General features: G+C 33.3%; 2 protein-coding genes, 1 long non-coding RNA gene and 1 pseudogene across 5 annotated transcripts; all 4 read left to right on the top strand.

Moving 5' to 3' along the window:
• Positions 1 to 17,841: 17,841 nt before the first annotated feature.
• LOC114754253 (uncharacterized) lies at positions 17,842 to 20,468 on the top strand. 3 transcript variants are annotated; one of them, XR_003741139.1, is made up of 4 exons: positions 17,842 to 17,924; positions 18,272 to 18,384; positions 19,671 to 19,751; positions 20,091 to 20,468. It is a non-coding gene; the product is annotated as an uncharacterized LOC114754253 (long non-coding RNA). The 3 variants fall into 3 exon arrangements; XR_003741141.1 differs by having other exon boundaries at positions 17,860 to 17,924; positions 18,300 to 18,384; XR_003741140.1 differs by having other exon boundaries at positions 17,910 to 17,924; positions 18,250 to 18,384.
• A 940-nt stretch (positions 20,469 to 21,408) lies between these two features.
• Positions 21,409 to 22,266, top strand: LOC114754233 (uncharacterized). The gene is made up of 2 exons (XM_028943021.1): positions 21,409 to 21,541; positions 21,651 to 22,266. The coding sequence occupies exons 1-2, from the start codon at positions 21,522 to 21,524 to the stop codon at positions 21,952 to 21,954; spliced, it is 324 nt and encodes a 107-aa protein (XP_028798854.1). The 5' UTR covers positions 21,409 to 21,521; the 3' UTR covers positions 21,955 to 22,266.
• An 8,121-nt stretch (positions 22,267 to 30,387) lies between these two features.
• LOC114754237 (very-long-chain aldehyde decarbonylase CER1-like) lies at positions 30,388 to 36,395 on the top strand. The gene is made up of 10 exons (XM_028943026.1): positions 30,388 to 30,447; positions 31,423 to 31,637; positions 32,376 to 32,611; positions 33,762 to 33,981; positions 34,717 to 35,092; positions 35,187 to 35,294; positions 35,381 to 35,581; positions 35,709 to 35,810; positions 35,926 to 36,099; positions 36,225 to 36,395. Exons 1-10 carry the CDS (start codon positions 30,388 to 30,390, stop codon positions 36,393 to 36,395), a joined length of 1,863 nt encoding a protein of 620 aa, XP_028798859.1.
• Positions 36,396 to 47,246: 10,851 nt separating this feature from the next.
• Positions 47,247 to 66,638, top strand: LOC114754236 (ent-kaurenoic acid oxidase 1-like; annotated as a pseudogene).
• Positions 66,639 to 72,089: the final 5,451 nt, after the last annotated feature.

Raw genomic sequence — 72,089 nt, 5'->3', positions numbered from 1 at the left:
TGAAGTTGAAATGGTTATTTGACGCGGAATCCTCTATCGATTTGTGTGACAATTTTTCATGTTAAAAAATTATATGTAGTTTTAGGTATTTGTCTTTTATGTCAGGGGAGGTTAACACCACGTTAAATAATTATAAACGGGAAGTCAAATTTCGATTTGAATATTTATCAACGGGAAGTTGGATTTGGATTTAAATCCATGTGTTTTAGCATGTGTTAAGATTTAAGAATCCGATCATTTTAAATTTTAATTATGTACTATATATATAATATTGTGACAATTGAGATGCATTTTATAATTCATCAATTAAATTAGAAATAAAATATATCTAAGAATTTTTTATTTAAATTTGAGTATTCTACCGTTCAAATATCACTTAATTTATTATTAACTACATCTTACATGACTTGTGGACTCGTCGGACTATGCATCCTAGTCCTAGGTCTTGTGGGGAAACTTATGCAAAAGAGGTGGCTCGTAATGTTGGCTTAGAGGCAATAATCTGTTAAAATATTTGTAATTTTTAAGTGGTGATGACAACTTTAAAAGTCAATTATGTGTTCAAATATTTATATTTCTATAAGTAAAATGTTGAAATGTGGGTTCTTTTTTAAAAGACATTTAAAGCCATCATAAGCAACATAACAAAATCTATAGTAAGTAGTGCTATCCAAACTCCTGACAAAACAAGAGGAGTGTAGCGCACCCCAACCACCCCTTCCCTACAAGAAAACAAAATTATTTCCTACAGTTTATTATTTGAGGATAACTTATCCCTTGCAAACTTTTTGACTCACACCAATTCAGGAAAAAAAAATTACGGTGGCTTTTTTATACAGATCCGTCCAGCACCTAAGAAATACAAAATAAAAGGGACTTCAAAATAATAAACGTTGATCAATAAAATCCTAGAGGAACTTGTCTCTAGATCATTAGCTAATAGCTATAAAAAGGCTCCACAACCAACAAATTGTTGATTAAGATGGTAAGCAGTCTTACTCTCATAAAGAGGAGAACACAAGTTTGAATCTCATGATGTGCACTTATTAGGAGAGTTTTAACCTTTGAGCCCTTGGCTCGATAGAGATTTATCTCAAGTCCTAAGTGACTTGAAGATATTCTGAATTACGGGGGAAAAAAAAGCTCCACAAAGAATTTATTAGACCCTTGCAATCTCAACTCTAACTCTTTGAATAGACAAAATTCCTAACTCTAGTGAGATTCTAAATATTAAAATTAATGTAAAAATCTAAAAATATTCTAAGCATAAGATTGCCATCTATTCAAATTTAAATCAAGGATATAATAATAAGATATTAGATAATATCCTTGAGATTCCTATTTAGCAACTCATATTTCTAAAATGATATATCTAATACATCAAACCTTCCTAATAATTTACTAAATACAAAAATGACTACTTTAAATAATAAAATTGCATAAAAATAAAAATAAAATGAATTAATTGGAAGCCCTCTCATACAAGATATTTTATTTGTCTTCTTCCATATGTGCTCCTTAGATGTTGCATGCCATGCAGGATATTTCACATAATTGCCCTCTAAATTCCTATCACCTTTCTACGTAAGAGTCTAAGAGATAGTGTTAAAAATATGAGAGTATTTTCATAAACAAGAAGGATGTTGTTAACTTTTTTTACCTCGGTTGCGAAAGAAACCGATGTATATATAGAATATGTTTTCTACACCTGTTATAACAACAATTAGCGTGGAAAGTGAAGAGGTTTATTCTCCTTGTTTTAATTTGGTCAAACTTGTTCAACACTAGTTGGTAAAAATTGGCATATATAGGTTTAAGTTTGGGAAAATCACAAATAAAGACCCTCGAATTAGCAAAATTACTATATGATCACCTGAATAAGCCAAATTACCATGAGAGACCCGGTTTCAAATTGCAAATAGCAAATGCTGGTGAAAACACGAAATTGCCCTTCAGTGATTTGAACCAGCTGAAACCGCGGCACGTAGTCCCCCCACTATCGACAACTTCCCACTGTTCTCTGCATTCTCCCCATTGTCTCTATTTTTGCACACCTGCTTACCCCTATTTTGCCATAAGAGTAGTGTGGAGAAGAGTGTTGCAACCATGAAGAGCATATTTGCTATGACAGAGGTGAACAAAGATGTGGTTTATAGGCATTGTTGAATAGTGTGGCAGCAATCGCTCTAGGTGATTAGAGTTAGCAGCTACGTTAGGTGACTGATTGTGGTAAGTTTGCTGGCTAATTTTGTTTGGATTGGTTGCTACAAGAATGTGCGAATCATTAGTGAGAATAAAAGAGTTTAGGGTAGGAAAGTAGAAGTACCCAAATTTTGATTGAGTGATGAAGAATGTTTTACTGTGAAAAATATAGGTTTTTTCTGTTAAATAACCTGTGGCAATGGTATTTGTGTGGGGGAGGGAATGACAACATCAGTTTCGTAGATGACAATAATAGTAGGGAAAATAACGACATAGGATATGGTCAAGGGTAAATTGAATTGAAAAGGTACTAAGTGTGTTTTGTTGTAAATGAGAAGGTGGACAGTGGGATTTGACAAGTTTAGTAATGAAAATAACAATTTAAGAATAGCAAATGACAAGTTGATTAATTGGGAATAAGAAGATGTCAATGCGAAATTGACAAGTTGGTAATGGGAAATAACAAGGTTATAATAGTGAATAACAAGATTTGTATGCGGAAGTAGGAATTTGATAATAGGAAATGACCTGTTTAAATAACAAAGCTGAGTATGACAATTTGACAAGTTTATCGTTTCAAATGGCAAGTTAAATGACTAGTGTATGATCAGAAATAACAATTATGATAAGTATGTGGGAATAACAAATTGAGCTTAAAGAATTGACAACTTTTGTAGAGAGAATAACAAGTTTATCATAGGCGTTTGATTGACAGAACGAGTGTTGACAGAATTGTTGTTAGTTAGTTAATAAGTTGTGTTAGTGAACTATTGTATGTAGAATATTTTGCAGGAAAAAGGACATGGCATCTAAGGGAGCCTCCCGATCAAAGCCAGCACAAAATGACTGGTTGCTATTCAGAAGGGAGTATTTGGCGACATTAGGTAACAGTGATATCAGAGGCAAACAAAAAAGAGATGATGTGTCAAAGGCATAGAGAGCTTTGTCTGATGAGGAGAGGAAGAGGTACACAGAGGAGGCTAAGAAAAGAAGGCCAGAAAAGATTGAAGAGGAGAAAACAAAGAAATATGTACCATCATTTTTAACCTGAGTGTCCTTGAAAGGTTTTAAGAAATTACTGCACTTTGTGAATAATAATGATGAGTTAAGGGATAGGGTGGAGAGGATAGGATTTGGAAGCTTGTTGAAGGTAGGATTGAAGAGACTCCCCCATGATCTCATTGTGACTATGCTAAAGATCATATGACCCACCAATGCATCAATTTACAATCCGAGGAAAAACTAAGGAAATAGGAGCAAAACATGTTAAGAAGCTCCTAGGAATATGCCATGGTGGGGAGAAGATTAAAATTGAAGTTTTAGAGGATGATGAAATGTACAAGAACTTGAAAAATCAGTATCGGAGAGTGCTATTCAGCAAAATACTGGATGACATTATTTCTGGGGAGGAAGATCACATATTTGAATTCTTGTTTGTCCGATACACGCTGGGTACCTTTCTATGTTCGTCATCTAGCTCAGAAGTGAGTGAGAGGCTGGTGAGAGTCATGTGTTCCACGATGGATGACTTTGAAAAGTATAATTGGACAACACATATTATGGAGGACCTATGGAAAGAAATGGCCGACTTTGTGAAGCTGTATAGACAGGGTAATGATGGGAAGGGGAGTAGTACTGTTAGTGGCTGCATATACTTGCTTCTGGTATGACTATTTTGTTTCTCACTGTGTAATACTTTATTGGCAATATGAACAATGTAATTGGTGATAATATGTGGTGTTGCAGCTTTTTTTGGTGAGCATTTTAACCTCATCCAAGGTTCATAACGAGGCTCCACCAGTGCTATCCAATACTGGACAAATGAGAGGATCAAAGAATTGGCAAATATTGGGAGGAAGAGCGTCAGGGGGCTGTTGTATGGTGAGAAAGGGAGTGATGCTATGTCTGGCAAAGACAAGAGGATAAATGTTGACTCTCTGGACCTGGTATGTATATCTTTGGTAGAGCGATATTCTTGGTAAAGTGAACTTCTTGTTTATGATAGTTACATTGTCATTGGATAAACTGAACTTGGTATATACAAAACTTACATCGTGATTAGGTTAAGTGAAGTTGTCATTTGTTATAGTTGACATTGTTACTTGATAAACTTAACCTATTAAAAATGGTACCAAAGTTGTGATTGGGTAATGTGAACTTGTCATTCGGTAAAGTTTAGGTTTGGGTTGTTATTTGATAAAGTTGTTATTGATTATACCTGAGTTGTGATGGGGTCAAGTGAACCTGTCATTTGTTACAGTGCAGTTGTTATTTGATGTACCGAAGTTGCTAATTATAATTTATCAGTTGTGATTGGCTAACTGAGCTAGTCATTTGATATAGTAAAGTTGTTATTTGACATACCGAAGTTGTTATTTATACTATTGATGAACTTGTTATTCGTAATAGTGAGAGGTTGTTATTTGTTATAGTGTAGTAAGCTTGTAATTTCATAGACTGAAGTTGTTATTTATAATAGCTAACTTGTCACTGGGTAAAGTGAGCTTGTCATCTACAATAGTGAGATCATGATGTGGTATAATTATGTTGCTAGTAAATTGATAAACGCCATTGTCATGCAGAAGCTGAAGTAGTTACATGCACGATTAATGAAGAGGATAGAAGAAAGCCATCAGAGGCTGATGAATATGGTAGACGAGGAGCTGTTGAAGGTGCACATTCCAAGAGAGACAAATGGGAAGAGAAAAGGAAAGGCTCCTGCTGAGACACTTGCATCAACTGTTAGCGGGTTTGAAGATGATGATGATGAGGAGAGACATCATGCTGGTGAGACTAGTGAAGCTATGTAGAAGAATGATGGAGGAAGTGATGGTGAGATTAGTGAGGAGAAGAAGGAGAAGGAGAAAGATTATAGAGGGAGTGATGATGAGACAAGTGAGGAAGAGGAGGAGGAGGAGGACAAGGAGAAGGGTGACGGGGGGAGTGATGATGGGACAAGTGAGGAGGAACACAAGGAAAAGGATGATGGAGAGAATGATGAAGATAGTCAGGACAAAGATGAGGGACAGAGTGCACAGAAGGACAATGATGAAATGGAGGGTGACATACCCACGCCTACTACCCCCATAAACCTGTCATCCAATGTTGAAGGTGATGATGCGGAGGGTGACACAGCCATGACTGTATCCCCCCTACCAATTGTCAAATATGTTGACCCTGTTGAGAGCCAAACCCCCATCATGGTGGCACCTGTGACAACAACTGAAGGTGTGTAGGCACAATAAGTAAGGAGATCTACCAGGGTTCGCTTCAACAAAATTAAGTCTCCTTGGTTGGAGTTGAAGGTACAAATAAGGTTGAAGAGGCCCGCGGAGGATAAAGATATTTTCTTCACCATTATCAGCCGAAGTGTGAAAGGTGATGAAGGAGACTAGTAAGTATTGTGATATTTAGCTTTTCTGATGGGGTTTTGTTATCACATGTTAGCATAACCCATATGCTAACTCACTTTAACCATTTTCAGTCCTTTGATTAAAATGTATGATGAAGACATCACCCGACGCTTACTACATTGTCTTGTGGAAAATAACAAAGTTAGTAACAGGGTCATGTCATTAGTTTGTAAGGCTGTGGTGGATGAGCAACAGGCTGTGGAAGGACGAGTAAGGAGGCATATTTTTGATACAGACTTCATGGTGAGGTTTCTTCATTAGTTTGTGAAATGATAAGTTTGGATATGAAAATTACAAGTCCTCAAAGGCAAATGGCAAGTGTATTATATAAAGTAACAACACTGTTAAAGCAAATAACTGTTTAAAGAAAATAATTACAAATTGACAAAATCAATTTGTGTTCTTTATCAAGAGTTAATGATCTGTGACCCAGCTCAGTGGGACCCTAACTACCATGCACGACAAATAATTCCTCACTTTGTCGGGTACAACATAGGTGACTGTGACTTGGTTATGGGTCCTACACTTGTTGGTGAGCACTGGTTTTGCTTTGCCTTTGAACCCAACACTATGAAGTTCTATGTCCTAGATTCTATGCAAGGAACTTTTCAGCCTAAGAAGACCACAACTAAGAAGAAGCAAGTAGTTACTTATGACCCTCAGGAAATGGCCATAGCAGGATGTGTAAGAATCACCTGGGCATATTACATTGTATTATTACTATCTGAAATTATAGTGATGTTGATGAATATCTGATATATGAGTAGAGAGAAAGGTTCCATGACATTATCGGCATGGTTAGGCCAGATTTGACTGAGAAAATGCCAAATTTGGAAATTGGCCTGATGTACCTCAATAGAGTAACTTGTGAGTATACATACATTGCATATGTAATTTGCTGATTTCCTATATTTACTCTCAAATTGTTAAACTGTGATGGTGGTGTTATTCCTGGGAGGGACTGTAGGGTGCATGTCCTAATATAACTCAGCAGATGGGAACCCAATGTTCCACTAGAATACACCCAGGTGATGTGGTTATCTTAATTGTTGTAACTGGTAAAGGGGCAAAGTGAGATTAACTTGCTGTTGAATCTCTTTTGCAGGGAGAAGTGGCAGCTTTTCGGTGTGATTTGATGTGGTGACTGGTGAACCATGATAACAATGAATGCTGTGAGGATGCGCTGAATCTTATTCCACATCCACAGAAGAGGCGAACGTCCAAAAGGAGGAGAAAGTCCCTATAGAGAAAGAATTTGGGCCATGAAGGACATTGACTATAGATAATGTTATTGCATTATCATTATGTGTAGTGAACTTGTTGTCTGGCCTAACTGCTACCCAGTTATGACAATTATGTAATGGTGAAATGACATTTTTATTGACATAATTTAAATTATGTTGAAGTGATGCTATTTCTACTTTTTTTTAATGTATGACAACATCAGTATGCCAAATAACAAGTCTGTTAAGCAATACATGAAGTACCTTTTTTTTTTTAGTGAAATGACACTATTTCCACTTTTGTTTAACATCTGACAACTTCAGTATGCTAAATAACAACTCCGGTTAAGTGATACATGAACTTCAATTTTTTCTAATGAAGTTACACTATTTCCACTATTGTTTAATGAGTGACAACTTCAATTTATGAAATAACAACTTCAGAAGTGGAATTGGTGCAGTTCATTTTTTCTTGTTTAAAATGACAGTATTTCCATTTTTGTTTACCCAATGAGAACTTTAGTTTGCAAAATAACAACTTCAAAAGTGGAATTGGTGAAATTCATTTTTTTCCTGTTTAAATGACAATATTTCTACTTTTGTTTACCCAGTGACAACTTCACTATTTGAAATAAAAAGTACGAAAGTGGAATTGGTGAAGTTCATTTTTTCCTGTTAAAATGACAGTCTTTCCACTTTTGTTTACCCAGTGACAACTTCAGTTTGCGAAATAACAAGTTTGGTTAACCAATTAGCAACATCAGTATGCCAAATAACCACAAAGTAGAGGTGGTTTGACAGCAACCTCAATTTTCTGACATAACAAGTAAGCAGTCTGCATCTACAATACAACCAAGGGAATTTATAGCAATACTAAGTCAAATAACCATAAAGCACAGGTCGTTTGACAACAACCCCAATTTACTGATATAACAAGTAAGCAGTCTGCATTTACAATACAACCAAGGGAATTTACAGCAATACAATGTCATTTAACAAAAAGTCAGAGGTCCGTTTACAGCAACCAGATTTTGCAATAGTCAATAACAAAAGGACATTAACAATATCGTAGACTTCATTTTCCCTTGTCAGCAAACATATTACTTGCAAAAATAGCTGTATAACTATGCAAATCTAGCAACACCCTTCTCCTAAAAAAATTAAGAAGGGTGGAGCGTATATGCACCTAAAAATTAGTTGTCTCTTGTGGAAATTAACTTCAAAATGGGTTGGGATTTTTACAAGTCCTCCTTGTGTGTCCAAGTTAGCAGCATCTGGTGCAATGGTAGACTTTTTTGCTCTGGAATTGTGAATCCTGCCGTTTAGTCCTTGGTCTTCCAAGAGGCCTACTTGTATTTGGTGGTAAAAGCAAGGTTTGTTCAGCAAGATTCTCAAACATATAGTCATTTAGGTTAGGCATATTGATTGTTACCACTGGAACCATGCTCCTACCATATATTTTCTCCTATGCTGAAATTTTGTAATAGTCTTCAACATATTCATACACATTTCTCCCCACAATCTTATGGTTGCATAAGCATAGCAGCATGGAATTCCTGACATTTGCCAACCAAGACAACTACATTGGTGTAGACCAAGGTCTACTCTTTGATCTCCACGAGATGTATGTACACACAGTCTTTCGCCTCCATAATTATCATAGCTCATATACCTACTAGAATACACATTCTCCAGAACCTTTGCCTTAGTTTTTGGCCCAACACAATTCCTCCACTTACTCATAAACATATATGATGCATGCATCTTCCTTGCTACTTTCTCTCGATGCTCATGGATCATTTGGGCCACATTATGCTTTTTCTCCTTTAGCATCCAAGCATTGAAAGACTTAGCTATATTGGTTGTTATATTGTCCCATCTTTTAAATGGAAACTTGCTCATTGCCCACCTATTCACATCACCTTGATTGATAACCCAATCATGTAACTTAAGAGACATAGCTCTCAGCTCTGCCATTGCATTATCAAAGTTACTGTCAACCCTTGCATAAGCTACTCTATCAAGAACCTTAATGCATCTTCTTTTGACCATTGGCTTGTCCTTTTACCTCTGTTTACTTTCACTTGTTTAGCACTGAAGTTTTTCTTTACATGCCTATAACAATACACATGTATTTCACCCCAAATATTGCTTGGATAGCTCCTATTATGGAATTGTATCAGTCTGACACAATCATCACCTGCACCGAGCCAACAATTTATTTAATTTTGAATAGAAACCAAGTCCAGTCATCAAGATTCTTTGATTTTACCACTGCTATTGCAAAAGGCAACAAGTCATTATCTGCACCATATCCCGACACTGAGAGTATTGTCCCCTTATAAGGACCACTTAAATGAGTTCTATCAACATATAATATAGCCCTTGCACAACTCAAAAAACCCTCAATACACGAACCATATGCAATGAAAACCCGCTCAAATATATTACCAACGATAGCCCATTCAGCAACTGTTTTATCATTAGTTTCCTTTAATCTTTGGCATATCCATGGTATGAACATATAGGATTCTTCTGGTTTCCCATGTATGTGTTCCATGGCCTTTTCCTTTGCTCTGTAAGCTTGAGCATAGTTAGCCTCACACCATACTCCCTTTCCAGTGTCTTCCTTATTTCAGTAGAATGCTTTTCGGTATGGTTCCTTATCTCCTCAAGTATTATTGATGATGTCAACGTAGCATTGCCAGCATAAGTGACATTTAGATTATCTTGCGCTGAATGAATGTATTCATTAACGAATGTGGTCACGTGTAATAAAAGAGTATCCCTCCCAATAGCATTTGCATAAATCTTCCATGGACACCCTTCCACTTTACACCTCACATTCATCTTCTCCCTATTATTTCTCACATATATTGTTACAAACTTCTGTGCAATACTAAACCTGTACACAGCCACTTCTATGCAATGCTAAACCTGTACACAGCCTCCCTAAAAGCTTCGGCATGTGGAATATATTGCCCCACTCATGTGAAAAATCCAACCTATTTCATGCAATCCAAATTACCCCTCAATATCCCTTCGTTCCCTAAACCATCACTGAAGTTTGTCTAACTTAAACCCCCTCGTTCATACATTAGGCATTTAGCACCATAGTCAACACTGAGTGGTTCATAGTTATTACCAAGGTTCACCACACCTTTAGTCATTTCTTCTGACAGCCCAAACAAATTCTCACCCTTACACCCATAATAACAACATTCGAATAGAAATTAGCAACAACACATTAGGAAATAACAAAATTTTACTGTAACAAAGTTAGCATAATAACAAGATTTGTATGAAAAATATCAACAATTCATTCTAAAATAACAATTTACTACTGCAATAGACTAAGCAATATAACAACATTTGAATGGAAATTAGCAACAACTCATTACCAAATTACAACTTCCAACTACAACTTCATTACCTTAGCAACAAGATTTATATACAAATTAACAACAAGTCATTACCAAATAACAACTTTCTAGTGCTACGTAATACACATAATAACAACATTTCTTTATGTATTAACAATAACCCATTACCGAACAATAACTATCAACTGTAAAACTTTAACCACTTACATTTCTCCATCATTCACTACTCCACCTTCCTTCTGGTTCCCTTTCACTACTACATACAAATGAGCACTGTTATCGTTATATCTAAACATATTGCAAATATCACCTTCATGATAAAGATCAATTAGTGTGCGCTCAGCAAACTTAACTGTGTACTTAATTTCACACCCTTTAGCATCATTGTGTACTAGCTATGATATTGTCCCCCTTAATTCCTCCAATGTTATCCCTTCTTTTATGCTGCTTGCTCTCACACGCCCTCTATCATATTTAACTTTACCTTCACTGTTTCTTTCAAAATACCCACCAACATGGAAAAAACAAAACAATTCCTTCCAACAGCTTGACCCATTGTTACAGTTCATTTTGTCATGCTAACCTAGAACAACAATTTACATATAAAAAATATATCAACTTCAGTATACTTTTATTCAATCAAATTTGCATTTAGAAATCAAGACCAACTAAATCTTCTTTTCCCCACTTGACATTAGGGTTTTACGAGTTGGACATTCTAAATGACAAGATCTTCATTCCCCTCCCCCCACTGCATCACCTTAAACTTCACACTCAAACTAATAATTATTACCTCCTTCCATTTCCCCTTCCCCACTCTCCTATTCGTGATATTCCTAACACAGACCAGTGGCAACTTCCGTCATGAAAATCACAGGTCAACAATCTGACTACAAAGACAAATATTTTGAATCTCAACCCAACTGAAACCTCCTCAAACAATATTATTCCATGATCAACTCCACCGCTCACTCCCTCCATACCTATCACCCAATGACCCACAATGCCAGTCACCACATTCAAGAACAACATCACGTTCCTCGATCTTACAAGGTAGAGAAGAAGAAGAGTATACTTAGAAACATTGCAAACATTACTTACTTGATTCTCAACCGTGTGCACCACTAATCTTCTCCTTCAAGCTCTCCACGATCACATTGTTTGTCTCAGCCTTCATTAATGAAGCTGATTTACTGAGGGGCAATTTCGTCCTTTCACCAACATTTGCTATTTGCAATTTGAGACTGGATCCCTCATGGTAATTTGGCCTATACAAGTGACCATATAGTAATTTTGCTAATTTAAGGGTCTTTATTTGTGATTTTCCCTTTAAGTTTCTTTGATACTATCTACACTAGTTGCATTTACCTCTTCATTTGCCTCTTTAAAGATTGATGCCATTTTTTTAATATCCTCAAACAATAATCACTATGTATCAAACAAATATATAACGTGCAACCAAATAAAATTTATTGATATTCATTTGCCTCTTCTTTGAATACTACCAAAAAAACATGCTTTTAGCGACAAAATTTAGTGACAGAATTTTTTTATTTAGCGACGGAATTAGCGTTGCGATGGAATTTGTTCCGTTGGTAATTCCTTTGTCGCTAATTAATTAGCGACTGAATTGAAATTCTGTCGCTAATTAGTCATGGATTAGCTATGAAATTTTTTGTCGCTAATTATCGACATAAATTTTCCGTCATTAATTCTTGACAGAAATTTTTGCCGCAAATTAGCGACGGAAAAATCCCGTCGCTAACTTAATTTTTGAAAAAAAATTAAAATGCCAAGTGGCACTTCTACCAATCACCACGTTATCGCCGATGACCACCTCCATGTGTCACTGCTACCTCACCTCTGCTTGCCACGTGTGCTGCTCTACCACCATGTATGCTACCACTTCACCTCTACCTACCACGTGTGCTGCCATCTCACCTCTGCTACCACGTCACATGTCACCTTTACCTACCACGTGTCGTCACCACGTAATTCCCTCCTCAAAGTGACTTCTCCATGGCTCAAACCTAGGACCTCATCTGTGCGCGCGTGCAGCTTTACCGGTTGACTTATTATATAAAATTAAATATGTATAATATTATTTTATACAAACAATTATATATACATATATATTATTAAAAACTAAAAATATACTATATGATAATTTTAATCATAATAATTTTAATGACAAAATAATTTTTAAATATTTGTTTTACTAATTGTTTTATAATTTTTTATTTTTTTAAAAATATTTTTAATATAATTTTAATTTCTAACGACACTAATTTTGAAGTTTAAATCATAAATAATTTTTTTATAAATATTTTTTTAATTTATTTTTAATTAACATTGATAAGATATATAATTTAATTATATATGTATTGTATTACATTATATTATATTATCTATATATGTTTTATATATTTGAAGAAAATCATTTACAATTAGTCAAAAAATCTTGTTATTCAAAAAAAAGCTACTATAATAAAATCAATAAATTATTCAATATAAAAAATAAATAATTTGAATAGATTATGATAAACAGTATTCTCCTACTTGTATATATATCCTATGTAATTTATTTTCTTAAAATTCTTTGTATATACCATTTATTTTTGTATTAAAGACCAAAATCAATCTATATCATGGGTATTAATTATATCATGATCAAATTTTATTGTTTAATGATTGAAATTCAAAATTCACTTCAATATTAGTTTGCGTTCATATAAATTCATTTTTTGGTTTTGAATTTCTATCATATATTATATATTTTAATATATTGTATATATGATAAAATTATTTCTTTCTTATATCAGTTTGTATAAACAAGTTATTAATATTCTTGTTGTATTTTTTAATTATTATTAATAATCAAGAGGAATTTATTTTAATGAAATATAAACAGGTTTTCTAAGAAATTGTCTTTCTATTTTCAGTATATACCTAATGATGATATGAATGATGAGGATATCTTCATTAACACCAACTCCACAAATATATCAATTTATTTTATAATTAAAAATGTTTTTAAATCATTATATTCTTAATTGTTATTAAATACATTTTTGTAAGATTATAATTTAAAATAATGAAATTTAAAATTAGTGATAAAAACTTCTATAACAAACAATTTAGCGACGAAATTAGCGACGGAAATTTCTGACGAAAAAAATTCCATCGCTAAGTATTTATTGACAAATTTTCTGACAAATTAGCAACGGAGAGAAATTCTATTGCTAATCCGTCGCTAATATTGGTGACAGAAAAATTCCATCATTCATTCGTCAAAAAAATTAGTAACGGAATTTTCGTCGAAAATTAGCAACAAAATTTGTTTCCGTCACAAATTCCATCAGAAATTAGCGACATAATTTTTTCCTGTCACAAATTCTGTCGCAAATCAACTGTTTTTTTTTGTAGTGGAAGCTTGATGACATTGTAGATAAAACACCTTATGTCAAAGCATCTAAAATTTAAAATAATAAAATACTACCTCCTATTCTTAATATAAGAGCTACTTAATTAATTTGAGTAGATTAAGAAAATTAGTTGAGTTAGTTATTTATAATAAATTGAAATAAAGCCCTTAATTTTTTGCCCTAGTGTTACTCCAAAAATAAACCAAAATTGTGCAATATAATGCATACTCGAATTGTTTCTCTTCGAGGAGCCAAAATGAATTAAATTTCAGTAAATAAATGCAAACTAACTTAAACTATAACTAGAATTTTGATTTCATGAACTACTAACTAAATGCAATGAATTAAATTGAATTTAAAAGACTTGTTTTTGATATTTTTATATGAAAATGATTTAAATGGAATGATAATCAGTGGAATGAAACGAGACACACGAGAAAACAATGATAACAAAATATCATCTAATTCAACAGTACGGACAATCATCACTTCAATATATATGAAAGTTAAAAACAAAGAACTAAAAATTATAATTAAGCTTTTAATCCAACAACTAAACCATCTCGAATTGTTATAAAATATTTTCCAAAATCCTAACTTACTAATTGCAACTAGAACAGTAAAATGAAACTCAAGATGTTAAAAACCAATACTTAATTATAATTCAATAATTTAGGACAACACAATTAAAACTAGCAAAGGACTTTCTGATCCAAAATTCCAAACCACCTTGAAAAATCACAATATATTAACTTCCAAGTCAATACAATGTCATAACTACAATATCGTAATTAAAATTAAAGCTATAGACAGCCCAAAATCAAATGCTAAATAATAATTCAATCACAATAATCTTCTAAAAGTATCAAATTAAACATTACAAAATTCTCAATAATCAAAAGAACTATCCTAAGACTTAGTAATTGTTAAGCAACTAATAGGTAGAAGAAGATTAGCGTAGTATGAAACTCTCCTCTAGAGACCCAAGCTCCTGCCATTGTTGCTAAATTAGAGGATTATGGAGACAAGCCATGTATTGCCATCAAGATTGACACCAACGGCATTCTACTGCAAGCGACCATGGAGAAGACGTCGAGAAGGTAATGGAAACAGACAGGAAAGCCGAAAAAGATGATGGCAGTGATGAAGAAACGCTAAAGATGACGACAGATGATGGCGGATCGCGAAGAGATAGCGAGAAATAGTGATGGGACGATAGATTGAAGGTTTTGGTTGGTAGTTATGAAATGGGCCGATAATCAAGGTTGGAGGTGGAAGGAAGAGGTTGCGTTGAATTCCTTGCTGCAACTAGGAAGAAGACGCAAAGAAGATGATGAATTAATGGTTTGGATTGATGGAACATGAAGGATTTGCCAGAGAATGAGAAATGGAAGTGTGCGTGTGGTTTCCTGTCGACTCCTCTCTCCCTCCCAGCGCATTGCCGTAGGAGGAGGAGGCGGAATGTGAACATTTAGGACTCCCTCCAAAACGACGTCGTTTTGCGACTCTCTTTTTTTTCCCTCTTACTTTATTTTCTCTAAAGCAGATCCTTTTCTGCATTTCTCTGGGTCCTTTGTTGCCAATGAAATTGGGACTGAACTATAATTTGCAAATATGTGAAAAATAAAAAAAATACAGTAGCAAGCAGGGAATATGGGTTGGGGCCCACGGGCCAGCCCGTCAACCCGCCATAAAAGAGCAGGTTAGGGTTGGCATTTTGCCAGCTCGCTAAAATACGGGCTGTTCTAACCCGCACCGCATAACCTGCAGGCTGTGGTGGGCTAGCCCGCGGGTTGGCGAGTTGGCCCGCCTAACCCACCACCTTTTTTTTTTTAATTTTTCACATAAATAATATATTATTGTATTTGAAATTTTTCTTCTCTCATTTACATCTCAATTTTCATGTTACATAATACATATGTAAACAATAAATATTTTTTAAACATAAGCATACCATATTTGCAGCAAAGATTTAATAACTACAATCAAATACAAGATAATATTTATTACAGAAAAAAAGTATTTTAGAAAAATATGGTGAATGAATTTTAAAAAAAGTTAGATAAATACACTTCTAATTTATTAAGAGATAGTGTTTTGTATCAAACATGACATTTGTATAAAAAAATTATAAAATTTATCACTTGATAAGTTAATGTTGAATGTTAGTCATGTAAAATATTTGTAATATATTGTTTTATATTTATATTGACTATTTTAAATGTGGTTAAATATAATTTATACTTGTGATTACTTTTGAAATTTTGGATCACCATTTATTAGTTTAAAAAATTAAATAAAAATAAGATTTAAAAATTGAGAATTAAAAAAAAAAAGGATGGCAGACTGGCAGGCTGGCCCGCCAACCCGCTGTGGCGGGTTAGGGTTGGGACTTTTCCAGCCCGCCAAAATGTGGGCTGATCCAGCCCGCACCGCATAACTCGCGGGTTGTGGCGGGCTGGCCCGCAACCCACAGGCTGGCTCGTATTCCCAACTATAAGCATCACTTGTCCTTAAAAATCAATTAATCACAATTAAACTAAAACATGACAACTTTGCCTCTATAAAACAATAATTCAAAAAAAAACACACTAATTCAATTAATAATCAAATAGTGCAATAAGGACCAATTAAAGTGACAAAAACCCATAAAAAAGATATAAAAATATGTATAAGTCACAAATATAAGTTGATTTTCCTAAAATATCATTTTTAATTATGACTATTTTTTAATAGAAACCCATTGATATGCGTAATCATTAGGGATACCTTAGAGCATGAAGTAACAATTTAGAAAATAAATTGAATTAAGATCTTATATTTAGGATGGAAGTTAATTTCTAACTTGCTTTTATGATGACCATAGGTAGAAAGTAATAGTCTATCAATTTTAACATAAACTAAGACAATAACAATAATAACAACAACCAATTAATTTTTACTGATTTCAAGTCATTAGAAACTAATAATTAAAAAAAGTTTATTGTCCAAATAATTACACTGGATTAACCCATATAGATGAAATGATATTGAACAAAACAGTGCCTTATTGAGAGCCTTTTTCTTCTGGAGTTCTTCAATCACAAAAGGAGATTTAAGGCACCATGGTCTTTGGTAATACCATTTTGATTGTTTTGATAGATTTCACACTAACCTCATAAACCCTCTTATCCCTCCTTTCATAAGAAAAACTAATAATAACAATCACAATAATGATTTCTGCAACTTGATGAAAAAAAGGAAGACAAAGTCACAGGAACACAACAGCAAAGGAATAGGATGAAACCACGAGGCCTAGCATAGTTGACACTTAGTTAAATTCTTTAAATATTTAGTCAGGGGTTCAATCCCTAACGGTATGTATGGAGAGAGTCTCATAGCCAGCACTAAAGCTTTTTTGAGAAATTTACACTACTACTAGTGATGGATATCCTAGGCTCAACCAAAAAAAAAAAGATTTAACGAAGTGAAAATCCATTAATTGACATTTTTTTAAACCTGCAAGCGAATGTTATTGCTCGCAAGTAAACGTGTGGCAGTCATAAAGGCCGAAGTCATGGTTATAATAGCCAATGCAACAAAACGCCTTGCTAGCAAAAATGCTCCAACTAGTAGAAGTCGACTGTGATATCTCAAAATTTGTGGATTTAATTAAAGCATGACTGAGAAGAAATTTTTAGAGAAATTGTTAAGAATGAAACCATTAAAATATGGTCTACATAATTATAAAGCTAATTTTGAGAATTTAGGATTTTTTTTTTTGAAAAATTCAAGAAAAAATAGTTAAGGATTAATTTTTGACCCAAAATTTTTGAAAACATTATTTTATGGGCCAAATAAGCTATTGAAGGGAGAGAATTTAGAAATCAATTAAGAACTCATTTGAAATGACTTATAAGTAACTTTTTAATCGTGATTTACAAAATATAAAATAAATATATTAGAAAAGTTTTGTCTCATTTTATGTCAAACATAGTTACAAGTAACTTTTATGCCGTGCCAAGCAGGCCTAGTTATGCTTAAGAACCAAGAAGGATCCAATTGTAAGTAAATGGAAACCTGAGGGCATAATGGTCATTCCACGTCCCACAACAAAACCCCCACCCCCATTTACTTTGCCAAAAGTCCAAAACCATCTCCGGCCTTTCCATTTTCCCCTATTGCCCGACCTGAACCAGAGAGGGTTTGAGAGACCCCCCCGGGGGGGGGGGGGGAGGAGGACGGGGAGTAGGTGATCGAAGAAGTTTTAGGCGTATGCAGTCTTAGAAACTGATTTAGGTGAGTCTTCTAAATCTCCTTTTACTCTTAGTTTCTTCGCTTGGGGGAATATTTGGGAGTGAGAGAAGTGGCTGAAATTTGGTTCTAGAGAGAGAAAGTCGAAGAATAGGAAAGCTTTAGCTGAAGCAAGAATTTGGAGTTGAGTGAAGATCTTGGAAGGGGTTTCTGGACTGCATATGCTTGATTTACTTTGTTTTATAACTTTCGAACATTGGGTCTGTGATTTTGGATTTAAACTTTGTTTTGGCTTCTTTGAGCGCTGGGTTTTTGATGAAGTTGAAGATGTTGTGATGTGTCTATATATATTTATATATATGAGATGTAGGATGTTTACTTTTTCTTTTCAGAGATTTGGTGACTGGGAAAAATTTCCAGACTTGCTGTTAAATGGCGTGATATGTAGCAGAGGAATGGAGATAAGTAAAGCCTAAAGTGAAGATATATAGGAATATTTTTGGAAGTAAGTGTGTGCGCGTGCGCGCGCGCGCGCGGGCATGTGCGTGTGTGTGGTTGTTCAATTTGAAATGGAAGCATGGGTTTGAATTGACATATATGAAATATATGTGTGTGTGGTTACTATGCTGATTGAAAGTGATGATTCGGAGGAATTATGAGTGTGTGGGTAGGCTTGCTTGTCAAATCTGGAATTTTAGTGGCAATATTTCAAACTGGAAAATTGAAGAATTATTATTGGTTAATGCTGCACAATTAGTATTGTTATGTTCGATTATTAGATTAGGCTAAAAGCTCTACTGTAATGGTAAGAAAATAGTTTTGAAGCTGGATAATTTTCAGAACTAACGTGGGGGGGGGGGCTGTTCGAAATTTGGGAGGTGTTATTGTGATTAAATGCTACAAACATGAGATACACATATAATTATGCTTGAGTGTGCCATAATGGTTGACGTGGGGAGCTAGGAATTGATTCAAATTTGCTGTTTAATGTCCCTGGGTGTCAAGAAATTATTTTATATTGCGGAATTTGGTTAAGGACATTAAAACAATGGTTTAAAATCTAATATGAAGGATGGGATGTTAGAGTTTGAGTTTGAGGATCTTTTTCTTCCCTGTTTCAGACAACGTTATTTAATTAGGGAGAATTGAATTTGACTATGTCTTGGAAGCTTAAAACTGGATTCAAGGTTTGTTGTTTGATGTGCCAAATGCTTAGTAATTGTTCTAGATGAATGGACTGCATTTGGGATCATTAAGATGAGAATTAAATCAAGTTTGAACATATTGAAATGGTGGCTTGATCATTGTTTTAAGTCTGGGAAAATTTTCTAGAATGTAAGAATAATGTTGAAACCTCAATATAGATGCTTAAATGTTAGAAAATTGTACGGTTCAAATTATGAACTAGTGTATGAGATGCTATTTAAAATTCTTGGAGTGAAAGTCTATGGCCATATTGTGCTCAATTTAAAAAGAACTGGAAATAAAGAATTTATGGTCTCTACAAGGGAAGATATAGAGTTAGAAATATTATAATTTGATTATACATACTATCTTCTTCCTTGTTTGGACAACTCTATTTTTTAAATATGTTTTGATTTGGCGAATGGTTTAATAAACTTAGAAGGGTAATGGCTTGAAAATAAATTAAAGTTACGATCAAACATAAAGCAAAGAGCTAATTAATTTAATGAATTAAAGTTGGAAACAAAGGAAGTGAATTTGTTGTCTTAGTACAATAGATGAATATATGTGTGTGTGTTAATCTGCCCTTGCCTATATAATTTATAGGATTTGATATTTGCCCAAGTCCGTTAAGAGAGGAGCCAAGAAGGAAGCAAGGGGAAGGTAGTATAGAAGAAAGAGCAAAAGGTAATAACTCCTTTTCTTTCATGTGATTGTGCATTGATTGAGGCTTGTTTAGATGTGCCATTATGCTTATTATGCATGAGAACATGTAGATTGCCTTTGCATGATAGCATTTGTCATGATAATATGTGCTGGTTTTCATTTATTTTGGAATGTGGGCGCGATAGTTAGCAACTGACTATGTGAGTGTATAGTGTATGTGCATCATTGATTATATTTGGTTACAAGGTGTTGTTTTCTTTGGCCTGGGTAGCATGTTTGTTTGTAATATTGTATGATTACATGAATGAATTTTTCAGTAATGAGATTCTTTAGAATCTCATCTCTTCTTCCATGGTATAGAGCAAAAGCAAGTACTTTTAAGGGCAAGGGAGGTATGATTGGTGGAGCTTGAAGGTGGAGGAGGCTGGGGAATCTATTATGTCTTTTGTTTAAATATGCTTATTATATTTTGCTATTCTAGATTGAAGATATAAATGTGTATGTATATGTATATATATTTTGTTATGTAAGTCCATAAGGAGGTGGATAAGGGCAAATAAACTACAAGTAACTGCCAATGATAGAAATAGTCTGTATGCTCATATTTGTTATTATTATGCCCAGGATTGTGTGTATGAATATATGTACTCTTTTAATGGGCCAGTGATCAGGGTATGGAATGCTAGGCCCTACGATCGATAATTGACTTAATACAGGTCCTAATGGTTGGATGGAAAATAAATGGGTTCAGGTGGTTGAATGCGAACTTGGGTCTTTTTTAAATTTTACCAATTTTGTAAAAAGGGTTAAATCAAGTGTTTGATTTTTGAGAAATTTGAATTTTTTAGAAAATCTCATTTCTTAAACAGCATCAAACCCTGTGTTTGGTAAAAGTTAAAAAAAAATTGTTTTTTGTAAGATGAAACCTTACTTTTAGTGATTCAAAGTCAAATAGAATAACTTTACTAGTGCATGGGTATGACATCAATCACCTAAATGTATCCAAAGAAGAATAAAAGTGCTCAAAGTAGAACAATACATAGGGATTGTGCTAAAAATCAAGAACAATTTGGAAAGCCTTCGATGATCAGCCAAAACTGTCATGCCTCTTTCTTTATTAGGGACGTTTCTGTAGTCAGAAGAGTAAAGCACACCTAGTATTGCGAAGCCAGCTACAAATGTCACTGGCTATCAGAATGGCTGCAACTATGAGTGTATGGGCTGCGTCCTTGATGTTCAGTTCTTTATTTTCTACGGGGACGTATTCCTAAAATGTTCTTATTGAAGGGGACACCTGTAGGTATTAAAATCATTAGTGCTACAAAATGCATGATAATCAAATCAAACAAGAGTATGTTAATAGGCTAACTTATATGTATAAAAAAAAAAACTAAATTAGATTCTTTTTTATGGAAATACGAGAAAGAAGGGGGGAAAGGAATTTTTGAAGATTTGAAGATCTATAATGTTTTTTTTAAAATTTCTTGTAATCGTTTTACTTATTATTATCTTTTTTCAGTCAAGAATATGTCAGAATATTGGCATTTAATTTTTGGAAAATTCAGAATATTTTACATTTAATTGCTAAAATTAGGGTTGAGGCTATAAATAATTTTCAACGATATCATTTTGTACGCCTTTATATGAAACAGAATTGGGCTCGACACAACTGGAGAAATCTTGGCGTTGGCAAGTGCCTGAAAATATGACATTTTTCTTCTGGCTTGGGAAAAGTGAGAGACTGATTACCAACAAATTAAGAGCCATAAGAGGGATGTCAGAGACGGCGGAATGCCCTTTATGTCACCAGCGTGAGCTGAGCATCATACAAACTTTGAGAGATTGTGAGGAAGCGAGGAAGTGTAGGAGCTACTTTTAGAAGCTAACCATTATACTGCCTTCTTCTCTTTTGACTTGCAGGAATGGCTTCAATGGAACATGTCGAAAAACCCGGCTCAAGCTCGGTTCAGAAGGTGGCCATGGACTAGAATCTTTGGTCATGTTTGCCGGCTCATTTGGAAAGCACGGTGCTCAAGGATCTTTGAAGGAACTGTTCGGACCCGGCTCAACCTGCCAACAATGTATTTTCCATCTGATGGACACAGCCACAGGAAAGTATAGACATCTTTTGCTAAAGGGAAACGAGGAGAGGAGTTTAAGATCGACACCTCCCCCGGCGGACACACTACGGATACGGATCGATGTTGATGCATCAGTCCGGTAAAATATGCGGAGGGGTTATGAGGAACGCGGAGGGAGAATGGGTGTTGGGATTCCAACATGCACTGGGAAAATTCCCTGTTACCATAGCAAAGGTCCCTGCGATTGAAACGGGAATCCAAGTCTGTGCAATTACTCTTCAGAGACAACCCATCCACCTGTTTTCAGATTCGATAGAAGCAATCAACACTTTGTTGAGAGATAATGGAGTTAATCATCCGTTTCAGAGAGAAATTGAAGAGACACGCCAACTACTGTATAAAAGCCAACAAGTTCAGTTTTGGTGCTCATCACTTTGATGAGAATGTTAAACTCATCAGATCTGAACTGTCTATATCTCATTTGGATCGTCCGGATTTGATTTCTTTTTTATTTTTATTTATTTAAAATAATTATTTTAATATGTATAGAATTTAAAATAAAGATAATCTCTTTTTTCTAAAAAATAGTTTTTTATTTAAAAATTATTGATTAAAAATTTTAAATCTAGACTGTTCAAATTAGATATAAACAATTTAGATTTAATAAGTTTTAGAGTACTTATCAAATTGATGAGTAATAAAACTGGTTCTGTTCAAATAGTTCATGTAAAGAGGGAGGCGATCATGTGCGCAGATACCCTAGCCAGGGGAGCTCACTCAATAGATAATCAGGTTCGCGTACTGCATCAAGTACCTGTCAACTGCAGAAGTATTGTTATGGAAGAGACCCGAATGGAGTCGACGGGAAGGTTTACTACTAGCGGTTAGGATTTTGGTTTTCTTTTGATCAAGCTCTAGCTTGCCCTTTACATTCCAAGAAAAAAAAAAAAGAATTAATCATTGAATTTCTTTCTCCGAGTTTCTCCCTTATTCTTTGTTTGTCTGCTATTCTTCCCCCCTTTCCTTTCCCCTTCACTGTTTTACATTACTTTTATATGAAAACATTTTGAAAAAAAAAATGATAGATAGATAAATATGCCCTTTGTCCTTTATTATAAAAACAATTATTAAAATCGATCAGTTCATAGAGTTAGCCAAATTTAGTTAAAAGCAGTAAATATATAAGATGTAAATACTTTTTTTAATTATATCCTTATTTATAAAGAGAGTGTATGAAAAATAATGAGTAAAAATTTGTTGTAAAAAGATAATAAGTGGCATATATTAATTGGAAAAAAAAAGTTTAAAATTTTAGATAAGGATAATTTGTTTCTTATATTTAAAGATATTACTATGAAAGAAATTGTTTTTCAATTTAAATTTAAAAGTGACGTAGCTGCTCTTGAAAGCCATCTTGTCTATGATGGCATACCACATGTTGGCAAAAGAGGAGGAAATACGGGAAAGCATACCTACTGAATTGTCATCCTTCGAAATTTACCATGTTGTTAAACCTTCGTCATTCACAAGTTTCAAATTTCATTCTCTTCCTTTCTGTAACTCTTTCATGCCAGTTTGCAGGGACGACCGGATTTTATTATCTGGACTTGATTTATACCTAATTTACATGATATTTCTTGAGGTTTCTCATCTCTTAACGCTATTGGACACTGGAAAGGGACTGTTGGCTCCTCTACGGGGTTTAATAGCTAACAAAACAAAGTTATATTACATTTTATCTTTAATATAAGAGTTTGATAACTAATTTTTAAATATTAAAAAAATTGGTTAAGTTAATTATTTGTAATGAATGAGAGTTGTCTTTCCTAAAATAATACTTTTATTAATCATGTATATTAGAATAAAAACCATTTAACATGTATAACTATCATAAGAACTATTTCGAAAAAAATAAATAAATATAAAAAACAAAGTAGATTGGAATCTTATATATATAATCAAATTAAATATTTAACTAGTTCTTATATTTAGGACTGGAAGTAGTAGTAATTAACAGTGCTAATAGTTTAATTAAAAACATGAAAGTGCACTAAATTAAGAATTAAGAAAGAAAAAAAAAATACGTGCACTGCAAAATGGTTTTCCTATCTTCTTTATAACTTGGAAAGGAACTGATTCAACTTCTATGTCACCCCGATGGGCTGATGCCTAATAATTGATCATCAAATCATTTTGACTTTTGCCATAAAAAATCTTGGGGAGTTGTTAGGAAGTCGATTTACTTGCTTTTTGTGAGTGTTCAAAAATCAAATCAATAGAATTTCATCCAAATTTTATAAGACAATTTTATATAAAGTGTGTGTGTGTATATATATATGAAGTTAAACTTCTAACCCATCAGATTTTTCAAAAAGATTTAAACACAAACATGGAATTTCATTTATAAAATATACATAATTATATTGAGTGCGTTTCTAAAAAAATCAAGTTTTGAATCATATTACCCAATATGTCTATTATTGTTATGTTTTTTCTCCTGACAAGACGAGCTGAAAACTTCCACTAAGCATTAATTAAGTGGGGTCAGGGGAGAAGGCGGCAAAGACGGTTGGGGATAGTGGGGATGGGAGTAGGGTGGGGGTCGAAGGTACGGGGCTGGCAAAGATGAAGCGTGGAGGGGGTGGGGAACAAGATTGTGCATGTGTGGGAGGGGTTTTCAGCTTATCCTGTTTTGGTCCCAGTCAATTTGGACCAGATGGAATGAGACAAAAAAATTTCAAAACAAGAAGGAACAATAATTAGAATGGAACAGGTATTTTTTAAAAAAAGGAGAAAATAATTTGTTAACAATAATTATCAGATTATTTAATTTACTTATTATTAATAATAATAAATTTTTATAGTGATTTTTAGATTTTAAGTTGCAGTGTTATCTCAACAAAATCTTTTTCTTTAATAAAATAATTTATAAAGCCATTATAAAATGTTTCTTTTACGGTATTTTTTTTACAGTATTATTTTTACACCTTTTTTTATATTATATAATTGAGTTTTTTACGTAATATCTTTTTAATAATGTTTTTATTTTTAAAAGCTCAATAAAAAACAACTATTATAACATAAAAAAAAATTTATACCTAAAATTACAATGTTTGTTTTTTTAATTAAAAAGAAAGGACAATGGGACTTTCCAGTCAGGACTGGGACAGTCTCGGTCTTTTGGAGCAAGATGTGATACGAGACGAAAATCCCGTCCTAATCCTGTTCACCAAGATAGGTCCGAAACGGACTAGTCCTGATCTCATTACGTCTCATGAGCAGCCTTATGTGTGGGGATTGCAGGTTTGGAAAGAAAGTAAAAAGGAGAGAAAACTAAAAGAAAATGGAGAATATGGGTTTGGGTAGGATTTTAGAAACCCCTCGTGTAGCGTTTCATCAGGAGAGCGCTCTAGGATGCATTTTTAAAGAAGAGATTGAACACTCACAGTGCTTACAAGAGTTCTATTTAACGAAACGCTATAAGATCTCAATTTGTTCAAGGAGAAAAAAGACTCATGTGCGTTTTTAAAGAAAAAATTGAACACTTATAGCACTTGCAAGTTATAACGATTCGGTTTAATCTTGGCGAAATGCTATACAATTCCAAGAAAGCTATGCAGGTGTTCAATTTTTTCAGGAAAAGAACACATTCATTCTGTAGCGCTTCTTTATTTAAAAATAAAAATCTGAAAAGAAAAGAAAACAATTTTTTGTAGACAATTGTAGCAGTTTATTCAAAAAAAAAAAATCTGAGCAAGCCATTCAGGTCTTTTTTTCAGGCCAAAAAAAAAATTCAGGTCTTTTTTTTTTGGGAAAAAAAATGCTTCCTGTAGCTCTTTCACAATAAAGGGCAATTTGTCCCCATTATATTTTTGAAAGATAAATCAAATCAAATAAATTAAATAAAAAATGAAATTTATTTTTCAAAAATACCCTTTTATGGAAAGCTGGCCAGGAGAGAGAATGAGTGGAAAAAGATATGAAAGATATTGAGTGGAAAAAGGAGATGAGAAAGATTTGTAGTTAACTGAGGGCTAAAATCAAAAAATGGTATCAAAGTGTAATTTATCAAAAGGAATATACCCATATACCCATTCAAAAAAAGAGAAATTTGGTTTTGACAAGAAAAAAAGAAGAGGAATTTGGTAAAAAATACCTGTTTAAAAATTTTATTGATCAAAGTGACATAAACTTGATGAGTGCAACTATCTTCTACAGATGTAACTTTTTTAAGTTATGGGTAACTTATTGCCAATCATATGCAATGGTTGTTAAAATGAAAGTCATTTGTACGTAGTTAAGGATATGTTACGCCTAACTAAAGAAAAGTTGGACACATTGAAGATAGTTGCACTTAGTGAAATTTAAGTCCTTTTAACTAATAAAATTTTCAACTAGGTACTTTTTACCTATTTCTCTTTCAAAAAGTTATATTACCTCTAGTGTTTAATATAAGAACTACTTAAATAATTTATATAGCTTAAAATAAATTAGTTAAATTCTTTGTAACATATATGTATTGATTGATTTCAAGTACTGTTTATAATCATAACTATCATTAGATCGAAACTCCTTAATATATTTAAACAACAAGAATACTTTAGATAATATATTATAAATTTAAAAGACAAAATAAACTAAATCTCATATTTAAAATAAATCTAAATTTCAAGTAACTTTTATATTAAGGGTAAAGGTTGTAGCTATAAGAAAAGGGAGGGAGTATTTTATTTGGCGTGGACACCATATACCATGCCATATACATCAAGCACACTAAATGCACCTCGCCTGTAATAATGCTCTTTGGCCCTCTGCTTTCTAGCTATAAGTGTGGTCGTGCCTAGTGATTTGATCGAAAGCTGCTCATATCTTATTAAGTAGATTAAAAGTGTTTCAAATACAACCTTTATTAACCCTTCTGATCCATATATTGTACTGACCTCTAAGTAATGGTTCCTATTATATTACAAGTTGCTTTCAACTAATTCTCATAAATTCAAAAAATGATAGTTGAAGTCATTAAATATGTCTTAAATTAGGAAAAAAAAACATTTTCAAGCTGTATTGCATTTTCTTCTTTCTCTCTGTACATTCATTCTCACGTCTTTTTTCTCTATCTCTCTTTTCAACATGAATTAAATGAAAATAAAATTAAAAAAATTTATTAATTTTTAATAATATTCTAAATGACTTATATTTGGAATGAAATTTTTTTCTCTAGACAAAAAAAAAAAAGAGAAGGGAATGAAATTTTTTTTTTTCTAGAAGCATATATTTTTCTCCATCGAATTCAAAGTACTCCCACTTACGCTAGAAAATGAACTTCTCAGTGCATATTGGGACAGGGGTCTCTCTACTTCACTCCCCCTCTATTTTCCTTCACTTCCCACTTCCCATTTCAACTATGAGATTACAATTTGAATGGTCCAGATTTCATATTTTATAAAATTATAAATAAAATGTAAAATTGTTTTAAAAAATAAATAAATAAAATTAAAACTAGTTTTTGTCATGATGATTTAAAACAACAATAAAAGTATTTTATTTATAAATTTATAAAATATAAAATGTGAACCATTCAATTTACAATCTTAATAATTGAGATGGCAAGTGAATGGAAATGGGAGGGGACCTCTCCCCCTGTATATTAGTTAGTGGTTCACTTAGGGTGAAACACGCTTGAATAGCTAGGCGCTCAGGCATTGTACCACTCCGGTCCTAGTAAGTCAGTTTCAATCAGTTAATAAATCGTTAAATATATTTTAATTGATAAAATTTTCTAAATTTGTAATTATCAAAAAATTTTCCCACTGCATTTATAAATCATTCTGACATAAAATGAATTAAATGGGGATAAAATTTAAAAATAATTATTAATAATCCTCTAAATGACTTATATTTGGGAATAAATTTTTCTTTTTAGAAGCAACCTATAATAGGAATCCATGTGGTATAATCACACAAAATTTGAGATGAGTCACAATATTTATGTCATATAAATAAAAGGGTTTGTTAGATATTATTTCTCACACTTTATTAAGGCGTGTAGTGCACATCTAATTTAAAATAATATGACAGATGCCAACAAGTTAGCCCAATTGATAAGAAATGGGCTCATAACTCATAATATCATGAGTTCTAATCTTGCTGCTGATGTGAAAATATTGTTATTGGGTAATCTATAAGTACCTTTCCAAGTGTTTTCTGAGCCTAGAAGCATGTCCTGATCCTAGTGAGCTCCCATGACCCAACTCCACTCACATATTTTTTTATCCAAAAAATAAAAAATAATATGACAGATGCATGAATAACGATACTGAAACTTAAGCAAGCACCACTGAAATGCAATGGAGTGCAGCCTGAATTTAGTTTTGTGGTCATAAAAAAGAGTAACGATATTTGCAGCGTTCAACTTTTTATGTGAACTTCGATTGTTTCTTTTCTTATAAAAAGTCTTATTTGAATTTGTTATATCATACATTATACTACCATTAACATAAAATACTGAAATTTTAATAATACAATAAAATAAAACCTAGTGTTAGAATTTTTCAGTTCATCCCTTAATTTTAAAGAATACTTTTTCAGTCCTCTAACTAAGACCAAACGATTTGTTTTAACAATCATTTTTATTTTGGAAATTAAACTTAACATATCAATACTATTGGGAAAAAAATTTCAACATTTAAAATTTAAATATAGGGTTAAGATGCAAAAAAACCTATGAACTTATACCAAATGTGCATCTAGCACTATAAACAAACCTTGGGTGCAAAAATACACATAATGATTTCAAAAAGTTACAAAAATGCCATGACTATTAATTATTATAATGTTGACAATTTGTTTGATCTAAGGTGCTGATGTGGATGCTGACATGGCTTAGAGAGTCTGATAAAAAAGAGTGAAGGTGCAAATATGCCTATGAACTTTTGTCATATGTGTGCTGAACACCATACACAAACCCAGGATGCATAAACACCTACTATCATTCTAAAGAACCCTAAGATGTTATAGTTGTTTAATTCATTAAAGATAACTGTCTAACTCAAACTTTTGACTAAACATGATGACATAGACGTTAAGTAGTGTTTTAGTCTTCCTCCTTCAAGTGTAAGCCTCTCCTCTTTGCAAACTAGAGGAGACGTGACAAGAGAAACTGAGAGAGAGTAGCGTTGCTCTTTTTAGAAAAAGAGAGATTTTGATAGATGAAATGAAGGAGTAAGTTTTGTAGCGAGTTTTAGCTTGTTTCTCTTCAATGAAAATGCAACAGTGAGGAGATCGGAGAGAGACTGAAATGTGATCATTTGAAGGGAGGAGCGAGTTGCATTTGAAGGAGGGAGACTAAAACACAAGTTTAGGATCCGTGTCACCTTTTTTAGTTAAAAGTTTAAACTAGGAAGTCATCTTTGATGAATTAAACAATTGTAGCATTTTAGTGTTGTTTTAAAATGATCATAGGTATTTTTGCACCCAAGATTTGTTTATAGTGTCAGGTGCACATTTGGGATAAGTTTGTAAGTATATTAGCACCTTTACTCTTTTTTATCAAACCCTCTAAACCACATTAGCATCCATGTCAACGTCCACATTAGCACCTTTGGTCAAACAAATAGTTAACATTACAATAATTAACGATCATGGCATTTTTGCAATTTTTTAAAATCATCATGTGTATTTTTGCACTAAAGGTTTGTTCATGGTGCCAGACGTACATTTGGTATAAGTTTATGGGTACTTTTGCACTTTAACCCTTAAATATAAACATGGGTTAATATAATTTCTGGTCTCTTAAGTTTGCATAAATTTTGGTTTTAGTCCCTCAACTTTCAAACCATGACTTTGGTTCCTCGAGAGGCAAAATGATTCAAATTTTTATTAAATTATAGAGACCAATATTTTAGACAAAAAGAAACTTCAGGAACTAAGACCAATAATTTGAAACTTGAAGAACCAAAATCAAAATGAGAGAAAGCTTGAGGGACCAAAAATTATATTAACTTATAAGCATTTATTGTTAATGGTATTAGGGTGAAGAATTGAAAAGGCATTTTATAAAATGCGTCAATATAATCTTTTATTTCTGAAGTCTGACTTTATTTTGGTTTTAATTCATAAAATTTGAGATCCATTGATTTTGGTTACTGAAATTTGATCTTATTTTAATCCACCTAAAGATTTTTTATCCTAGAGTAGTGCTTCTGGTTTTTGAAAAAAGGTTTCAAGAGCCAAAATCACCATTTTTAAATTTGAATAACCAAAATAAAAATGATGTTAAATTTTAAGGACTAAAGATGATATTAACTCTTGTAAAATTAAGGTTATACTTTTTCCCAATAAAATAACACCTAAATCGTTAGAATTTTTCCTGATGAATAAATTTTTTGCGATATCATCACATAGAATCTTAATCAAACTCTAGCTCTGGCCATTATTGTTGTAATGCATTTATTGCTAAAGGGGTTATGGGCAAATAAGTCAATCAGAAAAAATCTCTATATAAAGCTATAAACCCTTTGATCGAATCCATATGTATGCATTATAACCACTCACATTCATAGCTTCCAGATATACATATGGCGACAAAACCAGGCATTCTCTCAGATTGGCCTTGGAAACCTCTTGGCAGCTTCAAGGTTCTTTTTTATTATTATTATTTCTCATTCCTTAATCTGATCCTACTTCTTCATTATATTATATATTCTTAATTATTAGTGATATTTCATCTTTATTTATCTTCTTCGCTTGAGCTTGATTCGATCAATTGGATTCATTAGTCCTATCAGATTCATGTGTTATATATTCTGACGTCATCTTTCTTATTGCTGCAATGCTTGATTTAACTTGTTTAATCTGCTTCTTAACCATTTATTTAGCCTGAGTTCGAGATGAGTTCTATTCTTGTATATGTTTGATAAGAGTGATAATACTGATAAAGGAATTATAGCTCTCAAATAATATTAACTATGTTAGTTCATTATTTTAATAATTGATGATTAGTAAAAAGGGATATATCACGAAATTATCTTCAAATATATTAAATTTTAAGGAAATTATCTGCACTAAAATAAATCTTTGAGCAAGAAACTAGAAAGGGAATATTGCCAAAAAAATCCCCCATTACAAAATTTATTACCCCACGACAGTTAAAGACCCTGGCTTTTGAGCAAGTGTAACCCATGCATCTTCGGTGAATCCAACCCTTTTTTCTTTAATGTAACATATTTTCAGTTATGTACGCTTGGCATTTCACACACACACACATAGTTAAAGACATGTTACACATATTTAAAAAAGAATTATACCGACGGAAGACAAGTTATACCTAGGTCCTTAAATAAATTTTAAGAATATTTGGGAAATAAAATTTGCAATGAGAGATTTTTCAGCAATTTTCCCCAAAGGAAATTAATTATTATTATATTTAGTGCTACACATGCTTGTGCAACTAAAATAACATATTGCATGAAACAAAAACCTGTACAAATTTTGCAGTTAAATATTGATGATTCAAAGTTCCAAGATTATTCATATTATTAAACTGACACACTATTCTGCCTTTTTGTTTTCATGATACGTATGTATGATGATGGATGATGGAATTGCTAAAGTACCTGATATTGGTCCCATGGGTTAGCCATAGCCTGTACTCTGTCACGTGCAGTGAGCGTGACCCATATTACTTTCTGATATTCCCATTTCTGTTGGTGAGAATTCTACACATTCTGATCTGGAATTCTGTTTCTCGCTATCAAACTGCTAAAGGCACCAACAGGATCGTTGATAAAGGCCTTGAGTTCGACCAAGTTGACAGAGAAAGCAACTGGTACAACTTAAAATATGATTAAAAACACTACTTCAATGCGATTTTAAAAAATCAATAGAAAACATAAGTCTTTTTAGTTTTACCTAATTTTTAATCCAACCCTTGTAGTGTTTTTCCCCCTCTTTTGATCCATATAGTTTGACCTAATTTTAATACAAAAACCTCGACCTAAGCATGATTAAAAGTAGGTGAAACTATAAGGACTTAGTAAAAAATATATATATAAGGGCTTGATTAAAAATCAAGTGAAACTATAGGAACTTGTATATTAATTTTCCCTTTCAGTTATTGGGCGAGTATTTTTTTTTTCCATTTTCGGTATGGTTGTCATTATAAGATGGGAGAATTTCGATGAAGTCCCAAGAAAGGAACAAAGTTATTAAAAAATCCCAATGACAACAGAACAACTTACAATGATAAGTTCTAGCATAAAAAATGACACTTACTCACTTGTCATTAAGACTTTAGTAATTCTTTTTCTCATTTGGGACGTCATAATAATTCTCTCTTATAAAATTTATTACTTATCTTTCCCATGTATTTTGTCCTATCCATCCAAATACAAGAAGAGAAAACATTTTCTCGTTGCTTTTCTCTCTCCTCCATTTTTCGCAAAGCATAAAGGCGGGTATCCTTAGAAAAAACTGAAGTTGAAACAAGGTTTAGGTATGATTAAAAATATTCAAAGTTCAAATTTCATTCTCTTCATTTCTATAATTCTTTCATGTCAATTTGCAGGGATGACCAGATCTTATTATCTGGACTTGTTTTATACCTAATTTACATGTTATTTCCTGAGGCTTCTGGTCACTTACCATATTGGAGAACAAATGGTATAGTTCTTACAGCTTTATTGCATGCTGGTCCAGTGGAGTTTCTTTATTATTGGCTTCACAGAGCTCTTCATCACCATTTCCTCTATTCTCGTTACCATTCTCACCATCATTCTTCCATTGTCACTGAGCCCATTACTTGTGAGTCCCTTCGTCTCATCTTCATATTTCGATATATATATATATATATATATTGCTTGAAACTCATGAATATTGTACAGTTTGCATATGATGAGACTAGCCCAATATTCCCAGGAATTTCTTTTCATTTTTAATGTCTTCTTTCACATGCATGTACTACATCCTATTCTTAATAAAAAAAGTTAGATAACTAATTTGCAAATTAAATATTAAGAAAACTAAGCTATTTATTTATAACAAATGTATATTGATTTTCTTTTAGTATGTGCAGTTATTGAGAATACTTGGTGGAAAAATTATGAATTTGGAAAAAAAAAAGATGGATTGACGTGTTAGATTTAGTATTAAAGTAAACTCCTTATCTAACTTTTATATTTAAGATAAGAGGGAGTATATCTGTACATATATGATGTGCCATTGCTTTCAGAAAATGATATTTTGATAAAAAGAATGTTACAAATGAGATCATACTTTTAATCAAAAGCTTATTTCTATATGCATATTTACTCCTCCGGTCCTAAATACAAGACCCTTAGACTAGTGTGTATATGAGTCTTATATTTAGGACCGGAGGAATAATTTATATATATCAGATTAGTTCTCTTCTTCTATTGAGAAATGATTTGAACAATTTTTTTGAATATGAAATAATTTTAAAAGATGATGAATTGAAAAGGTTTTGTTCTAATTTCAAAAACCTTAATCTTTATGAATATTATAAGATTGATGGCGTCTTGGTGATTTGTTTTCATAATCATAAGTATTTATATGAGTGCTAACAGACTAAATTAATACTCTAATAAAAGTATTAAACTGTATCAAAATATTAAATTCTTTCAAATGTGTGCATTCCTAATAACTATAACTCGTATGACGTTTGTTATTACCAAATATTTGATAATATTTAAAGATAGTAGGAGGATATGCATGGCATTCATACACTTGAAAACGATCATTTACCATTATGTATCCAACACATAAACACTTTAACATTTTGAGAATATTATATGTACTATATGACTTCTTTTTTATAGTGCTATATGTATATGTATGATATTTTCTTCACTCACAATATCGTGCGAATGAATAATATCATATCTATATATTATTGAAGAAATTAATTTGAGGGTTTTTCTTATCTTTATGGCAGCTGTGATTCATCCATTTTCTGAACTCGTCTCATATTTCACGATATTCTTAATACCAATAGTTACACTACTGTCGACAAGAACAGCCTCCATAGCATCCGTATTTGGTTACATGTTTTATATCGATTTCATGAACTACATTGGACATTGCAACTTTGAGTTCTTCCCAGAGAAGCTTTTCGCTCTCTTTCCCTGGCTCAAGTATTTCTGCTACACGCCATCGTAAGTCTCTATTCTGGACTAATATTCTAATCTTAATTTATTGTTTTTTCAATATACTTTATATAAAAATAAAGGTTCATAAATTCCATATTTTATCATGGATATATAATACTCATCCAATCCTGTTTATAAATAGGGGAGAGAAAATTTTTCAATCATATTTATAAGTCACATCATTAAATTTTTATGTAAATGTTATATTTTTATCTTTGTAAACTGTTATTTTCTTGAAAAATATAAAATTAATTAAGTATGAGTAAATTTGGGAATTTATTAAATGTTAATAAAAATTTAATGAGATTTAAAGTTTGTCTTAGTTCTAGCAAAACATACTAAAAGTGACTTATAAATAGGGCTAAAAAATTATGTTGTAAACAATGATAGACAAACATGATATATTTCTATGATCATTTTAGAAGGGTCCTCACATCTAGAGTTATCTAGAGTTATTAGGAAGTATTATCTTCGGAATCAATAAAAGTTAGTTGCATCATCAAAATTTTTAGAATATCTTGAATATTTGTTTTTACACCGAATAAATACCATAAATTTAAAAACATAATGCCTATTTTATTTTTTTAATGTATTTTTATGTTTTTAAGATGGTTTGTTCAGAATTACTTTCTTTCTTTTTTTCCTATACAAAGGATGGGGGGGGGGGGAATGAAACTTTTGTCCCCTGTTTCTTTTCATGGATATAGACTCACAATAATAACAAAGTCAGGATTGGTACAGGTTTCATTCGTTGCATCACACCAAATTTAGGACAAATTACTCTCTATTCTTGCCAATATATGATTACATGTATGGCACAGTGGATGAATCCACGGATGAAACTTTTGAAGCATGTCTGAAGAGACCAAAGGATTCCCCAGATGTGGTTTACTTGACCCACCTAACAACGTCGGACTCTATCTATCATCTTCCATTAGGGTTTGCTTCTTTAGCCTCAAACCCTCAAACCTCAAAATGGTATCTTCGTTTGATGTGGCCCTTCACTTTTGTTCTTAACCTAATGGCTTGGATATATGGTCATACCTTTGTCTCTGAAAGGAACACTTTGGAAAAGCTTAATTTTCAATCATGGGTGGTACCAAGATTTACAAAACAAGTAAGAATCTGGCCTTAATTCAACATAATTAAACATCATATTGTAACTCACTTTATGTTTTATCATGGTCACATTCTCCTTCTGTATGATACAGTATCTCTCAAAAAGGCAAAGGAAAAGACTGAACAAGATCATCGAAGGGGCTATTCTTGAGGCTGATTCGTCTGGCGTTAAGGTGCTCAGTCTAGGGCTTCTTAATCAGGTTAGTTCACATCATTTTCCATCTGTTAAAATTTTACATTTTTTTTTTTTTGGAAATATTTAAGCCTGTTGTGTGATTATATGCAGAAAGAAGAGCTGAATGCACATGGTGAATTATATATTCAAAAGTTTCCAAAACTAAAGGTAAAGATTGTAGATGGAAGTAGCTTAGCCGCTGCTATTGTTGTGAATAGCATTCCCAAAGGTACAAGTCAGGTGCTTCTGCGTGGCAACTTTGATAAGGTTTCCTTCTCTATAGCCAAGTATTTGTGTGAGGCAAATGTGCAGGTAGCCATGTCTTAAACTTTATCTAATTTTAACTTCATTCGACAGTTGAAACATACAAAGCCTAGTAAACTTTATGAAACCAATGGGATCAATCTGATTTCTTAAGATCTTAAAATTTGGTGAGCAGGTGACTACGTTATATCAAGAAGAGTTAACGAAGCTTCTTCTGGGACTCAACACAAACCCTAAAGAAAGCTTTGCCCTTTCAACAGCTTCTTATGAGAAGAAGGTGAATACATTTGGTGAAATTTTAACTTCAAGACATTGTTACTACTGATCGATGTTGGTGAAGTTTTGTTTCACTTTTTCCCCCTTCATTAGGATGACATAATAACCCTTTGCAGATATGGTTGGTGGGAGATGGATGGAACGAAGATGAACAGATGAAAGCACTAGAAGGCTCATTATTCATTCCATTTTCTCAATTCCCTCCAAAGAAAAAGCGAAAAGATTGCTTCTACCACTATACTCCTGCAATGAGGGTCCCTCCGTCAATCAAGAACATGTATTCTTGTGAGGTTAGTACTCTGCAAATAGTTTCAAACAAATAGCCTAATTATGGACGCTTCAATATATTCAAAAATGCTTAATACTTAATGTTTCCATTTTGTACATGTGAAATCTCATTTTGCAATAACTGAAGAATTGGCTTCCAAGAAAGGCAATGAGTGCTTGGCGCATAGCTGGAATAGTACATGCCTTGGAAGGATGGAACGTACATGAGTATGGCTCCACAACTTTTAGTCTCCATAAAATATGGGATGCAGCTATTCATCATGGTTTCCAACCTTTGGACACTCCATGTACGAACTGACGAGGAAGTCTTCCCTGATTAAGGAATGAAAAGTCCTGCCTACAATGGTGATGAAATAAAGACTCTGTTTTAAACTACTTTTGATATATTACCCCCAGTCCTAAATATAAGATCTGCTAGTTGTAGTGCAAATTGTACTACAAACTAAATTTTATATTTAGGACTAGATGTAGTAGTATTTAGGAGAAGTCCTGCCTACAATATAACAGTGATGAAATAGAGACTCTATGTTCCGAACTACTTCGAACATAGTATTTGTATTGTTATATTGTCATCATATGGTTCTCTCAACCTTTTAAGAGGCTATCCTCGATTAAGTCGTCGTGTGTTTGAGTAATCATTTCAATGTACTTGGATATTATTGAAGAAGTTGTCTCTCAAGCTTTCTAATATCACTTGGGAGTTTGAACGTGTGCTTACATATAATATTTGTTGGGTAATGTAGTATGTATGTGCATTCTGTAATAATTCTGTAATAAAATAACTCAGTTTGTTTGCCAATCAAGATTCAATTAAACCACAAGTCCTAACTCCATAATGACAACAACTAGCAGAAAACAATTTCAATTAATTAATAAATTTCTCAGTGTACAATGCTAATTTTTCTTTTTTTTATGGCACAAAGACATAAACAAATATAATTAATTATTAAAATGAATTCATTACCGTAGTAGAAGTTGAAGAAAGTGAGTCAACCAATGGATCGGACGTCCTTAATTTATCCTTTTGAGGGAATATATATAATTGATCCTTAGTGTCAAATATGTAAGTTTAATAACAGGAACAATAAATACTTGAGGAACCTTCTTAAAGAGTAAATACAACAACACTGAAGTTTTAAACAGATCGAGTAGCTGAGAGACTTTTAGTGTTATCTCATATGGTGATCTTATGTATGTTACATTCTTACAGAAACATTTCTTCATACAGAAGTTAAATGCTATTTTATTTTCCCGAGAAAATCTGTGAAACTGAAAGGAAACATGTATATTCTGTCTCTCTAGTCGTGGTTAGCAAGTGAAGCTACTTGCTTACCAATGTTGAGACCCCCGTTCTCAAGTCCTTCAACAATGTCTTCCACACAAGAAATCTTGCCTTCTCTGATATAAGGCAAAATGAAGTCCAAATACTTGTGATAAAGATGGTAATAATCCACAACGTTGTAACCTTGCATACGAATACATTTGCGAATGAGAGACGTAATGTTAGTGATTCCTTCAGGCCTATCAAGAGTGTATTTCCTAAGGTTTATGGTAGAGTTCTTACAGCTTTATTGCATGCTAGTCCAGTGGAGTTTCTTTATTATTGGCTTCACAGAGCTCTTCATCACCATTTCCTCTATTTCTCGCTACCATTCTCACCATCATTCTTCCATTGTCACTAAGCCCATTACGTGTGAGCCCCTTTATCTCATCTTCCCATTTTGATGTGTGCAACATCTAACTTTCTATATACTAATAGGATCATTTTAAGGACTGTGAATCATTAAATGCCAAGTTTCTGTCCTGGGGGAAAAAAACTGGGTAAATTGTTTCAAATCATATACTAGCTAGAAATTGCGAGTGATTCACATTTGATCCCTGCTCATATGACTAATAACGCAGGTGCACAGACTTAATAATAATGTTATATAAATAGGTATATACACTAGCCATCTCGGTCAATGGCACTTACTTGAGGACCAGCAGTGCATACCTCCTTATGGAGGATACAATATAGTATATCCGCAAGCAAGTAGTGGTTGCTTACCCATAAACATTTAAATAAATCAATTAATTAGCTACCAAAATAATTTACTTCATAAGTACAAAAAGTAGTGGGCATTCTTGCTCTTCATACATGCCCCCCTTCAGCTCTTATAACTTCTTTACCCTTGAAGCTGCTTGCCCTTGCTGTAAATCATGGAAGGGAGGGTGAGATTTTGAAGAATCCCCATAGCAATAATTTTCATCAAACACATATACAAATCACACAAAGCAAGCAAAACAACCCAAGCGGAACATAACCTTGCAAGTTATGCATATAAAGCATTTAAGTGCAGTGACAACAGTTAGGTTGAATAGTTGAATGCACAATCAACGACACATAAGGCTGGACGTACAATAGCACATAAAGCCATGCAAATAATGGCTCATAAGGCTATGTTTGTAATGGCATGTAAGGCTATACAAATGAAGGCACATAAGGCCCCACATCTTTTAGCTGCATGTGATCATGGCTAATAACTCATGCAAGAAATTAAGGATTAAATGTTCTCATGCTTTGGAATAGCACATGGCACAAACAGACATGCAACAATTATATATAAGTGTAAGGTAGGAAAGAACTACTACCTAAGCCTTCCGCTTCACAATTAAACCTTACTTTCTTCCTTTCTTTTAGCTTTCTTAGTGGGCTTTCACAGATATCAAAACCTATTATGTTAGGAAGGGTAGGTTAATGTTTGATCCAATATAATTTATAACTACTGTCTTAAATCCCAATTTTCTTTAATTTCTACTCTTACTTGATAGTTAGTCATCCTGGATAAGTTTTCTTATTTGAACTATTCTTTTTGGAGGGTTATCTCTTTTATCTTAACCTATACAGTTACTTTTCTTTTGGTCAAAAAAAGAATACACACACACACACAATTGAACCAATTGATTTTATCTCATTTCTAAGCCAAGCAATTTCAATTTCTACCCCCTATTTGGAAACCTCAAACAAACCTCAACAATGAATTCAGTCAATTCCTACTACCCTTTATAATCTAAATTTTTGCCAAGTTTAATTACCATTTTGGTTCTCATCCCAAATTCATTCTTAATCTTTTCTTTAATTTCCAGCCATAGCTCCTGCTTCTCATGGCCTTAATAATAACATTCTCAATCAACACACATGTAACATATATATATATAAATATATTAATTATGCTTTAATCACTCCTTCTATTAGACCCCACGGCCTAACCTCCCCCTGAAAAACAGTTTCATATTAAATATTTTCCAACCCCAATTTCCACGGTCAGCACACACACAACAATCAAATTCATATATATTCACTTATATAATCCCCCAAAATTCTCACTTCGAACAGCCACAAAACTATTAAAATTTGCTAATTATAATTATATATCCCAATGGCCATTCATATATTAACACCACATTTAAACATTCTTTAAATCATTATCCTACCGCTTCAAACCTTTGTTCCCCTTCAAGTCTGGAAAATTTTCCCGATTTACTATAACTACATGTTCCAATTCAAAGTCCAATCCCCCATGTTCTTAGCTACCTTTATAATTCTCACATTTAACTAACTTAATTTAGACCTTGTAATTTCTTATTAACTCCAAGCAATTTAACACCATCATTGACTTAAGGCATTCAAATTTAATTAAATGATCTAAAATCATTACTCAACATCTAGAATATTAAAGAATGTTCTCTCCATAACACATTGCCCTGCATATGCTTGTATCCATCAAGCTTCCAAGTTACCCAATTTCTTTGAATTTCATGAGCATCCCACGGTATCTACAAACTTATATATAGACATATATAATAAATTGGTTAAGACAAATCTGCGACTATATATATATGTATATATTTCCTCAACTACCCGAATCCTAGACTCATTTGTGTGTGTGTTTGTGTGTTATATCTCATTTATTCCATTTGATTACTTCAACTTCACACACACCAATATAAACTCCCTTGGCTTTCGGCCAAACACAGAACAACAATACTAGAGAGCATTACAACTCCAATCTCCAGGTATAACCTCATCTATATCCGTGTATGCCTTCACCTTCCTCTAACATCCCAAATTCAACACCCTTGATCTAATGGCAAGCTCTCTGTTTTGATAGTCATAAAACAGAGACAGAGAACTCATACACATCCCCGCAAAATTTGGAAAATATTTCCAGATTTTAAAACCATTTTCTACCATCTTTACAAGCTCTTAAGAAAATTAACCACTCTAATTTCTCCCAAACTCCAACTAACCAAAAAACACTCTCCCAAGTATACATATGTATTAGACTCTTGGCTTCACCTTTCTCCCATATTAATTAATATTTACTGCAGCAACTTTTTCTTTTTAAATCACTGAACCAATCGGACACTTATATACACATATATATATATTCCACATTACTACCTCATTCTCTTCTACCCTTATAGGGACCGATTCCTATAACCACAAAAACCAAGAACCCGAAGCTAACGACATGCAGAACAACAACCATTGAAATTCTGAAAATTGTAAATCGCAGAAGTAGACCTCACGCCATTAACATCATACACACACACACACACACACTAATTTAGATACCCAACACTGCACACCCAAGCTTTCGGTCATAGACACACATTTATGCTCTTCATTTTCTCGTTAAGTTAGAGCCATTTCCTTGAACCATTAATCCCTGTTTCAGCCTTGGGAAAAGGAGGACCAAAATCCACATGCAACCAGATTTATCAACATGCAACACCACATTTTAAACAAACAAGCTTCAATCTACAACCCTCCTTGCTTATTTCATATGTTTCCGCACTTTCTCTCACTAAATCCAAACTCAAGTCATCATCAACTTCACATCCAGCCACCCAAAGCAGAAAATGACGATGGAAGTGTGCTTAAGAGACTCACTTTGATCAATTAATCGGTTTGCATGTAAACTTCCCTACCTCCGGTTACTCCTCTAGCTTCATCGATGCCTGGTTCTCTCTCTACTCTCACTCTCGGTCTCTCTCTCTTTTCAAAAGCTCAGCACGATGAAAACGAAATGGGAGAGATGTGTTGGCAGAAAATAAGGGTGGGGGAGAGCGAAATGACCATTATGCCCTTCACTTCATTCCTTACTTCTAATTTCATCCTTCCTCTATAATTTTGGAAATGTAAAATAAACTCAGAAATTAATCCACAATATTTTACATGGATTCTTCTTATCCAATAGCTTCCCTGGTCCCTAAAATAATTTCCATAAAAATCCTGGGTCTATTTTTCTTGAATTTTTCAAGAAAATAGCACTTAATTCATTTTAAGGATTTTATGCCTCAATTACCTTCTTTACTATCTCAAATAATTATCCTAAAATTTTCAGATTAAATATAAATCTCTAAGTATTTTTTCATAATTTTCTGAGAAAAGAAACCATTTTCTCTGAAAATTATCTATTAAAATTATTTAAGCCATTTTTGGGAAATAAATTTTTCAAAATATTTCTATGCCCTGAAAATCAATATTTTATAATTTTTTTCCAATTTTATTTGGCCATTAAATAATTTTAATGAATTTTCTCTTTTTTGCTCATCTTGAGTCAGAAAATTCGGGGTGTTACAATTCTCCCCGGTAAATAAAATTTCATCCTCAAAATTTGGATAATTACCTTGAGGCATAAAGTCTGGATATTCACTACAAAAAAAAAAAGTAGAATTGGCCGCGGAACATTTCTAGCGGTTAGACAAAACTGCTACAAATCTAGCCATTTCTAGCAGTTTTCAAACAAACCGCAAGAAATTTGTAGCTTTGACTAGAAGTAGTATGGGCCCCATAATTTTCTAGCAGTTAGCAGTAAACCGTTAGAAAGTGACTGCCAGAATTGTTTGTCCGTTTTGGAGTGAAGTTGGCTCCAAACTTCTAGCGTTTATTTTCTAACGGTTTCGATGATGGAACCGCTAGGGAATGCAAATCGTCGTTCCATTCTCTAGCAGTTACTAAATTGCTAGTAATTCAACCAACTTTCTAGCAGTTTTAAGAGAAACCGCTATAAAGTTTTTATTTTTCTCAAGGAGTTGTGACGCACGGCTGAATACAGGAGGTGGCGCAGTGTAATAGCTAGAAATTTCTAGTGGTTTTACTTAAACCGCTAGAAAATCCCAGCCTATATATACCCCCACCGTGTCATGTTCACTGTTTTGGCAAATTTTGAAGCGGAGCTCTGTCGAATTCTCTCCACGAAGTATATCCAGATCCAGATCCATATTTTCAGGTAAGAATAGTAATTTATTTATAAATAATTTTTATTTTTATTTTATTTATTTTATTTTACTTTTTATATTAAGTTTGATAGACTAGCTTAATTTAGTTAGAGTTAATAGAAATTTTTTTTATAGTAGGCTAGTTTTTATAGATTTAATAGAAGTAGTTATATTTTTTTTAATGAGTTAACGGTAAATTTAAATATAGGAATATCTGTTTTTCAATTAATATTATTTGATATTATTATTTAGAGTTAATAGAAATAATTATTATTTGATATAATTATTTATTTTGAATAATTGTTAGTTGTAAAATATATTTTTCATTACAATTGCTATTTGTTATTATTAGGATGAGTCGTCGAGCAGGGAAGGAGCCGATTGATCCTGAGAGAGCAGGATCCAGTGAGGATCGTGGTGGTGGGGGTCATAATACTGGTGAGCCATTCCCGAGCATTCATGACTACGATCTGAACGAGGAGGATATCCTGAGCTTTATAGAGCATGGTGATATCTAGCGGATTGAGGAGGCTCATTTTTCGAGGGATGAACAACCCATTAGTGATACTGGTGAGGAGGAGGAGGAGCAGGTTTAGGGGAATGAGAATCCCCATACTGAGCAGCGTCCTGCTCCCAGACGCCAGACCAGTTTTAAAGTAGAATTTGAGGGTAAGTATTTATTTAACTTTTTAAAATTGGGCAACTATTTAATTTATATAGAAATTGTTTTAATTCATTAATATATAATTAATTTCTTAATTAAATTTTGCAGACTCTGAGGGGAACAGGTCCTATAGGAAGCAAACAACCAGAGAGCTATTTATGACGACGAGCGGACGGGTGGTTGTGTCGCTGAATGAATTGGGCCAATCAACCAAGAAAGATGGTTGGCTGTATAACAAGTATGTGCACCTTCTTGATTAGCAGTGGGCCTTGTTCCCTATTTATATGAAGGATTGGAAGAAAATCACTCTGGAAAAGAAGCAACAAGGTTGGGAAATAATGAAGGTAATATAAAATTAACATTTATAATTTTTTAATTTAAGTAAATGAATACATATTTTTTTTAAATTATTTAATTGTTTGATTGTAATTTTTAATTTATTTAATTAATTTGTTGTTTATAATATTTTGAAATTAGTTAAATGAATGTATATTTTTTATTTAAATTACTTAATTATTTGATTATAATTTGTTAATGATGTAATTTATTTTTATTCATAATATTTTGAAATTAGTTAAATGAATATATATTTTTTAGTTGAAGTACTTAATTGTTTGTATTTAAATTTTTATTTATTTAATTAATTATTGCTTATAATATTTTAAATTAGTTGAATGAATATATATTTTTATTTAAATTACTTAATTGTTTGATTATGTTTTGTTATTGATGTAATTTATTTTTATTTATAATATTTGAAATTATTTAAATGAATATATATATTTTATTTAAATTACTTAATTGTTTGATTATAATTTGTTATTTATTCATTAATTATTTCTTCTAATAATTTTAAATTAGTTGAATGAAAATATATTTTCATTTAAATTCTTTAATTATTTGATTATGATTTGTTATTGCTGTAATTTATTTTTATTGATAATATTTTGAAATTAGTTAAATGAATATATAATTTTTATTTAAATTACTTTATTGTTTGATAATAATTTGTCATGTATTTCATTAATTTATTACTTATAATAATTTTAAATTAGTTGAATAAAAATATTTTTTTTAAATTACTTAATTGTTTGATTATGATTGTTATTGATATAATTTATTTTTTATTTATAATATTTTTAAATTAGTTAAATGAATATATATATTTTATTTAAATTGCTTAATTGTTTGTTTATAATTTGTTATTTATTTAATTTATTTTTTATTTATATTAGCGAAATGAATATAATTCTTTATTTTTTTAATTATAGAGTAAATTTATACTGGGAGAGGAGTTGAGGGCGGATACGATCAAGAGACTTGGGGTGGCATGGAAGAACAGGAGGGCTGACCTGTGATGGGAGAAGAAAGGTGACGGGACAAGGCCACTACAGGAGATACCGGCAGATATACCTGGTGGAGTCCCGGAGCAAGACTGGTCGAGTTATGTTTATTTTGGGATATCGGCTGACCAAATGGTATGATAATATTGCATTAATTATAATTTTTTTATTTTTTGTCCAATTTGGCTAATTTAATTTAATTTTTTTACATTTTGTTTCAAACTCTTTACCAGAGAAATACTGGGAGCGTCAAGCAGCAGACAATACATCATAAGGCTGAATCCAAGAGCTTTGCTATCACCTATGATGAGATTGTAAGTACTTGAAAAGGATTTGTTAAATGTGTATATGTATTTAATTTGTAATTAATAATTTCTTTCATTTCATTTACAGAGGGAAAAAACGAGGTAGGAGCGGGGATACACGCCCACCTATGGCGAGATGTGACTGATTCTGTACAAACCTCGAGACGGGCCTGTGTTGGATGAGATTGAGGAGATGGCGGTAAGTAATTAATTAAATACTAATATCATATCACAGTATAAATATTATTTCATACTAATTAATATCTTTATATTAATTTTGATAGGCGCAGATGACTCTGGTCAATACCGAGCTGCGTGAGTCTCAAGGGTCTGCCTTGGATCCTACCGCCTCACTTTTAGCGGGTTGTGGCCGAGCGCAGCACCCTAGTCGAGTTAGCGGTCTCGGTTTTGGACCTACACCGACTAGGTTGCCACGCTTGGGTTGTGCTAGCCCTTAATATATTGCATGGAGCTCTCAGGCAAGCGCAGGAGCGAAGCGACCGAGTTCCTTATCCTCAGACGAGCTGCGACAGGAGCTCAGGCGAGAGATGGAGGCCAAGATAGAGGAGCGTGATCGTTAGTTCCAGTTGCAGCTTGACCAGTTGAAGGCAGCTGCTATAGCCATGCATGATGTGGTGATCACTATCGTTCCAAATATCCCGATTCTCGAGATCCCTGACGTACGCCTGCCACCAGTCCCGCCCCTACACGACTAGTAGCCAGTCTAATCCCAGCACGATCAGCAGCCTGCCCATCCCTAGCAGAACCAGCAGGAGGATCCAATGCCCGACGATCATAATGATGCTACTTCTACCCCTCACCCCTGATTTTCCCTGTTTTCCTTGTGTAGGATTTTATTTGGATTTGGATTTTATTATCTTATGTTTTATGTGGATATTTATTTAAATTTTATGTTTGTTTGTTTACTTTTATTATTTATTTCTATAATTTTATTTATATCAAGTATTAATTAATATATTGTTACACTATATAAAACATGCTAAACATATATTCTTTTAACATTAAAATTCATTATTGGAATATGTATTTTAATAGTTAACATATCATGGAATTTTTTAAATTTATGCATACATATATTATCGATACCTTTTAATACCTATTTATTATTTTAATATTTTTTGTAAAATTTAATTTAATAAATATTAATTTATTCTAACGAACATTTTCTAGCAGTTATAAACTGCTACAAAACTGAAAAATATTAACAATTTCTAGCAGTTAATTAACCGCTAAAACATTCACGGGAAATTCAAATTTCCTTCCTCCCTGGAACTTTCTAGCGGTTAAAAACCACTAAAAAATAAATAACCATTGGCAAAAAATTCTTAACAGTTATAAACCGCTAGAAAATATATAACTGTTGTCATATTCAAATTTCCCTCCCAGCTTGAAACTTCAAGCGGTTTTAAACCGCTAGAAAATCTCTAACTGCTAGAAAATGCTTCTGAATTCAAATTTTTAGCTTTAAAACCGCTACAAATTTCTAGCGGTTTAAAACCACTACAAAAATTTAACCGTTATGTATCCGTTGGCAGCCTTCTTTATAAGCTAAAGAACTCCATCTGAAATTCATTTTAACTTCTCTTTGAGCTTCCTATGTCATATGTTCATGAAATTTGAGCAACATTAGTGATGGATAGGTCATGGATCAACTTGCACTGGTCGACTCCACAATACTTGGCTAGTCTAAACTATTTCTTGGATTTTGCTTTTGCCAATATCGCCGTAAATGGTAAGATTCAGTGTCCATGTCCTAAATGTAATTTCAAGAAGTGGCATAGCAGAGATATTGTTAGAGAACATTTGATCTTTAAGCCCTTCTCGCAAGAGTATGTATTTTGGCAACTACATGGGGAACGACCAGATATGGTTGCTGAGTCAGTTCCAGTAGTTTCACAGATAGGAGTTCGAGTGGACGAAGCTGATGCCGTGAACGATGCTGTGCGTAGAAACCGGAGTTTCCTAGAAACAAAACTATTCGAGAGTTTTTTGACCTCATGAGTGAAGCTGACAAGCCTCTTTATTCTGGGCACACAAAGTATTCTAAGTTGTCATTCTTGGTGAGGTTGTATCATATCAAATGCTTGTGTGGTATGACTGACAAGGCGATATCCATGCTTTTGGAATTACTGGGAGATGCTTTCCCTCAAGCTGAATTCCCTCTATCTTTTTATGAAGTAAAGAAGATTATTAACAAGCTTGGCTTGAACTACAAGAAGACAGATGCATGCCCAAACGACCGTATGTTGTACTGGGAAGATGATGCGAACAAGGAGATTTGTACAAGATATAAGACGTCTCGCTATAAGTCGGTACAGAAGGGGAAAGAGCAAAAGAAGAAACCAGCCAAAATTCTTAGGTAAAATTTATTATAATGTGTTACTTGTTTCGTTTCTAAATATTCGATATTTGAAATTCTCAATGCAATTGATTATAATGTGTTACTTGTTCGGTCTTTAAATATTCAATATTTGAAATTTTTAATACATTATTTCCTTACATACTTTCCTTTGAAACTGCGGTTGCAAAGAATGTATATGTCATCAAAAATGGCTCAGCATATGAGGTGGCATGTGACTGAGGAAAATCCAGATGGCAGGTCAAGGCACCCACAAGATTCGAAGGTGTGGAAAACATTTGATGTGAAATTTCCAGACTTTGCTAGTGATCCTAGAAATGTACATCTTGCGTTGGACACTGATGATTTCAATCCCTTCGGAAACATGAGCACAAGTTACAGTATCTGGCCGATGGTGTTGATTCCATACAATCTACCACCTTGGATGTGCATGAAGCAAAGCTTCGTTTTGCTTTCCATGATCATTCCTGGCAAGAAAGTACCAGGAAATGATATAGACGTATACCTGCAACCGTTGATACACAAATTGATTGACCTATGGACGAATGGTGTTGAGACCTATGACTCATATAACAAGTGACTATTCATGGTGAAAGCTTCTAGTGCTTTCACAAACGAAATACTTTCATTCCTCAACCTTCTTTCCTTATCTATCAATGATTCGTTCGAGTCGCACATCATGAGTCAAATCATCTTGTAGATCAATTTCTTCATGTTCAATGACATGCTCTGGGTCTAGTTGATACTTTTTTAGTTGAGACACGTGAAAAACATTGTGTAACTTGCTCAACTGTGGAGGTAGAGCCATCTGATTTGCCACTGGGCCTACTTTTACAAGAATTTCAAATGGCCCTACAAACTTTAGGCTTAATTTCTTCATTTTCATTGATTTTCCAATGCCTGTAATCAGTGCCACTTTTAACAACACATGGTCTCCAACCTTGCATTCTAGCAACCTTCTTCTCTTATCCATATAACTTTTCTATCTTCTTTGAACAGCTAAAAGTTTCTTTTTAATAATTTTGATCTGTTCAAAGGTTTGATCAACCAAATCTAGACCATATGGCTTCCTTTCACATAATTCAGTCTAACATAACAGATATCTGCACCTTCTACCATATAATGCTTCGTATGGAGCCATTTGAATACTTGCATGATAGTTATTGTTCTAGGCAAACTCAGTGTATGGCAAGATGTAATCCCAACTTTTCTTAAAGTCTAAAACACAAGCTCTCGGCATATCTTCTATTGCCTAGATAGTTCTTTTTGTTTGAATGTCAGCTTGTTGGTGATATGCAGTGCTAAATTTCAACTAAGTACCCATAGCTTCATGCAGAGATCCCTAAAACTTGGAAGTAAATCGTGGATCTCTGTTGGATACAATACTCTTAGGTACTCCGTGAAGTCTAACTTCCTCTTTTATATACACATTCGCGAACTTTTCTAAGGTGTAGTTAGCTCTAATTGCCAAGAAATGAGCTGATTTCGTCAAATGATCAACTATCACCCATATGGCATTGTAAACATCTGAAGTTTTTGGCAAACCCATCATGAAATCCACTGTCATGCTTTCCCATTTCCATTCAAGAACTTTTAATGGTTGTAAAGGTCTTAGGGGTTTCCAGTGCTCAGCTTTAATCTTTTGACATGTGAGACATTGAGCTACATACTTAGTAATATCACTCTTCATTCTCGACCATGAGTATAGAGACTTTAGACTTTGATACATCTTTACCATGCCAGGATAAAGAGCTTACTTGCTCTTATGTGCCTCATCGAGAATTCTTCTTTAGAGTATAGCTTTCAATAGTACAAAAACCCTTTTTTTGTATCGAACAAGACTACTTGAGGAAAAATCATGGTCTTGAGTCTCTCCATTCTCGATCTTTTCCTTTAGTTCTCTTGCCAAACTATCTTCTTTTTGTGTCTGTTGAATCGCATTGCACAATTCATTCTCAACATGCTTTACTACATAGTTTCTGATCATGATTTCATTGGCCAGGTTCAAATATCAGAATTTCTCAAGCAACTCTTACTCCTAAACCATCAAAGCTACAACCTGCATAGCTTTTCAACTCAGGGCATCAGCTATAATATTTACTTTGCCTGGATGGTACTTTATCTTAAAATTATAATATTTCAACAGTTCCATCCATCTTCTCTTCCTCATATTCAATTCCTTCTCATCTTGAAGGTACTTGAGGCTCTTATGATCGCAATACAGCTTAATCACAGCTCCATAGAGATAATGCTTCCAAATTTTCAGAGCATATACTATCGTTGCCAGCTCCAGATCATGCATGGGGCAATTCGCTTCATAACATTCAAGTTGTCCAGAGGCATAAGCTACCACTCTGCCCTGTTGCATCATGACACATCCCAATCCATGCTTGCTAGCATTACTATAAACCACATAGGTTTGTTGGGGATCGAGGATAATTAAAACTAAAGCAGTCATAAGCCTTTGCTTTAACTCTTGAAAACTAGCCTCACTCTTGTCATCCCATACAAACTTGGTTCTTTCCGGTAAGCTTGGTTAACAGTAGCATGATTTAAGAGAAATTCTAAATAAATCTTCTGTTATAACCAACTAAACCTAGAAAAGTTCTAATTTCAGTCAGTGTCTTAGGCCTTTTCCATTTCAATACAACTTCAACTTTACTAGGATCCACAGAGACCTCATCTTGTGAAATGACATGGCCAAGAAATCTAACTTGTGTGAGCCAAAACTCACATTTAGATTTCCACTTTACATATATCGATCCATCTTAATCTTTTACTTGAAATTATGCTTGCTTTTTCTGGTTGTTTTTCAGGCTAGGAAAACACTAGTGGCTGTATTTCAAAGTGTTATTGATCAACGAAGAAAAGAAATGAAGGAAAATGTTTATTATAAAAAATCTAGAGACATGATCAATGGCCTTATGAATGCAAAAGATGAAAATAGAAACAAATTAGATTATGAGCAAATCATTGATACTATGTTAATGTATTTGAATGCTGGTCATGAATCTTCAGGTCACATGTGATTTGGTTGTGCTAAATTGCTGTTATTGTTTTGTTGTACTTTGTTTTAGTTCTGCTGTATGTATACTTTTGGAATTGCAGGTTGAATAAAAACTGAAAATATGCAAATTTTCACTTTTATGCATGCCCATATTCGTCTGTTATGAAACAGACGAATATATGGATATTAATATTCATCTGTTTTAAAATAGACAAATATATAATTACTATCTACGTCTCTTCGATCAATGTCTCCCCTAAAACAGGCAAAACAGGGCCTTTAAAACAGAGAAAAATAATATATTTTGTAGTAGTGACACTGCTATGTGAGCAACAAGTTACCTACAACAACACCCTAAAATTTTCCAGAAGGCTAAGGTACCATGAATTTGCTATTCTAGTTCCATAATATTGTAAAGTTATGGAGAATTTGTGTTCAGCTATAAGCTATTTTAAAATTAAGTTGCAATTGAATCCTAAATCATAATTCCTTTTACATAGATTAAGATTATAATGTGATTTTCACTCAAAGATTTTAACTAGTGCTATTGCGTAGGCTGAACAAGAAGAAATCATCAAAAGAAGACCTGCAACACAGATTGGATTAACACTTAAGGAAACTCAACAAATGGAATACCTTTCTAAAGTATATATATGAATCTAACACACTCACACTCATAGTAGCACGTACATATGATTTGCAATTTAAACCATTCTACATATGAACCTTAAACTAACATCATATACTCTAAATTTGTTTCATGCTTTGCATATATAGGTGATTGATGAAACTATGCATTTGGTTACATTCCCAATAACTGTCTTCAGAGTGGCCAAATCAAATGTGAATATTAATGGTTGCTTCCAATCCTTTTAACTCAAGTCATTTTGTTCTAATTCATCACGAGGCTTGAATTTAACTTTTTGTTTTTGAAGCTACTAACTAATTTAAAATTATACAGACTACCTTGTTTTGAAAGAATGGGGAGCCCTTGCTTGGTTTAGGACTATTCATTATGATCCCAAGATATGTTTAAACCCCATGGAATTCAATCCTTCTAGATGAGATGAAACATCCTACCATTGACACCCTTTTTGTACGCGTCCGAAAGTGTTACAGTTCTAGCGGATCACCAAATAAGCCCGTAGATTGAAAATTCAAAATTTGTAACTTAGGTTACTATTCACTGCTTAATTCAAGATTTTTGGTCTAATTTTAAAAATTCATAACTAATTATATCAAAATCGTATTGAGGTGATTCAAGTCTCCATTTAAAACTCTTTTAATTCTCTATGGAAAAAAATATTCGTGGTTCATTTCCTTGCCATTTAGTATAGTAAATTACATGAATGTGTACCTATCTTCATGGTATTTCAGGTTTCTCTAACACTGCCTTTATCAGGTCTTTTCAGCATATACTATCATTCTCATCTTTACCTTAAGGGCCTGTCTCATAGTTCCAGAAAACTCTTACCTCACAATTTAGTCCTTGAAGATCCTCCCATCCTTTTTAGGAAACTTCTAGAACTCTTGCTAAAAAGAGTCTAATAGCTTATCCATCTTAGGATAATCTGGTATTTCTGGGCCTAAAATCCGAGATGTTACATGAGATGTGAGCTGAATAGATACATTTTCATATCTAACATTATATATTTCTAGTAACATTCCCTTACAACAATATCTTTTAACTATTGTTTTTATGCTTGTATATTATAGAATTTTATCCCAAAAGCAATGGAGTTTATGCCATTTGGAGCAAGAAGTAGACTGCTTGAAATAATGCCCTTAATTTGTCGCTTTGGGATTACTCCAAAAATTAATTGAATTAATGCAATATAGTACACCATCCGGGTCGTATTCACTTTGAGGAGTCGAAAACAAAATTAAATCCTAGTAAATAAATACAAGTAACCTAAACTATAAAAAGAATTTTTGATTTGATAACTACTAATTAAACACCATGAATTAAATTGAAATTAAAATACCTTTTTTATTTTTATATAAAAATGACTCAAATGAATGAAGATGAAAGAGATGAAAATGAATCACGCGAGTAAACAATGATAATAATCAATCCTCCAATTCAATAACGCAGGCAATCCTCAGTCTAAAAAAATACGGGAGTTAAAACAATGAATTAAGAATTATACTTGAGGTTTTAATCCAGCAACCGAGCCACCTCGAATTGCCACAAAATATTTTCCCAAAATCCCAACTCACTAACTGCAACTAGAATAGTAAAATGGAAATAAGGATGCTAAAAACCAATGCTTAATTAAAAGTCTTAAATCCAAAACAACAGAATTAAAACTAGCAAAAGACAATATGATCTAAGATTTCAAACTACCTCAGAAAATCACAATATATTAACTCCAAAATCAATGCAAATGTCATAACCACAACATTATAATTGAAATTAAAGCTATAAATATCTCAATGTCAAATACTAAACAGTGATCCAGCCACAATAATCTCCAGATATAAGCAGATTAAACAATACAAATTTTCCAATAATCAGAATGACTATCCTAAGACCTAGGAATTGTTAAACAACTATTGTACAGGAAATTAAAGTAACTAAAACTCCCTTTTGATGATCCGAGGTCCTGCCATTATTGTTGAATTAGAGAATTATGAAGCTAGCCATGCTTTACCATCAAAACTGTTATGATCAATATTCTGCTATAAGATGCTATGGAAGAACACTGTTCACGCTGGGAGAACACAGTGAAGAGATCAAAAACAGTGACGAAATAGTATACACAGTGAAGAACAGCGGCAATGATGATGAATTTGGATTGATGGAGGTGAAGAAGTTGAGGGTTGGAGCTGTGATTCAGCGTCGCCCTCTGGTCCTTAGTTCTATCGCAATGTGGAGAGGAAGAAGATGCTCTATTCTGTTGGATGCCTCCAGCCATCGCTCATGTTCTCTGCTCACTGTCACTAATCTGTCTCTGCCACCAGGAACAAATCGCGGAGAAGAAAGAAGAAGATGATGAGTGGTGCCGTCGAGCTCCTGCTTCTCTCCCTTTGTTCTGAATGCTCACCTCTGTTCTTCTTTTTTTTTTTCACCGTCAACTCTGCTTCTCGCGTCTCTTTGTTGAAGATGATGATGATTTAAATAATTTAGGGCAGTTAGTAAAACGCACAGTTTTACTACCTGACCTTATTATTACATTTTTTTATTTTTTATTTCATGTATTTCTTTCCTTTTTTTCTTTTTTTTAATTTTTAATTCTTCAACAAACCTGCAACCAAAATTCAAGAATAAGGTAGCATTAATTGTCCTTAAAAATCAATCAATCACAATTATGACAATTTTACCCATATTATGCACTAATTCAAGCTAAAACACTCTAATATGAATTATACTCAAATGATGCAATTAAAGACCAATAATGATGACAAAAGCCCACCAAAAATATATAAAAATGCATGTAAAAACATACATTTGTCAACTCCCCCACACGTAGCCTTTTGTACTCTTGGGCAAAATATCAGTAAAGAAGAATCTAACAGAGACACTCAATACAAGCAAACATAAAATCAACTAAGCATGAATGTGAAATTAACTCAAGTAACCTTTATTCCTAATCAATCAACAATCATAGAATACTTCAGTTCAGAGAAATCAACACAAGAAACATAGCAAGATAAAAGAAAAGAAACATAATAGAGCTCACATAGGCTATAAGTGTTTCACTCATTTCTCAAATGGGAAAAATTTCAATCAATCCACCTCGATTAGCATCTACCATAAGCTTGTAGAGATTCTAATGTCTCCACCACTAACATACCTTGGGCTCATGATCAAGGGGACTTGAAGGGTTGTAATGTTGGAAAGTAAGGCCAAATGAATGAAATGAACTAACAAGTGAAATGCATGAGTAATAAAGTATCAACTCAAAGTGAGCTAAAGTACAATCATGAAACAACACCAATGTGCAAATTTTAACCTTTTGAAATAGAAATCCTTGCTCTTTAAACCACCATGGAATGCTTATTTCAAATTTTATTCTTTTGTTGCAACTGATTTTCTTTTTCTTTGACTTTTTTCCTTTGGCTTTTTCTATACATTTTCTTCTCTTTATTGCCTTTCTATTTCGTTTTCTTCTTTTGTTTTCTTTTTCTCTTTCTTTTTTTTTTTTTGCTGTTTTGACATCTAAACCCAAGAAGGCAAAGATATAGACATTAATGATGTACTTTTCCAAATGAAAAACTAAATGTAACTCATGTAAAACGCTTGCTAAAAAGCAATGAGTGAAATCCTTCCACCAAGGCTTTCTCCAAGATGTTTCCTCCTTAAGGATCAAGCTATGAAACAAGGTTAATAACACTGCACCAAAGGAATTCTACTAAGCTAACCAACTAAGAACAGAAATCACTCAAATCAAATACAATCAAACTCAGCCGTACAACATTCACAAGCATTGTGCAAAAGGACTTTAAAAAAGAAAAGCCCTAGGATTATAAAAGTCAAAATTCAACAGCAGAGAAAACAGCAAATCGCCCATATAACAGTGCAAAACACTAAGGCGATTGAAAACAAGAGGGTACAGAAATCAACAACAAAATTCCCGAGCAAGAATTGCTCTCAAATCATGCGATGCTATTAAAAAATCAACCAATAAGGCAAAGAAGAGAGTAATTATAGCATCAATACTTAGGAAACAGGAGCAAATCTAAAGGCAAAGTTTTTTTTTTTTAAAACAGCTCAATAACAATCCCTCCCCCACACTTGATCAATACATTGTCCTCAATGTAAGAAAAACAATATTATCTCAACCTAAACTCTCAGGTGAAGTGAAAGTTGTGAAGTCCGATTTGAAATTGAAGCACAACACGTCACTATCACAAAGAAGAGAGAGGGAAGAGATAGGATAAGATAATGTTGTTTTGAAAACAGACAAGTATAAATCAAGTGATGGCAGAATCAAGAGGAAACAAAACAAACAGTTACTAAATAGAAATAAACTGCTACAACTACAACTACTGGAAAAGTTCCCTCCCTCACACTTACTCCTAACTATCTCAGCAAATAGATATCACCAGCAATACAATAGAAAGTAAAAGAGTAGGGTGAAAGGGAACAACCGCGTGATCAGGGGGGTCTTTGATCCTCGTGGTAGTGCTTCAGCAGATGGCCGTTGACTTGTGAAGTTACCGATTTCCTCATCTACGAGCTCTACTATGCTAAATGGATATACTTTAGTAACTCTAAACGGACCTTCCCACTTGGTGACAAACTTCCCAGGCATCAACTTCAACTAGGCTTTAAACTTTAGAACCTTATCACCTTTATGAAACTGCTTCCTCAAAATCTGTTTGTCATGAATCATTTTCAGCTTGTCTTTATAGATTTTGGCATTGTCATAGGACTCAAGTCTCATTTCTTCAAGTTCTTGGACTTGCATCTATCAATTGACTATTAAAGATTCGAGATCTGCATCATATGCCTTGATTGCCCAATAAGATTTATGCTCGATCTCCAAAGGTAGATGGCAAGCCTTGCCATATAGCAACTGGAAGGGAGACATGCCTATAGGGGTCTTGTAGGTAGTCCTGTAAGCCCAAAGAGCTTCCTCAAGCCTTTCACTCTAGTCCTTACTAGATGGTTTCACGATCATCTCAAGTATTCGCTTCACTTCCCAGTTAGAGACTTCAGCTAACCCATTCGTCTGTGGGTGATAAGGAGTGGCCAGCTTGTGATTGACTCCATATTTAGCCAATAGAGAATTGATGGTCCTGTTACAGAAGTGTGTTCCTTGGTCACTGATGATTGCTCTTGGAATGCCATACCTGCAAAAGATATGAGAACATAAAAACTTGGCAACAGTAGAAGCATCATCTTTCCTAGTTGGCACTGCCTCTACACATCGAGACACATAATCTACTGCAAGTAATATGTATGAAAACCTAAAAGATGAAGGGAAGGGACCCATAAAGTCCAAACCCCACACGTCAAAGATTTCACAAAAATGCATAGGTCTTAGAGGCATCTCATTCTTCCTACCTGAGCTCCCAAACCTCTGACACTTATCACAAGACTTGCAGAAAGAATAAGCATCCTTAAATAGAGAAGACCAATAAAAACCACACTCTAAAACCCTCCTAGCAGTCCTATTAGCACTAAAATGCCCCCCGTAAGATAAAGAATGTGCAAAAGTAAGGATAGAGTGGATCTCATTGTTTGAAACACAGCGTCTGATAATCTGGTCACTATATTGCTTCTATAGGATTGGAGCATCCCAGATATAGTATCTTGTCTCCCTCTTCAGCTTATCAATATGAAATTTAGACATAGAAGGAGGGATAAGGTTAGTGATAAGATAATTTACTATATTAGAGTACCAAGGCTCATGAATTGCCAAGGAAAAAAGTGCAGAATTAGGAAATGAGTCAATAACAAGATTAGAAGAATCAACTCCCTGTGTGCCTTTAGGTAACCGGCTAAGGTGGTCAGCTACATGATTCTCTGCTCCGGCTCTATCCCTGATCTCGATATCGAACTACTGTAGCAACAAAGCCCATCTCAACAGTCTAGGTTTAGGCTGAGGCTTCTTAAATAGGTATCGAATTGTTGCATGATCTGTAAAAACAACCATTCGAGAGTTTATCAGATACTGTCTAAACTTATCCAAAGCAAAAATAATAGCAAACAGTTCCTTCTCTATTGTAGTATAATTGATTTGAGCGGAATCAAGCGTCTTGGAGGCATATGCTATGACTTTAGACTGTTTCTCTTCCTTCTGTCTAAGCATGGCACCTACTGCAAAGTTAGAAGTATCACAAGATAATTCAAAATGTAAATTCCAGTTAGGTGTAGTGAGAATAGGAGGTGAAACAAGCATAGATCTTAAAGTGTCAAAAGCCTGTCTATACTTGTCATTAAATTTAAATTCAACATCTTTTTTCAACAAGGTAGAAAGAGGCAATGCAACTTTACTAAAGTCCTTAATAAAGCGTTGATAAAAACCTGCATGCCCTAAGAAAGACCTCAAGTCCTTTAAACAAGTGGGATAAGGAAGGAATGAAATAACTTCAATGTTGGCCCTATCAACCTCAATCCCCTTCTGGGAAATGAGGTGACCTAAAACTATCTCTCTATCAAACATGAAATGACACTTTTTAAAGTTTAAAACCAATTTCTTATCAATACACCTCTCAAGAGCTTGCTCTAGGCTATTCAAGCACTCATCAAAACTCTGACCGTAAACAGTGAAGTTATCCATAAAAGCTTTCATGTTCTGCTCTAAAAGATCACTAAATATCGCCATCATACACCTTTATAAAGTGCCTGGAGCATTACGCAACCCAAATGGCATCCTTTGATAAGCAAAGGTACCAAAAAGGCATGTAAAAATAGTTTTGACTTGGTCTTTAGGAGCAATGGGCACTTGAAAATAGCCAGAAAAACCATCCAGAAAACAATAGTAAGACTTTCTTGAAATTCTCTCCAACATCTGATCTATAAAAGGTAATGGAAAGTGGTCCTTTCTCGTGGCATCATTCAACTTTCTATAATCTATATACACTCTCCAAGCATTTTGAACCCTAGTTGGAATCAATTCATCATTTTCATTTCTTACTACTGTGATACCGGTCTTCTTTAATACTACTAGTAGCAGACTTACCTGCTCGCTATCTGATATGGGATAGATGATCCCAGTACTCAACATTTTAGAGACTTCCTTCTTAACCACATCCAGAATGAGAGGATTCATTCTCCTCTGTGGTCGCCTAACTGGCTTGGACCCTTTATTTAAAAGGATCCTGTGTGTGCAAACTGATAGATTAAGCCCTGGTATGTCCCTTAAAGACCATCCTATAGTCCTTTTATGACTCTTCAACATAGAAATCAATCTTTCTTCTTTAGAACTACTCAAAGAACTCGAAATAATAATAAGCAATTGAGAATCAGCAGCAAGAAAGACTATTTCAAGTTAGGAGGAAGGGGTTTCAATTCTAAATCAAGAGGTTGCATAACAGAAGGAGCTAATTCTTTTATGTCAAGTGCATTCAATGTAAGCAATGTGTTCATGTGGCTTGGGGAAGGAGATATGAGCTCATCATGATGTGTATATTGTCACACCTTACTATTATATCCACTTAGGTTTCATTTAAAACTACTTTAGACCACATTGGATGGTCTTGGAATCAATTTTCACCTTAAAAACGCTAAATTTCGGATTTTTACTGTTTATCGGGTAAAAATCCAGTTTTTCTGGCCCAACTTTAAAACTTTATAACTTATTCCACAAAAATCCAAACGGGGTGGTTAAAAATTATATTTAAATCTATTTAAGTTCTCTTTCAAGAAAAAATAATCTCATGATCCAATTCCTTATGAAAAAGTGTCAGGTTTTTGTGAAATGCAACACTGTCCATTTGCCAAAAACCCTTTTTCCCAGATTCTGATCTTTAACTTTGAAAAATCATTAAAATTCGTATACTTGGCCATTTTTAACGTATTAGCTATCAAATTGAAGCTCAGGACATTATCTATAATCATACCAAAATTCGTGATTAAATGCGTTCAGGAGCATAATCAAAAAGTCACATGAACATGGCAGTGTCAATGTGCTTACAGCACTGTTAGCCTAATATGTACATAACCAAAAAGGGTCGACGAATTTTATGGCAAGACACCATAATTTAGCCTCCAATCTGCAACTTGCTCATAAGAGTTTCAGGCCCTAAAATGTTAGATTATATTTGGGGGATGAGATTTTAAGAAATCCCAGTAGCAAGATCAATCAACCAAAACATTAACATGCATCATTATAAAGCATTTCAACATTAGCTATCATAGGAGAACTAATCTTTTTATAAATAGGCAACCTCAACATGCAAGGCCATGGCAACAAATGCAAGGAGCAACCATATCACAACATCATAGTTCAACCATATAATAGCAAGCATACATGCCATAAATAATAATGCAAAGTTAACATTAATGGCTAATTAGATCCCACTACCTTGATCCAATGCTTTTTGTTTTTCTTGTTGTTCCTTCTTGCTTCCACAAGTGCCAAACACTAACATGGAAATCCACAAAAAGGGCAGCAAGAATCATCAACCATTCCTCATAAAATCAATAACATAACTCAAGTAACTCCTAAGCCCCTTAAAGCTTCCATCTTTATTCTTGAATTTTTAGAGTTGGTTTCCATAAACCCTAAAAGTTCCCTCTTGACTCAACCCTACATGATATTTCATGTAGATTCCAAATATCTACTTGGATTTAACAAAATAAATTTCCTTCCTTCAGTTTCAGCTTGGCCGAACCATTAGGGTTCAAAACCCAAAAATTGCAACTTTGATTCTATGGCTTCCAACACTTGTTCTTTAGGTTTACCCTACACCATTTTTCATTTTGAACACAATGGAAGCCTCAAAACTTTGGAAAACACATCCTAGGGTTCAGTTTTTGTCTTGGCCGAGCCAAACCTCTTGAAGTTCAACCATGAAAAACTTTTCAAAACAATACTAAACCACTTGAAACCATCTTAAATCATAGTGTTCTAACTATATTTAACAACAAAACCTCCTTCCCTACACTATACCCATTTCAGCCAGCAACAAGAAGGGAAAAGAAGTGATTTTTCCAACCATACAAATCAATAAAACAAAGCAAGCAACATCTTAAGACAACTTACCAAGCTTGGATCTTAGTTGGAAGGTCAAATATGCTTGCTTTTGCTTGATCTCTTCACAAAATCACTCTTGCTCTCTCTCTCTTTTCCCTTTAGCACGAAATGAGGTCTGATTATGGGGGAGGAAAAGCTCATTAATGCTCACAAAATATCCCACCAACCATCATTAATGATATGCCATGTGTCAAGAGCCTAATTAGTCTGAATCCTCTCTCTTAATTAACTTAAATCATAATGTAATTAAATTCCAAAGTCAAGATCATCTCCATTGGTAGCTTGACACTTGGAAAGTTTTAATTATCTTCCATTAAAGGCTTGACAAGTGGCAACTTGTGGGCCAAGCAAAGTGCAAGACTCTACCTCTTGCTTTATCGGTGCACTTTTACTCCGAGTTTAACTTCTTTTCTATAATTACAGCACTCTGGCCTTTGTAATTATTTTCTTTCAAATCCATAAATTATTCTCCTCATTTTTATCTTCCCAAATTGTCCTCTTCGTCTCAAAATTAATTTCCTAATAATTAAATAAAATGGAAAACTAATTTCCTTCCCTTTAGTGATTTTTCCACTTTTCAAAGGAATTGGAAAAAATCTTGGACACTTGAGGGTCTTATTTTAATTCCATAATCTCTTATAATTTCTTGGGATATCATAGGAATTTTCTTGGGATTTTATTCTTCTTAAAAATATTTATTTGGAATTTTCCAAATAAAGACCTTGAACTAGCTTAAATTGCCCTTAAATTCCTTTGTAATTTCTCTAAGAGCAAATTGGTCATAAAACCAATTTTATAATCCCATATAATTCTCAAGGAACATTGTTCTTATTTTTCCTTAATTTTTTGAGACTCAGAATTATTTTTTCATAATTATTCTTGACCAATTTTTCTTAATTAGTCAAACTTTTCATAATTGGCTTGGAAAATTATAATAATTATTTTTCACCAAAATTCTTCTATTTCTCCTTGTCATTTTTGGCCTTTAAATATTTAGGAATATTCTTATTCTTAATTGCCATATTACTGAATGTGACATATATCCTCCACTTCCTAACTCACTGCCACTCTTAGATAACCTACAAAAAAGAGGATCGGTATTATTTTATCAACAGCAACATTAAGTAAATCACAAGAAAGAGTGGGATTAGAAGTGACTAAGTCAGTAGCAAGCTTATTGCTAGCCTCTTCTATTGTTCCAGCACCACTCAAAGGAGAAGCTACCGATGTAGCTTGTGTAACAGCTTCTGTATTATTAGTACCTGTAAAATTAACAAACTCACCTTTCTCAAGGCTATCATCAAGTGTAATGTTCAAAGCAGGATCACAGTTAAGACAAGATGATGCATCAAAATCATGAGAGATGAAAAGGAGGCGATCAACTTCTAAATAGTTAACGCACATCACGTCACCATAACATGAGCAAAAGGAAGAATGAGGGGTAGATAAACAAGTAAATGCATAATCATGCTCAACAATCTCATCATACTAGTCACGTTCATGTATCTCAGATTTATGCAAATCATCAATATCATTAACAGCACAATCAATCAAATTAATACCCAAGTAAGAGCAATCTGCATAACCTTAACTCATAGCGTCAGAAATGTTAAAGGTAATCTGTTGGTCCCAAAAACCCATGGTAATGACCCCATCTTTCACATTAATTATGGTTTAGGCTATTCTAAGAAAAGGTCTTCTTAGAATCAAAGTACCATCGGTTTTAATCTCATCAGTCATGTCTAGCACATAGAAGCCAGCTGAGAACACAAGACCCTTCACTTGCACAAGAATGTCCTCAAGAAAGCCCTTAGGGTGTCTTATAGTCCTATCAGTTAGACCTAGCACAACACTGGTGTCTTTTAAGGTATGAATACCCAAACTCTCATAGATAGAGGTAGGCATAACATTTATGGCTACATCTAAGTCTAGTAAGGCATGTGAAATGTTTGTTTTACCTATGGTACAGGAATAGTGTAGGAAGCCAGATCTTTACACTTAATAGGTAACTGTGGCTTGAAGATAGCACTAACACTAGACTCAAGTTAGATTTTCTCACTATGCCTATACTTCCTCTTGTTTGTACAAAGGTCTTTTAGAAACTTAGCACACTTGGGCATTTTTTTAATCAAATCAAGTAATAGCACATTAACCTCAAGTATGCTAAACATTTCAAAAAGCTCATCATTATCTTTCTTTTCAATGACTTTTTTACTCATGAGATAAGAATGAGGAAAAGGCAAGTCAGAAATATTTACCTCATCACCTTTGGAAGGTGATCTTTCTTGATTGGCCTTTTGGATTGAATGGAGGTCTCTTGAGTAGTCTTGGGAATGTCTTGAGTGGTTTTAGAAGGAGGAGACTCAACTTCTATCTCTTCATCAATCGGTTCTTCGTCATCTTTGAATTGCACTTTCTTAGCACCAATTTCTGTTCCACTTCTCAATGTAATTGCATTCAAAGATTTAGGATTTATCACCGTGTTGGAAGGCATTGAACCACTAGCCTTAGCTTGCTGTTCACACATACCATTTGACAACTTAGTGATGTAAGAAGTCAAATTGGAAGTTCTAGTTTCCCATTACTCCATCCTATTCTCTAGGGCTGCAAATCTAGCTTCAGATTTAACTTCAAACTTAGATATGTGCTCAGTCATTACCTCAATGCCCTTAAGTATTTGAGAGAACCGCTCATCATCCTTAGACTGTGGTTGCTGTGAGGTAGACATGGCTCTAAAGGATTCTCCTTGTAACCCTCCATAATGAGATTGCCCTTGAAGAACCATATTCCCTTGAAATCCTTCTTGAACTTGCCTATTATCACCTCCTCCCCATAAAAAATTTGGATGAGCTTTCCACCCTTCATTATATATATTTGAGTATGGGTTCCATTGCTTAGATTGATTGGCCCTTCCTTGATACATGGCGAAAAATTCCTCATATCTATGAGGGTAAGCAATAGAGATGTGCATAACAGAGTTATAATGCTCACAACTAGGTACAATCATCTCCATGGAATTAGAATTCTGAGTGTCAACAGGGAGAGTGTGAGATGCAAGCTTATTCAACTGTGTAGTCAAAGCAGCAATTTGAGAAGTGAATGTGTCCAATTGAGGAATGTGGACTGAAGAAGGATTAGTATGCATTGTATTAACATTTTTAGACTCCCTGATGCTATATTGTTGATGGTTTAAAGCTATTTTCTTAATAAGTTCCCATGCCTTCTCAGCAGTTAAATCAATGAGAGAACCCCCAGAAGTAGCATCCAACATCCCTTTGTCTTGGGTCTTAAGTCCATCATAAAAAGTATTGGACTAACTGTTCATATGGAATCTGATGGTGTGGACATCTAGAAAGCAAGTCTTGAAAAAGGTTCCAGTAGTCATAAAGTGACTCATCATAGTCTTGCTTTGCAGAGTAGATCTCTTTTCTCAGTGTGAAAGTCCGAGAAGCGGGGAAATACTTCTCCAAGAATGCTTTTCTGAGGTTGTTCCAGTTATGGTAGGCATATGCCATATGCTTAGGCAAGCTAATGTACCATTATCGTGCTTTGCCCTCTAGAGACAAGTGGAATACCTTCCAAAGAACCTCATCCAGACTGCCCAGACTGGCTTCATGCTATAACATACCATAGAGAGAGATTTCAGATGATTGTACGGGTTCTCACCTGTCAAACCATAGAATTTAGGCAAAGAATTAAGTAGTAGACCTTTAATCTCAAAACTAACATCAAATTAGGGCATGCAACATTAAAAGGATCATAATTTGTATCAAAAGTAGTGGCTTCCCTAATGGTTCTTCTTCTAGGGTTACCTTCATTATTCTCACCTACTCTATCATGTCCCCATTATGTCCATTGCCCCCTCTACCATTACCACCATTGGGATTATTAACAGTTTCCATTATGTCACCTAAGTCAACCACCAAATTTAGACCAGCTGAATTGTCTAGTTCAACCTCAGGATCACCAGAAGCACTAAATTCACTAGAGGACAAGTTAGACTCGTGTGAAAGATTTTCCTCTTCAATTATAACCTCACTATCCCTTTCTACCCTTTGGCCTTGTCTAACTTCCCTTAAAAAACTTTGGAGCTCAGGATTGGAAGGAACTAGGGTTTTAGACCTACCCCTTCTTGGCATAAACAATCAACCAACTAGAAGCAAAGTACAAATTGACTTGCACAACAAGATTCAAGCAAAAACAGATGAATGCAATAAAATGCAAGTGTATATATATGAGAATGAAAAAGAAAGGATCTAAATGAAAAAGGAAATCAAATGTGCAATGAATGAAAGGATCTGAATACTTTTTTTTTAATGCAAATGAACGAAAAATCAAGATATTTAGTTGTATTTTTTTGAAAAATTTTCTATGCAAATGAAAAAAATGCTATGAAAAACTAAAAACAAATGCAAACTACTAAAAACAAAAAAAAAAGCAAAAAATAACAAAATTGAAAATTGAAAAAGCTCAACAAATGAATTCCAATCAAAGTCACTTAACACTTAATTACTAGGGAACCAATTTCTTGGCTCCCTAGCAATGGTGCCACTTGAAATAATGCCCTTAATTTGTCGCTTTAGGATTACTCCAAAAATTAATTGAATTAATGCAATATAGTGCACAATCCGGGTCATATTCACTTTGAGGAGCCGAAAACAAAATTAAATCCTAGTAATTAAATGTAAGTAACCTAAACTATAAAAAGGATTTTTTATTTGATAACTGCTAATTAAACACCATGAGCTAAATTGAAATTAAAATACTTTTTTATTTTTATATAAAAATGATTAAAATGAATGAAGATGAAAGAAATGAAAATGAATCACGTGAGTAAACAATAATAATAATCAATCTTCCAATTCAATAACGTAGGCAATCCTCACTCCAAAAAAATACGGGGGTTAAAACAATGAATTAAGAATTATAATTAAGCTTTTAATCCAATAACCGAGCCACCTCGAATTGTCACAAAATATTTTTTTCAAAATCCCAACTTACTAACTGTAACCAAAATAGTAAAATGGAATTAAAGATGATAAAAACCAATAATTAATTAAAACTCTTAAATCCAAAACAATAGAATTAAAGCTAGTAAAAGACAATGGGTATGTTTGTTTTTGTTCTTTGTTTTCTTATTCTCAAAACAATTTTATAAAATTGTTTTTAAGAACAAGTTTTGGAAACAAAAAACAAAAAAATTTGTTTGGAAAATAATTTTTAAAAAATCACATTTGAAAAAAATATTTAAAAAATTATACTTTGACAAGTGGTAATTATCACCAGTAATGATAAGTGGTAAATAGTAGAGGAGAAGAGAAAAAGATTTCTCCAAATTTTCAAAACAAAAAAATAAAAAACACAAAAATAAAAACGAAAAAACTTGTAAAAGTTGCTTTGGGTTTTCAGTTTTTAAAAACATATTTTTGTTTTTTGGCCTTTTAAAACAATCAACTAAAAACAAATTGCTAGACAAGTTTTTTTGTTTTTCTGTTTTTAAAAATAAAAAATTGTTTTCAAAACAAGAATCCAAACAAACCCAATATGATTTAAGATTCCAAATTATCTCAGAAAATCATAATATATTAACTCCAAAATCAATACAATGTTATAACCACAACATTATAATTGAAATTAAAGCTATAAATAACCCAATGTCAAATGTTAAACAGTAATCTAGCCACAATAATCTCAAGATATAATCAGATTAAACAATACAAATATTTTAATAAACAAAATAACTATCCAAAGACTTAGAAATTATTAAACAACTATTGTACAAGTAACTAAAACTCCCCTTTGATGATCCGAGCTCCTGTTATTATTGTTGAATTAGAGAATTATGAAGCTAGCCACGGTTTGCCATCAAAACTGCTATGATCAATATTCTGCTATAGGATGCCATGGAAGAACACTGTTCATGCAGGGAGAACACGGTGAAGAGATCAAAGACAGTAACAGAATAGTATACACAGTGAAGAACAGCGGCAATGATGATGAGTTTGGATTGATGGAGGTGAAGAAGCTGAGGGTTGGAGCTGTGATTCAGCGTCGCCCTCTAGTCCTTAGTTCTGTCACAACGTGGAGAGGAAGAAGATGCTCTGTTCTGTTAGACGCCTCCAGCCGTCGCTCACGTTCTCTGCTCACCGTCGCTAATCTGTCTCTGCCACCAGGAACAGATCGCAGAGAAGAAAGAAGAAGATGATGAGTGGTGTCGTCGAGCTCCTGCTTCTCTCCCTCTGTTCTTTTTTTTTTTTTTTTTCACCGTCAACTCTGCTTCTCGTGTCTCTTTGTTGAAGATGATGATGATTTAAATAATTTAGGGCAGGTAGTAAAACGCACAGTTTTACTGCCTGACCCTCTTATTATTACATTTTTTTTATTTTTTATTTCACATATTTCTTTCCTTTTTTTTTAAATTTTTAATTCTTAAACCAACCTGCAACCAAAATTTAAGAATAAAGTAGCATTAATTATCCTTAAAAATCAATCAATCACAATTATGACAATTTTACCCCTATTATGTACTAATTCAAGCTAAAGCACTCTAATGTGAATTATACTCAAACGATACAATTAAAGACCAATAATAATGACAAAAACCCACCAAAAATATATAAAAATGCATATAAAAACATAGGTTTGTCACTGTCTCCTAGAAATGAGCTTGCAAAGCTGGAAATTACCGTGTTTCTTCATCACTTCCTTCTCAACTATCGGTAAATACACTCTCATTAACTTGTCAACAATAGGTTAATATTATAACTAATAGTGTTAACAATCAATTTTCGATGTAATTAATTAATGTTTTGGTTGGTATGGAAGGCTTGAACGACTGAATCCAAAGAGTCCTGTGATGTACCTTCCACATACGAGGCCTGTTGATAACTGTGTGGTGAGGATTCATAAAATCTCCGAAGCATAATGAACTTGAAGTGATTATTAGGATCTCTCATAACATGGTTAATATTTTAATCATGTATTAGGTCCTTATGTTGTCCTTTAATATATGTCGTAGCACTCAGGAAACTATATCCTAAGAGTGCAATATGTTATATAATGAATAAGGAAAATATATCTTCAGAGTACAACATATTATATAATAAATGTTGTCGTTTGTCTTATCCATTGTCTTCTGCAGATCCACATGTGTTTTGACCTCTATTGGATGTATGCTTTGATATCAGATAAAAAATAAAATAAAATAATGATAAGAAAACTCTATTCTGAGATATAATCTATACCCGGTGTCTTTATATAGTTCACGATATGGTAAAAAACGCTTATACAAACTGGTTTATATTATTCTACTCGTAATTGGTCATCTTTCTTATGAATTCTTGCGCATATCATCATCTACATTAACAATTTTTAAGAACATTGGGAAAGAGGATAGGCATAAACTCAAAAAACTAAATTTGTCACATTTTGTAAATTTCATTCTGTATTAATTAATTTAACGTATCTTCATGAAAATTTGATGTTTTTAGTTAATTTTTAAAGTACCCACAAGGTATTTTTCCATTTATTTATTTTTCTTACACATATCAAACACGACCAAGCTAAATTTTTGCATCTACTTAGTTAATCCATGAAGGGATACGTAGTCTTTTTTAATTATCTAAGATGATCTACACCGTGACTTTTTCCCCATATTCGGCTAGATTCCTACTTGTCACTTATAATTTGCAAAGTTTTGAATAAAATATAACATATGACTTTTTGTCCTCCATATATGATATATTCTAAAACTCAGGACCATAAATTACTTTTTCAATTTAGAAATAAAAGTATCATTTAAGTATAATATAATTGACTGAATTTCCATAAGCAGCATCCAATTAATACACCGTAACGCTAAAGACTTTATATGTAAATAATCTTTTTAGTTGTGTTATTCTAGCTTGGATGAGAAATTATAATTTTCATTTATGCACTAAACATGTGGTATGCTAATCAAAGATATGCATTCATTCTTTATTTTCTTTATTTTTTGTGATTTATCGTATTACTCTTCTGGTCCTAAATATAAGACCAATTTTGTACATTACAAAATAAGTCTTATATTTAGGACCGGAGAAGTATAATTTTTTTTTTTTGAGTAAGGAGAAGTATAATTTTCAATCCTTAGCTTGATTACTCATCATAGTGCGGTGAAACATGTTTGTTGTTACTCTAACGTTATGTGTGCAAATTCAAAAATTACAGCTTCTTCGTCACAAATTTCAATTTAACATTTGCGAATGTCTTATTTCTACATTGTCTCTTTTGCTTTCCCATCGGTTAGAGAGCCATCCTAGCCTAATGTCTATAGGCTAGAAGAATAACAAGGTGTCATATTCACTAACTTTTACTACCTCCAATGCTTAATATAAGAACTAGTTTGATATTCAATTTTATCCTAAATCTAAGATTCTAATATTCTTTGTCTCTCATATTTATCCCTTTTAAAAGAATAACAAATAGTCTTTATAGTAGTTGCACATGTTAAAGATTTCATTTAATTAATACACATGATTAGCAAATATATTCTAGGAAAGATAATATCTATTTATTACAAATAATTAATTTGACAAACTTCCTTAATCTTTTCAAATTAGTCAACTAGCTTTTATATTAAGAATTAAAGATAGTATTTTCTATAGCCTAAAAATGGATATTTTTAAGGAAATATGAATATACAGAACGACAAAGCAATTAGGCGAAAAAAGAGAGAGTAGATAATGGCCCCGATAGTAGCATAGCAGCGAAATTATAGTGTTTTTCCCCCCACTTTTTGGGTTGATGAAAGTCATTGTTAATCCTAAGTTTTAATTATTAATTATATTGTCTCTCTTCCATTACCAAAGATTAAGCATTCATGTTGAGCTAAAGAGACATTCAAAAAGACAATCCAAATCCATCTGTAATTTGAGTCATTTTAGTAAATGCTTTTTAATTTTGTCTCTACAAAATTAACTAAGCTCTAAAGAAAATGTCTCTCTACACAGGTTAAATTCAAGTGGTGTAGATTGGATAGTCTTTGGTAATAAGAAATCACCAATATTATTTTAAATATTACTCATCTTCTGATCCTTAATATAGGACCTAATTTAAAAGTTAATGTTGATCCTATATATAAGACATCTTTGACATGTTTATCAATTTTTTTTCCAAATTAACTCTATTGATATTCCTTAAACAATAATCAATAGAGGTAGGAAGGGAATTAAAAAAATGATTAGGATATTTTAAAAAAAATCATATTAACTAATTTAACTAATATTTTTAATCTACTTAAATTAGTTAAGTAGGTCTTACATTAAGGACTGAAGAAGTATATTCTATTTAGAATTTTGTAATCCCTCACTAAATTTATGCTTCAAACTCTTCCAATTTTATAATCAACCGACGATTGACATTATATGGAGGAAAAGAGAATCTAGCTTTCCATGCTACTTTTGGGGCTGACAGAGCCATTTAACCTAACAAATTCACTTAAATATTAATTCGATATATATGTCAATAAAATATCTACATCAATGATTAAATCTTGCAAAGATTACTACAAAAAATATAAAAACCTGAATTAGATACGAGGGATCTACACGTACACAAATATGCATGCATGCAAATATCGCAATCGAGCACATATCTATATACCACCCTGGACTTTATTTTTTTTAATCATTATTTTATTACTAAATGTATATTTTATATTAAAAAATATTGGATGCACAATTATCTCCACGTCAAATACCCTCCCTAGTTGTACTATATATATGTATGATTTGCATCGATCCTGAACACAAATTGAGTTCAACGATAGTGTCCTCTAAACACTTTCCAGTGTTCCTTTTCGGAGTGGTGTTTCTCACCACTTTTTGCTTTGCAGATTATTATGAGAATCCCACTTATAATAACCTACCCTATAATGAAGAGCCACTTCTTATTTACAACCCACAAATTGAGGGACGATCAATTTACAAGCCTTTAGTTAGGAAACTACTATGGATGGAGCCAATAATACCTTGGGGGCCGCCTTGGCCTATTGATCGCCCCAGAACCAAGCCATTTAAGGGGAAATCAGATAATAAGCAATCTAAGGAGGAACCAAATAATAATAAGCCACCTAAGGAGAAACCAGATCATCAGAAGCAATCTAAGGATAAGGACAAATCACGAACAAGGCATCGGTTCCACCGTTTTGGTCACTAGCTTCCTTCATGAAACAAGAATTATCGTTGGGTATCCTCTTATTTTAAGTATGTTTTGTTATTATAAAAATAAAGGAGACCTATTTTCAATTGTGTCCTCGAGTACACTTTATATATGTATGGGTGTATGGTTGTAGACATGTTACATTCTCCCAACTGTGACATTTATGTTATATAATAAAAGTTGTCTATTTTGGCTTACTTCTCCCTGTATTTGTCAGTAGGTTTTGTTAGCTATAATTTATTTGAAAAAAATGTGGGTTAAGATCCAATTTTGGACAGAAGTTTTTCCAACTGTGGCTTATTCAAAAGTTTTTTTAAGATCAATATTATTTCTGAAGTGTTGAAAAAAGGAGCAAATTAAATTTTCCCTAAACCTTTAAAGCACTAATGTTGACTATTGAAAAAACTAATGTTAGCCATTAACATTTCTAACAGCTAGGGGTGATATTGCTCTTTTTTTAACACTTTCGGGTAATATTGTTCCAAAAGAAGACTTCTATATATCCATAGCTCCTAAGGGAGAAACTTCGAAGAAAAATTGGACCTTAACCCCGAAAATGTTTATGATAAGCATTGTAAGTATTATTTGGGTATGATTTTGAGCACATAATTGTCATTATGAAATTAAAAACTATATATGACCGAATTTGTCTTAAATGATATTAGGTGCATATATAAAATATACTTCTCCGGTCCTTAATATAAGACCTATTTAACTAATTTGATTAGATTAAGAAAGTTAGGTAAGTTAGTTAATTATAATAAATATGACATGTTTTTCCTAAAACACCATAATCATCTTTTTTAATATTCTCTCTCCCTCTTCTACTTGATTATAGTTGAAGGAGTATCTATCGGAGCATCTAGGGCCAAAATCAATTCAACAATTAGGTCCTATATTAAGGACCGAAAGAATATATATTAAGAATAATTGATTCTTTATAAGAAGCTGGCATGTAAATAATAAGATCAACTGAAGATGGATCAAAGAAAAGCCAACAACAAATTAGTTGGGAATTAACCGTCAATATTTTGCACTTGCCATTTTTGAACTAGTTTAGCAATTACAAATGGTCAAATTAATAATGTCAAGAACGTGCAGATTTTTTCAAACATTACCTTAATGCCCAAGATAAACAAAACTATACACAATGCCTTCTTCTTCTTAAAACCTGGATCATTTTGCCTCTTAAGGAACCAAAACCTTTGTTTTGAAACTTAAAGAACCATGTTAGAAAGAGGATAAGTGAGTCATTAGTTAAGTGAGACAGGCTTATATAAAAAGTATAGTGTGATGTGTTTAGAGTGTATGATGTGTTATCCTCATCAATGAGAAAGAGGATAACTTGGGTCTCCTTTCTTAATCTCAATAATTTTGTGCTGTTATTTAATTTCTTAAGTGAGAAATTTGATTAACTCTAAGAGGATTCTTGTATTTTGTTCTTCATTAATAGCATTTCATAGTCTTTATTCTCGTTTCTTTACATGGTATCATGAGCAGGTCATTTTTGGGCCTAATAATACCTATGCCCGATGGTTCTTGTTTCCCCGCCACAGTCCAATTCTTTTCTTGATTTGACGACGCTGTTTTTATTTTCTTGCTGTGAAATTGCCAAACAGAGCACATCTTATCTCCCTACCATTGCAAGTCCAAGTTTCTTGAATCTAGGAGTTGTTTGGAATCAAGTTCTTGTCATTTTTTCTAAAGATCTAAGCCCATCTACCGTCGATGATAGCTCCATTGAAGCTGATGGCAAAATAGCCTACTCATCATTTGTCAGTGTTTATCTCTAACAATCCCTGCTAAGCCATCCTCAACGATCCAGTCTCATGTACACCTGCCACAATCAGAGTCTACGACAGAGCAAATAGTTTATCATCTATGAAGGCTTGATTTGATGCTATGGTCTATAGCTCCGTCGAGACCGCTTCACTCTTTTGATTGCCGCAAGACCACAGTCGAAGTTTGAAGCCAGTGACAAAGCACTATCATTGTCAACAATCTTGTGTTTATCTACCATCTTTACTGCTAAGCCCTAATCTTGTCACAGGAAGGATCACCAAGTTCATGTTTCCAGTAACAAGAAACTCATCTATGCTTCTGAGTCTCTTTTAATGGTCATTTATTAAGTTGTAGAGAACAAACTTTGAAACTTCAATTCCTCGATGTGATCCAC

The sequence above is a fragment of the Neltuma alba genome, unplaced genomic scaffold, assembly GCF_004799145.2.
Source record: "Neltuma alba isolate B1F8T4 unplaced genomic scaffold, ASM479914v2 tig00010124_pilon, whole genome shotgun sequence".
Classification (NCBI taxonomy): Eukaryota; Viridiplantae; Streptophyta; class Magnoliopsida; order Fabales; family Fabaceae; genus Neltuma; species Neltuma alba.
This window is presented reverse-complemented; position numbering and strand designations above follow the sequence as displayed.

What these genes read in the sequence shown, in the direction of transcription:
- LOC114754237 (XM_028943026.1), top strand. Translation starts at nt 30,388, where the DNA reads ATGGCGACAAAACCAGGCATTCTCTCAGATTGGCCTTGGAAACCTCTT. An exon ending in AACCTCTTGGCAGCTTCAAG is followed by an intron (nt 30,448 to 31,422) that starts GTTCTTTTTTAT and finishes GAATTGCTAAAG; the next exon opens with TACCTGATATTGGTCCCATG. An exon ending in TATTTCTGCTACACGCCATC is followed by an intron (nt 33,982 to 34,716) that starts GTAAGTCTCTAT and finishes GGATTGGTACAG; the next exon opens with GTTTCATTCGTTGCATCACA.
- LOC114754233 (XM_028943021.1), top strand. Translation starts at nt 21,522, where the DNA reads ATGCCCTTTATGTCACCAGC. An exon ending in ATGCCCTTTATGTCACCAGC is followed by an intron (nt 21,542 to 21,650) that starts GTGAGCTGAGCA and finishes TTTGACTTGCAG; the next exon opens with GAATGGCTTCAATGGAACAT.